The following is a 72089-nucleotide window of genomic DNA, read 5'->3' as shown; positions in this document are numbered from 1 at the left end:
AAAATAGCGGGATCATTCTTCGTCAGCAATTTTTGCACATCCACCCTCATGTTGACCACTAATTTTATAGATTTGCACAACGTAAATCTATTAATATATAATCGTTAACTAGCCAAACAGTAAAATCACACACTATTTAACACTGTTAGATGGTTTTTGAGAGAGTGAAAGGTGACTCCCAAACCTTTTCTTTCTTTTGTGTTTCGCTCCTCAGCAAAAAGCCAAAACCTTTTTACCTGGTGGAAGGTTATCAGAGAAGATTTTTGTCCAATTGGTTGAAAAGAGTTAATCCGGCAGCAATCCCAAAACCACCATTTAGGGGAAGAAAACAGAAATGCTAGCTTCTGATTGGATGATTAGTAAACAATGGATTTAGAACTCATTGTTCCTCAAGTAATGAAGCAGAACTCTCTTCTGCAGCAATTTAAGCATGATCTTTTCCTTTCAAATCAGGATTTGAACACCAAATTTTGAGCGCAATTTTTCATTTGAAATCAGAGTTCAAAATGACATCCTCAAGCACCTCTACCACACCGAAGATGCTCCTCAAGGTCTTTTCACTCACAATTTTTGTTTCAGTTTAGCTTTTGAGGGATTTATTATTAGCATTATTAATATTCTTTTTGTGGGTTCAGATATGATGGAGATGAGGGCAGAAATCGTGGCGATGCTGAAGTCACTGTCGCTGCACCCCTGGCGGCATTCCTTCATACCCCGTTGGATGTGCAGGAGTTGAAGGCTAACAAGGAAGAATTGTGAGTAGAAAAGTTCAAGGACAAAGAGGAAGTAGAGGACTTAACTCAGGAAATGGCTGAGCTACGGTATCAAACTCTCATCCCTAGACCTCAAGCTTCATCTCTCCAACTCAAGTAATCGGTACACTCCTATTTTATCGATACCCCCATCCTTCATTTCTCTCTATTTTTTTTATAAATTTGGTTCCAATTCTGCTTTTTATGATGTTGGGTACCCTCCAAGTTGGCAACTTTTTTACCTTTTTGCATTTTGCTCATTAATTGTCTGTGACGAGCAATCCCTTGTGAGTGTGTGATCATGCATCCTTCACTAACTTCATTAACGAAGATGAACTTCATGTTGCTGCTGAAACCTGAAAGGTTATTTTGTCGGAGAAGTATTTTTATTGTGGTAGTGTTGTGTATTCATTGTATCACCTTTGCTTATCATTTAGCTGCAATTTAATGATACTTGCTTGCTTATGATTAGTTGGTAGGAATGAACCTTTGGTGGATGGATGGAAGTGGTCAAGGCCTAATGGAGGGCATGCAGGAATAACATCAGCATTGAAGACATAAAAGATTTAAACAAAATAAGGTATACTAAAAACAAAACTACATTTTATTTTTTAAAAAATATGTTTTCTCAAAACACCTTCCCTTTTGGGTGTTAATCATAGGCTAAAATGGATTGAGTTAAATTTGTCATTTTTCTGTGAATGATATGGATTGAGTTCTACTAATGTTTGGAGCAAAATTTATGTAAAATTGATGATTATGTCTAAGAACTAATAGGATTGCTACCTTTTAAATTGATGATTATGCTATCATAATTTTTTTCTCAGCTAATAATTAAAATTAAGAAGTGTTTTCTCTTTGCCCCCAAATTTTAAAATAGGGAGAGAAGAAGTATGATATAGACTATAGAGGGTGTGAATTTGGATGGAAAATATAAAGATTGGCAAAACAACTTGCATTCTGATTTTTACATTCTTAGGTTGGTCTGTTGGGATAACCTTCTTTGATATTTTTTCTTGCACTTTTTTGCTTTGCCTCTTTACTCTTTGGTGAATAGTTTGAAAGTTTGTGTATTTGAATGAGTTATAAGAGAAGCTAGTATTTTTTGTTTAATCCTATCATTTGTTTTGAAAGAAAGGGATTTCGATGCTGAGCAATCTGCAAGGGTGATTGATGCATACTGTATGCTTAGCAAGCCTTTGACTACTAATTATATTGTTGTTATCTTCTTTTGTGGAATTATTTGCTGAAGATTGGTAATGAATTGTTTGATTACACTTAATGATGACCAGTTAATTTTTTTTGTTTTATTGAGTAATAATTTTTTCTTTCTTTTTTTTAACTGTAATAAATGTTTGATATCTATATTTTAAAGCAAATGTCACTGTCCCTTATATTTTACCCAGTTAAGTGTGTTTGTTTGAGTAACATTTACTTACTACACATGATTCTTTGAGGCCAAGTTTAACCATTTCCCTCCATCATATATATAAAATTTTAAATCATTTTATTGTGTTGAAATGACTTTAATTATTTTTATCATTTAGGATATATATGTGTATGCATTCCTAAAATTTTTATTCCTTAAAGAGATAAGATACTCTAAGGAGTACTTGGATACTTTAAGGAGTACTTGGCTATTCTAAAGAGGTTAGATATTCAACGTTCATGAGAAATATTTCATTCATTTTTTTGTTTTGACAACTTCTTTTAAACATTCTTTATTTTCGTTGTAACACTTTTTCTTTGTGAGAGAATATTAATTGCATCCAAAATTTTTATTAGTTCTTCTCACAATAGCTTAATATTTTTTCTTTCTTTCTTTTTGCTTAGTGTTTTATTTTTATTTTTCTTTAGTATATAAAGTGGATGAACATGATAAGATATGTTATTATATGATGTTTGTTTTATGCATAAAAGAAATTTTATATCCAAGTCTGTGCTACATAAGATAAGTGAGGAGTGAGGTAAATCAGTTTAAAAGAGCAGAATCTGTTATTCGCAAAAGGTTTAACATCCTTATATTGATAAGAGTGACCTTCTTTATCCTAATTAACTCACAATTTGAATGTAAATGTTAAAAGAGTTTGCAAATGGATGATTCCTTTCATTTAAACCCTGACGGAAATAGTTTTCATAAGTATCATAGAATTCCTAATTCTAATAATTCACTTGATAATTTTTATTTTCATTTCTTCAATTACAAGAGCAGAAGAAAGATTTAGTCTTTTCCATTTGAGAATAACTATTACATGACTATAATTCAAGTAATAGATTGCTGACTAACATTAGGTAGGGGATGCCTGTATCTTGACCATAGCAGTTAGTTGTTCACTAGAGCTCCTTTTTTCTTCTTCTTCATATTGGTTTATAGCTTTATTAGATCAGTAATTGAAGTTGGGCAAACTTATAACGTATATTACTATATGCTTTTTTTATATAATTGAATTCACCAATTTAGTCAGCGTTTGATTCTGAGTTTAGTTGCTGCTTCAATTGCAGGTCTTCTTGCGGAGGGAGAAAACATTCAGTCAAGACAGAAGAAGAAGCGACATTATTTAGAAATTGGCCGGTGACTCAAAGGTTAGTCCATATTTTTATTTTCATTTCTTTAATTACAAAAGGATTAAAAAATATTTAGCCTTTTCTACTTCAAAATAACTATTGCATGACTATAATTCAAGTGATAAATTACTGACTAATATAAGAGCAAGCCAACAGTGGATACCTTTATCTTGACTGTAGCAGTTAGTTGAACATGGAGTCCTTTTTTTCTTCTTTTTTATATTGGATTATAGCTTTATTGGATCAGTAATTGAAATTGGCCAAAACTTATAATTAATGTATATTTCCATCTTTTTTTTTAATATAATCAGAATTCACTAATTTGGATTAGCGTTTGGTTTTGAGTTCAGCTGCTTCTTCAATTGCAGGTCTTCTTGCGGAAGGAAAACGGATCGGCCAAGGCGGAAGAAGAAGGGGAGGCAGTTGGAAGTTGGCTGGTGACTCTTCAAAGGCTAGTAAAAATTAGAATCTCCAATATATGATTATTTTGCGCACCCCTGATTTCAAAGTCCAAAACTTTCCCACACCCAACCGTTGAGGATTCTATTCTTCTCTCTTTCCTTTTTCAATCAAATTATCTATTTCATGTCTAAATCTTTGTGATTGTTTTAGTGACTAAAAAAGAATAAGAAGTAAAAGAAGAAGAAATAGTCTTGCAGGAAGGAAAAATTATTATTACACTTATTATTTAATGATATTTTTTAAGTTTGGGAGTGCCATATTTGTGATTTTTAATTCAGTTGACAAGTTACATTGCATTTATTATGTCATTGTGGTTGCTCACCCTGAAACACTTATGAAGTATGTTATTTTATCCATAGACCCTTTTTTATAAAATCAATCTTCCTTTTTTTTGTGTTTTTTTAAAAGATCAGCTCATAAATAATTTTCATTAATTATTTATCTTTTGTGTCAAATAGATACATTCCAATCAAAGAGATTCTAATTTAATATGATGGTCTCAAGAGGGAAGATGACACCGTTCTCTTTTGAAGATGATGCTGTTTCAGAATCCACACTCCCTCTGCATCAACTCCAACTTTTGAGATTTCTACATTGGAGGTACCTACTACTACTATTACACCTACTAAATTGAGACATTGGGAAATTAATCTATTACATGAAATTTTTTAATTAGTTTCCAGTGGTTTTGAAGGTGTGTTTTATGCAAAAAGAATTTAAAATGACTTATAAGAACTCCTTCATTTGTTGTGCATTTATTTGACTTTTGAGTTCTTTTAATAGTCTAAATTATCAATGAAAATTGTTCTATAATAGCATTTTTCTTATAGTGACTACTAATTTTATTATTGTTGTCATTTTCTTTTGTCGGATTGTTTCCTTCAAAGTCAAAGCTCCATGCCTCCTTGCATTCTTTCTTTTTTCAGGGGATGACGATAAGATTAAGCCTACATATAAAGACATAAATGTAGTTGTGTTTATAGAGTTTGTTTAAGGATTCGGTGGACAAATTTGAAAATATTAAAACTCAAAGCTCATTTAAAAGGGATGTTTTCTTGCTATGTTTTCGAATCAAATATATCATTGATTTTTTCTTACTATCGAATCTATTTTTGCTTTTCAGAAATTTAGTTGTACACATATATTTTTTTAACAAATTTACGTAAATTGACTGCTACAATGCAAACCACAAATCCTTCTAATATGTATGAGTTTTATAAGTGATAAGAATGATTATAATTAGAAAATATGAAAATGAAGATTACATTCAATTTCATTGTTTGAAAAATTATTGAATTATTACATGGCATTGAGAATTTTAATTTTCTATCTTTCGATCTTTACTTAAATTATTAATTTCAAGTTTGAATATTTGTGATTGTTTCAGTGACTAAAACATAATCAAACACAAAAGAGAGAAGATGGGAGAGGTGAAGGTGTTGAACAAATACTACCCACCTCTGTCGCAGTGCTTGACCTGAAGCATACACTGGGTAAGACGAAATTTTGTTTTTGCTACATGTTTTGCCTTCAGAGCCATATTTTAGTGAATAACAATGCTTATTCCGGATTGTTAAGTCATTGCTAAAATTTTTCTTTTCCCTTTTTAGAGGGTAGCAATATATGTGTGCAATAATCTCATAACTGTATGTGATTAATTAATCCCCTTGCTCATAAGATGTTTGTGTATTTGTCTATGCAAACTTTGGGGAGATATTAATGCCAATGTTTCATTTTGAATAATAATTTTCTTTCTTTCTTAGATGCTGAAACAGTGGTGCATACTGCGGGTTGCCATCGCAAGAGTGTGAGGTAAAAAGTGGTTGCTCTTTCAGGTGTTGTTGCTTAGGATTGCAACTGCTCTGACTCTTTCATGAGAGCTAATACCCATTCTATTGTGTTTGCTACCCATTAAAAGAGGGGCTCAGCGGCGTTGGTGTTGCTGCTGTAGTGTTAAGGCAATAGCTCTGTAGCTAGATGGTGATGCCAAAAAGTTAATATTGGGTAAGTACTCTCACTACATTTTTGCAGACCAAGCATTTTTTTCCATGCAATTTCATATTTTTTGTTATTGTTTGCTGGCAGTTTTAGTTTGATTTTCAACATTTGTTGCAATTTGCTAAAGCCATTAGAAAAGATTATCTCAATGAAGATTGGTTACATTTTACTACACCCATTCATGATACATTAACTTAGATATTCTTTTCAAATATTCTTTTTGTATAAGCTTTGCTAAAAGAGCAATTAAAAGTCTTCATCATAAACATACATATTTTTATTTCTTCTAATTTGGTGAATCCCGCTTGCTTGGATATTTTGGGTTCCACTATACATGAAAACTAAGCTTCTCCTATTTACTAAGAGAAACATCTCATTTTAGATCTATAGGAATTGACAAATGATAGTTAATTTATTTCAGATCTTGGAAAGATTCTTCTCCTTCCTTAATTTGGTAAAGTTCCTCAATGGGCTGTTGTTGGTGAGCATTTCTTTTCGTAGTACTTCAAGAGGTTTTGATTTTTTTTTTGTTAGCACAAAATGCTAAAATATCATAGGAGGTGGTTTTTTGTGTTATTTTTCAGTTGGTCTTTTCTAAGACTATTTAATTGACATTGAGAAAGTAGTAATTGAAATTTTCCATAATAAACGGTAGTTTTTCCATTATTAGAAAGTTAAACAAGCTTAGGCATTTTTGAAGAATATTATTGAATGAGGTGGCTTATTTAAGGGTGAGGAAGGGAGATGGCAGAGGGAAAGGTGGTGAATAAGTACTACTAACTTGATCTGTTGAACTATATATTGGTAATATGAAATGAATTTAATTTCATTGGTATCGTCTTACACCCATTGAATTTTTCAAACGATGTAAAATAAAAATAAAGTCATTGAGTTTGGGGTTTAATTTGAAGTATTTTGGTTATTAATGTATTTCCTATGAGAAGTGTGAATCAAATATGTGAATATCTTTTAGATACTTAATTTGTTTTTGTCCTTAATTTTTAAATACTGAATGGTATCTAAAGACTTGATGTCTGGCACCTATATTATTTTTGTCACCACCTTTAACATTTAATATAGACGAAGAAATTGTGGGATCAAAATCGATCTTCTTGAATTGTTTTTGCAGGGCTGCTACACATCCGTATAACCATATAACCATATAGGCCCAAGCCTAAATTGTTTCAAGCGCATTAAATGCAGAATGTGAAACACGCGCTACACAAAAAACGCCTCGTTTTCCCATTCGCGCTTCATTATGAACGAACATTACATCTTTAACACGAAACCAATTCCCCAAAATACTCACTCTCTTCGAATCTCTCTGAACATCACTCAAACTCCAATCACATTCTTTGTAGAAACCACTGCTGCAAACGAATCGGAAGAAGATTTCGCAAGCAACAACCAGAAACAAACGAAAATAGCAACAAAGACTACAAAAGGTATGAGAAAATTACTATTCATTTAAAATCTTGCAATGTCACGTTTCGCCTAGTTTCATTTTAGTTTTACTGGTTTGATTTGCTTCGTTTAGTTGATTGAACTATTGTGAATGATTTCTACAGTATAACTAGGGTTTAAGATATAGTTGCTTGTTCTTATTGGTTTGGATAGTTTAATTAGAGCTCTGTTACTATCTTCAGTCCTTATTTTTCATTGAAGAACGCTATTCTTGTTGATTGAAATTGATAATGATTTATTAACCACATGAACATTTTTCGGTTTGTTGGCCTTTGTGATTTTGGTTCTGTGCATGAATGATTTTCGGTTCAGTGGGTTGTTGATGTATTGAATGAGTTTTGTTTAAAAAAATTCACATTCGAGACAACTCTTTCACTTTGATAATCCATACTACTGTAATAGTATTTTTGTTGATTGAAAGCTGATCATCATTTATTAACCACATGAACATTTTTCGGTTTAGTAACCTTTTTTATTTTGGTTCTGTGCATGAGGGATTTTCGGTTCGGTGGGTTGTGGCATTCTAATTCATTTGTTTAACATACACATGCTTGTGGTTGTTGATGTATTGAATGAGTTTTGTTTAGGACAAGTTACATTGAAACAACTCTTTCACTTTGATAAGCCATACTACTGTAATAGTATTTATGTTGATTGAAAGCTGATAATCATTTATTAACCACATGAACATTTTTCGATTCGGTAGCCTTTTTTATTTTGGTTCTGTGCATGAAGGATTTTCGGTTCGGTGGGTGTTTGACGTATTGAATGAGTTTTGTTTAAAAAAATTCACATTCGAGACAACTCTTTCACTTTGAAAATCCATACTACTGTAATAGTATTTTTGTTGATTGAAAGCTGATCATCATTTATTAACTACATGAATATTTTTCGGTTCGGTAACCTTTTTATTTTGGTTCTGTGCATGAGGGATTTTCGGTTCGGTGGGTTGTGGCATTCTAATTCAATTGTTTAACATACACATGCTTGTGGTTGTTGATGTATTGAATGAGTTTTGTTTAAAAAAATTCATATTAGAGACAACTCTTTCACTTTGATAATCCATACTACTGTAATAGTATTTTTGTTAATTGAAAGCTGGTCATCATTTATTAACCACATGAACATTTTTCGGTTCGGTAGCATTTTCTATTTCGGTTCTGTGCATGAGGGATTTTCGGTTCGGTGGTTGTGGCATTCTAATTGAGTTGTTTAACATACACATACTTGTGGTTGTTGATGTATTGAATGAGTTTTGTTTAGGAAAATTTACATTTGAGACAACTCTTTCACTTTGATAAGCTATACTACTGTAATATTATTTTTGTTGATTGAAAGTTGATCATCATTTATTAACCGCATGAATATTTTTCGATTCGGTAGCCTTTTTTATTTCGGTTCTGTGCTTGAGGGATTTTTGGTTCGGTGGGTTGTGGCATTCTAATTGACTTGTTTAACATACACATCCTTGTGGTTGTTGATGTATTGAATGAAATATTGACCAAAATTTTTTATTACAGCAAAACACAACAAGAAAATGGCAACAATGAAGGAGAAGGCACATTATAACGTAAGTAGATTAAATATATTTATCCACTTTCATTTGAATAATATCTATTTTGTATTATAAATATATCCTCACATTCTATTTCAAAACTTGCAAAAAACTCACTATTGCATATGCCAAACAAAAGCAATAGCAACAGTGTACAGGGAAATGGGTCAAGAAAAGAGAGATATTGTGGAAGGAATGGGATTTGGTGGTCTGGCACATGTGCCAGAAATGAACATCTCTAATACACTGCTGATAGAATTGATTGATCGGTTTGATATAGAGAGAGGATGCCTAAAAACTAAACAGGGGACAATAAACATAACTCCTCGGAAGGTAGCAGCTGCCCTCGGTATAACCAATAATGGAGGTAATACATTTTCCACTTGCTGCTTATTTTCAGTTCATTGGTGTCCGGATAATTAAACTGGCCGTTTTTGTCTTATTTTTGCTATTAAAATATTGTAGGGAATCTTTTTCCTGAAAAGGTGGATTACAACAAGCTAAATCCAGCCGACAAGGAAATATTTGACACCATCAAAAATATTTCCTTGGCAACTTTGGCAAAGAATGTGCTGGAAATGAGTGTAGAAGGGGAGGAGAACCAGAAAAAATTCAAGAGGACTTTTGTTGTCTTCATACAAAAGTGCTTCTTGCTCCCCACAACAGTAAGTGTGGCCTCCCCAATCCACAAGCCATCGATTTTTCATATGGACAACCTTAGGGAATGGGATTGGGCAAAGCATGTTCTCAACTTCCTAATGAAAGGAGTTGAAAACAAGAGAGAGGGGAAGAAACAGTCTGTTGATGGCTGTGTTTTTGTATTAATGTTGATATACTTCCATGAAACAAAGTTCCCCCGTCCCTTTGCACCTGATGCTCCCCCTGCACCATGGGTGTCCTATTGGACAAAGGAAAAGATCATTGAACGGATTTCATCGGAAACAACACAACCATTGGTAAGTACTATACTAAAATTCCCTGAAAAATTTGCTTTGAAATGCTTTTAGGTTATAATTAAATTATTTGTCTTACTTGCAATTGTTAGTTTTATTCATTTGAATGTTTCTGCATTAAGAAATATTTTTCTTGATGAATAAATAGTTGTCATGTACTATTTACCATATGAATATTTTTCGGTTCGGTAGGATTACTTTATTCGGTTCACCGAATTGTTAAATTATTATTTTGATGATTAATTAATTGAGACCTTGTTTCTGTTTTAGGGACTTCTGTACAAAAAGAAAAAAAAAAGAAATAAAAAAACAAGTAACTTTGAGAAAAAAGAAAAATGTTGAGAGGGATTCTTCTTCAAAAGAGGAAAGACTTTCCGAATCTGAATCTGAAACCCAGTAAGTTTAATTTTCATATCAATTTCATTTAATTTGTATTTGCTTAAATTTGTTCTTATGCGCTTGTTCTTATGTATTGCAGAGAAGAAGAAATAAAAAAAAAACTAAAACAAAAAAAAAAAGAAAACAACCATTGAAGGTTGTTAAAAAACAAACCAAAAAAACAAAGCCTGTGCCTATAGATTCAGAAAGCACAAGTGAATCTGAAAACGAGTAAGTATTTTTGTTGATTGCATATATATCTATTTTCGGTTCGGTGGGCTTCTAGGTTTCGGTTCGGTGGGCTTCTAGGTTTCGGTCAGCAGTTTACCTTTTTTCGGTTCGGTATTATCTTTGGGTTTCGTTGACTTCATTGTTAGTGTCTTGTCTCCGGTATAAATTTAATGTGTTTATCTGTTTTACAGAGAAAATGAAAATGAGAAAATACCCATAATAAAAAGAAGAAAACAACCAGAAAGAGTGGCAAAAACACCAACCCAACCTGAGAAGGAGTAAGTTTCTCGAATCATATTTTCTTTTACTGATACTTACAGTTTAGGTTTCTTGATACTTATTTTATGAACTTTCAGAACTGAATAAGAAAAAGACAATGTCGAAAAAAGAAAACGAGCATTGGAGATAATAAGGGAGAAAAGATCAAAGAAAAGAAATGATGGAGCTCAGTCAACAAACATTGCTCCGGATCAGTTTGACTCTCCACAGGGACAAAATGATTTCTCTCAGACGTAAGATTGAGTTTATTATTCCCGAATTCTTTTTCTTACTTGTCTTACTTTTACTACAACCTTTTCTAATTCCTCTAGATTCAATTACTAGTATTTATTTATATTGCTTAGGACGCCGACTGTAAATATTGATAGTGAGCAAGTCTCTCAGACACAAGGAAGCTCTACACCTTCTGTAGATGCTGCAAGTAATACCAGGTAAATTGGTTCACTGCATATTGTATTTTTGGTTTGGTGGTTGCCCAAAAATGAATTTAATGTCTTTCTAGACCTCTGCTTTTAATCTTGGTTTCTAATTTTAATTTGTTATTTTTTTAGGAAAAATACCCCGGAAACCCCGGTCAAATATTTTAGAAAAAAGAAAATCCTCCAAAGAAAGACGTCTAAAACTGCACAAGTGTAAGTTAAAAATATTTATGTTACTCTTTTAAATTTAGTTAATAATTTTTGTTTAATTAATCAAAAGGAAATTGTGTTTAAATGTCACTAGAGCTACACCTGAATCTGAATTACAAATCGTTGAGTTTCAATAACAAACTCGTTCTGAACCTTTGGAAGTGTGAGTGTTTCAATGTGCAAATTCCTATTTTTCAAAATAAATTCTAATTATTCTAATTATTCAACATTAACTTTATTTTTGTTTACATTCTTTAGATCACCTCTTGCATTGTCTCTTCCAAGTTCAGTTCAGGAAGCGTTGATGAAGGATATTCACCAAGAGGAAACACAACAAACATCTAATAATGAGTAAGTTAATAAATATTTATTCACCAAATAAATGTTGTTCAATGTTTACTGCTTATAAATGGTTTAATTATGGTTCAGTTGAAACCAAAAATGAATTCAATCTGTTCTTGTCTTTGGATTCTCTTCTCCTTATTACAGCTGCCCTTAAGAAGCTGAAAAGCACGGTGTTATAGTATCTCTTACGAGTTCTGTAATTCAAGACTTAATGAAAGATGACTATGTGTATGAAGTTTCTAATGAATAGTAAGTTTCACATAAAAATTATTTTTATTAATTTTAATGGTTGTTATTGAACTATTTTCTATTTAATGCAACAGTCCTGCAAAAGAACAAGAACAACAAGCCCAAGAAGCAACGGTGCAACAAGAATCAGAACAAGAAGCACCTGTTAATGTGTAAGCACTAAATTATTTAATATCACTTTTGTTTAATATAATTTCGATTCACTATAAGTTTGGATTTTGGTTCAGTATAAGTTTAGTTTTTGGTTTACTATAATGATTAGTGTAATTTCTGTTAAATATGATTGTAAAATATGATAATAGTTTGGGATAATTATAGAAATCTTTATTGTTTAATGAAGCAGACCTCTGGAACAGCCCTACGAAGAACCAACAGAGCAACAATCCAAACAAGAAGCACCTGTTGATGTATAAGTTTTACTGCTTATATAAATATCGATAATGTTTAGTGCTTATACATGGTTTAATTATGTTGTTGTCTTTGGACTCTCTTCTATTTCTTATAGCTGCCCTCCAGAACCCAACAAGCAGGGGGTTATGAGGTCTATTACAAGCTCTGTAATTGAACAGTTTTTCAAGGATGCCGATGTCTATCAAGTTTCTAATGAAGAACAATCCAAAGAACCTCCAGTGACACGGCAATCAGAAAAAGAAACTCTAATTTTGTCATCATTTGACAGGTATGTTACTTACTTTTCTTTAATATCATTTTTGTTTAATATCATTTCGGTTCACTGTTACTTTGGATTTGGGTTCACTATTTGTTTGAATTTTGGTTCACTATAGTTATTAAATATCATTTTTGTTTAATATCATTGTTAAATATCTATCATCCTGCAGTGCTGCTCAACCTAGGGAAAAGGAAGGTGACAAGCCTTCCTTTAGCCTTGGGATAAGTCCACCAGCATCTCAACCAAATCAGCCATCTCAAGAGAGTGATTCACAGCTTGACATCCTGGCAGAGGCGGTGATAGAGGCTGGAGTGGAAGCAGCATTAAAATTTGGTGAAGAAACATCTTCAGAACCAACCTTACCAACGGCTCAAATTTACAAAACCCCGCAAAAAAAAAAAAAACGAAAATCACGAACGAGCTGATTGAGAAGTGTTATCATTGGATGACACATGTAAAACAGACAAAAGATGGTACCAATGAATTTGAACCATTATTTGTCTTGAAACATGAGGGACACTACGAGGGATTAAGAGAATATTTCATGTCTCTAAAGCCCAAAAAACAAGTGCATGCCGTGGTAAAATCCTTTGCCAATTGCGTTAACATTAATGATTTTTTAAACACTCTTAAATACTATGTCTCATAAATTTTCATCCTGTAGGTGGTTAGTATACACAGCTTGATTCTCAACGAAATAAAAACTAAACGGTATCAAGAACAAATATACATTGTGCCGATGGATATTGTGGTAAGTAAATTTATTATTCACTGCTTATTACTTTTCGGTTCAGTCAGAATGTTAATATTGGTTCACCTGATTCTTATGTCTTCTTTTGAGTACTTTTGGATTAAGAAAACTTTTCTCTTGAAGATTGAATATTTTTCACGTTTTATTCAATATATGATTTTTGTTCAGTTCGGTGAAATATGATTTAACTGATGTTGATTTTGCAGAATTTTATCGTGGGAACATATGGCGACAAGTACTATGATAAGGACACAAAAAAAGTCCACAGTTTTAATATTCAGCAGTATGAACACTACTAGCATTCTGGCAGTTTATTGACAAGAGGAAACTTGCATCCCATCTATTTGTAAGTTGTAATGTTTAAAATTCTTTGATAATTCTCTTGTTTGCTATTGTTCTCACTGAAATATTCTATAATTTTTCGAAACTTCAGCTATTTGTATCAATTTGTAATGGAGGGCATTGGTGGTTGTGGATTGCTGATGTAAAAAATAAGAAATTCTATGTCCTTGACCCTATCAACAAGAAGCCAGACGAAATACCTGATTCGAGAAAGGAAATAAACAAATTTGTTGTAAGTTATTTTCTTGTAAATTATTAAAATTATTCCGTACATGAGAGGAGTTTGGTTCACTATTGTTGGTTTTGTTTATTTACTTTTTTTGTCTCTTTCAAAGTTTAATAATTTCCCAGATGAGGGTGTACGCTGGGGAGGAACCCTTAATAGAGGCGGAACCTTTAATAGAGGATGCACTGGGAGAGGAAGCAGAGTATATCCCATTAAATAGTCAACGTACAAGGTAAGAATCTTTCTCTTCTATAGTGCTATTTTTAATGTGTTTTATTTTATATACTAATGATCATATTATACTCAATTCTTGCTTAGCTATGATTGTGGAATATTCGTAATGAAATGGCTGGAAACAATAGATCCACAAAAAATAAAGAGCGGCAAGAGATATAAATATAAAGTTTGGATACAAGTAAGTACTTTCTAAATTAATAAACTTCTTTCTTTTCTTATTTCATTCAGTTAAGTTGATATTGTAACTAGAGCTTTGAAGTTGGTTGTTACTCTGTTCAATAGTTGTTTTCCATGCAAAAAATACTATTTTTGTTGATTGAAAATTGATCACCATTTATTCACCACATATAAGCTTTTCGGTTCGGTAGCTCATATAATTTTGATTCACCAAGTGAATGTTTTTTGGTTCGGTGGCCTCCTTTTAATTTGTTTAGGTTTAGGGTTACTGTGAATCCATTTTTACAGTATAACTAGGGCTTTGAATTAAATTTGTTGTTATTTAATGTGGTTTTGATTTACTTAATATTTAATGTTTTCAGGATGAAGGGTTATTGTCATTGCATTTTTACAGTATGATTAGGGTTTTGAATGATATTGTTCTTATTTCATTTGGGTTCATTTCTTATATAACTAAATCAATTTAATTGAAATGCAGAAAGAAATTGATGACTCCAGATACCAATATGGTCCACTGTTTCATGAAATGAACAAAATGAGAGACCAAGTAATTTCGGAATCTGAAGCAATAAGACTCCCCAAGCCATCTGCTTTCCTCTCCAGCCCTTATTGTAAATACACATATGGAGATTTAGATAGCAAATAGCATATACTAGTTGTAATTAACAATATTTTTTTTTTAACTTGTTTAAAGAGAAAAAAATGCATACTTCAAATGTATCTATGTCAATGTATGTATCAAACAATGCAAACAATGCTTCTTTCAAATGTATATATGTCAATGTTAATGTATATATCTATTCTTAATATCAATGTATGTATCAAAATGTTATATTTATATATCTGTTGGAACTGTGTGGCCGCTGTTTTATTCCAGGTTCTCAGTGATTGCAATCACTGTATTTACGAATACATTTATAATCCAAAAGAACACAATGAACTGAAATTAATACATTGGGGGAACCGAAAAGGTAGAGACACACTGAACTCCTAAACCCTGAACCCTAAACCCTAAACCCCTAAACACTAAATCCTAAAACCTAAACCCTAAACCCTAAACCCTAAAACGCTGAACAATGAACCCTGAACCCAAAACCTTAAATCCCTAAAACCCTAAAACCTAAACCCTGAACCCTAAACACTGAACCCAAACCCTGAACTCTGAACTTGAACCCTGAACACTGAACTCTGAACCCTTAAAACCCTGAACCCTAAATCCTAAACCCTTAATCCTGAACCCTAAACCCTCAGCCATGAAAGAGGTGAACCAAAATTACTACAAGGGGTGAACCGTAATTTTGAAACACGGTTAACCCCTAAACCCTAAACCCTGAACCCTAAACACTAAATCCCTAAACCCTATAACCTAAAACCTAAACCCTAAACCCTAAAATACTGAACAATGAACCTTGAACCCAAAACCCTAAATCCTTAAAACCCTAAAACCTAAACCCTAAACCCTAAACACTGAACCCAAACCCTGAACTCTGAACTTGAACCCTGAACATTGAACTCTGAACCCTAAATGCTAAACCCTAAACCCTTAGAACCCTAAACCCTGAGCCCTAGACCCCTAAACCCATAAACCCTGAACCCTTAAATCCTGAACCCCAAACCCTCAACCATGCAAGTGGTGAACCGAAACTATTACACTGGACGAACCAAAAATTTGAAACACACTGAACCCCTAAACAATGAACGCTGAACCCATAAAACCTAAATCCCAAATTGACCCACTCCCAGATGAATTTACCCGCCTCCAATGTCAATAAAATAAACGTGACTTCCACGCGCTTCATTATAAAAAAACAAAATTCCTCTTCAAAACACACAAAACCTATCCTTCTCTTCAAACCTCTCTCAAAATTACTCAAATTCCAGTCACGTTCTCTATGAAAAACACTATTGCAGAAGAATAGAGGGAAGATTTGGCAATAAACAACCACAAACGAACAAAAACAGTAACAGAGACTACTAAAGGTATGAGAAAATTACTGTTCACTTGAAATCTTACAATGTCGCATTTCTCCTAGTTACATGTTAGGTTTACTGGGTTGATTTGCTTCGTTTATAAGATCGAACTATTGTGAATGCATTTTTACAGTATAACTAGGGCTTGGAATGAAGTTTGTTGTTATTTTTAATCAGTTCAGTGAATAGTGTAACTAGGGTTTTGAAATTGGTTGTTACTCTATTCAGTACTTCTTCTGGATGGAGAAATACTATCATTTAGCAAAAGTGTTCAAGAATATGAGTCAAGAGAAGAAAGATATAGTTGAAGAAATAGGATTCGGTGCCCTCGCACATGTCCCAGAAATGAAGGTATCTCACACCCTCTTAAGTGAATTGATTAAGTGCTATGATGAGTATCATGGTTGCCTGAAAACTCTCCATGAAAAAATATACATAACACCTGCCAAGGTAGCAACTGCGCTGGGGATAAGCCACGTCGATAATACACTTTCCACTTCTTACTTATTTTCAGTTCATTGCTCCCTTAAATTTCGGTTCACTGCTTCCTTTAATCTCAGTTCATTGCTACCTTTAATTTTGGTTCGTTGGTATATAAAAAATTAAACTGAACCTTTTTTGCTCATTTGTTGCTTTTAAAATATTGTAGGGGATCGTTTTCCTGAAAAGGTTGACTATCGCAAACTGAATGAGGAAGACAAGGCAATATTTGACAACTTCAAATGTGTTACGTTGGCGACTTTGACAAAGTCTATCCTAAATATGAGTGTTGAAAGGGAGGAGAACAGGCAAAAATTCCGCAGGACTTTTGTCGTCTTCATATAAAAGTGCTTCTTGTATTTCCTCATTTCAAATACTCTGCTAAATAAATAATTTTGTGTTTTAGGGACTTATGTATATAAAGCAAATAAAGGGAAAAGAGAATAGAAAAACACCGAAAGAAGAAAAGAAAGTTGTTGTTGTGGATTCTTCTTTGGAAAAAGAATCTTTTTCGGAATCCAAATCAGAATGGGAATTTGACAATATAACGCTGGTAGAAAGAACAAGACAAAAGAGGCTCATGAAAAAAGAAAAAATTGTTCCAACGGATTCAGAAACATTAAGTGAATCTCAAAACTAGTGCAGTTTGAATGGTTCTAATTAACAATATTTTGTTCAACTTGTTTAAAAAAGCAGACGGTGCTTCTTTTGAATGTATATATGTTAACATTAATGTAAATAATATTAATGTATGGATCAAATGTTAATGTATATACTGATTCAAGATGGATTACCCCTTGACTTGTTATATACCTGTTGGAACTGCCTGGCTGCTGTTTTGTTGCAGGTTCACAGTGAAAGAAATCCGCGTGATTACCAATACATTATGAACTCCAAAAGAACACAGTGAACCGAAATTACTACACTGGGCGAACCAAAAGGTAGAAACACACTGAATCCCTAAACACTAATCCCTAAACCTAAACACTAAAACTAGAACCCTGAACACTGAACCCTGAACCCATAAACCCTAAATCCCTAAACCCTAAAACCTAAATCCTAAACCCTAAATCCTGAACCCGAACCCTGAACTATGAACCTGAACCCTGAAAACTGAACTCTGAACCCTGAATGCTAAACCCTAAACCCTAAACCCTAAACCCCTGCTGTAAACCCTAAAGCCCTAAAACCCTGAACCCTGAACCGCAAACCCAAGACACATAAACTATAAACCCTCAACAATGAACACGGTGAACCAAAATTAATACAAGGGGTGAACCGAAAGTTTGAAAGACACTGAACCCTGAACCCAAAAACCCTAAACCCTGAAACCCTAAACGCTAAACCTTAAACCTAAACCCTAATCCCTAAACCTTGAACTCTGAACTCTAAACCATGAACTAAAAAACAAATTCTAATTATTGAACTTAGAAATGAATAAACTAGATGTATCAAAAAACTGCATATACCAATATAGAATTAAAAAAAAAAGTGACTATTCATTAAAGACTATCAACATTCAGAAATTAAACCTGCTATAACCATGGTGAACCAAAATTTGCTCATGGGTGAACAAAAAATTACATTAATAAAAACTAAAACTTGTACAATCCTCTCTTGGATAATTCATATCTGGTGTATTGTAAAGAGTGGAGCTTGACTAAATCGATGATCCGGAGTCTAAAAGGTTCAACTACAAAAGACATAATTGTGTATTAGCAAAAATGAACGTTTCAATTTTTAACTAATCAAAAGCAAATCAATTTTACCTCGCTTGGAGCTGTCTTTTTCTTTTTCTTCATAGCATTTGAGATCTTTTTTTTTTAGGTTTGATCCAAGTTTGTTCTTGGGATGACCTCTTGTTTTGACACGTGGTGGGCTTTGAAGGTCATTCACATTGCTTAATGTCGCTTCTTCGTGGGTTAACAAACTTTTTCCTTTCCTTCTCCCTTGATATTCTTCCATCTCTGCCATGACCTTGTCAAATGCTCGATGCAAAATTCCGGTGAACTCTTCAAACTCAGATGAAAATTCACATATATTGTGTGACCGAAATACCAATTCATCAAATCTCTTAATTCTTGGCTCCAATAGAGGTTCATCTTGGCTACTCCTGATGTGTGTATGCCTCCTCTTTATGTTCTTCCTCCAGCGTTCCAATATGTATTTCGACGCCACGTTATCCACTCTCTCAAAGCTTAGAACACTTAGGGAATAGCTGCACAATATGTCCCTAGACTCAAACAGCAAGCAACGGCACTTTACATCTTGTGATACTGCGTCGTAGGTGACGACAAACTTGTTGAATGTGGAGTTGAAAACCTGCTCTATGACTTCATATGTTGTGAAACCTAGGGTGGAATGCATTGATCTTGTGATACAATTCACTTTACCTCTAAATTGAGCTTGAACTTTCCTGAACTTCTGATGGTTATATACACGCTGAAACTGTGCCTCTATTACTGATTTTGTTGCACACGGTATCACAGTGTGAAAATCTGCAGCATCGAATTCTCTCTCTGCTTGCTAGGCAATTGTCGTATTGCTTCACAAATTGTCTCAAGGAGCTGTTCCGAGTGATGAACTTGTTGAAAAATGAATGCATACTCTCGCTCCTTTGCGTGCTTCTCATCCCGGCCTAAAAGTGGTGATCCAAGTAAACCGGAATCCATATATGCCGATCCTCGTACAGCTCTGCATACCAAACTGAAACTATAAGGTCTGGTGAACTGAAAATAGTGCATGCTTTTGGGAAAAAAAGATATGACCATAAAAATAATTCGAATTGAAATCTCAATTACCTGAAAGCCACTTGTTGCCTCCGAGACCATACTTTGTGAGGAAATCATTCCAGTTTCTGTCAAATGTATCTTTTGTGTACGAGTTCCAAACAACATGGCTCATCTCTTGTTCAATATCAATGTGTCCCTTGTAGCCGTTTAGTTTGCTTGGGATCTTCTTCATGATGTGCCAGATACACCAGCGGTGAATTGTTCTTGGCATGCATAGCTCAATTGCCCTTTGAATTGATGCGCATTGATCGGTAAGAATACCTTTTGGTGCCTTCCCTCCCATGCAACATAGCCAACACTCAAATAGCCATTTGAATGATTGAATGTCCTCATTTTTCATCAGCGCTCATCCAAGAAGTGTCGACTGGCCATGGTGATTCACGCCAACAAAAGAACCTAAAACCAAATTGTACCTGCATAAATAACAACCACAAGTTAGTGAACTGAAATATATACACTAACTGAACATCAAAAAATTGTTTGAATGAACCGAGTACCTGTTTGTGTTATACATGGTGTCAAATGAAACCACGTCTCCAAAATAATCAAATGCAGCCCTGCTTCTTGCATCAGCCCAGAATGCATGTTTAATGCAGTGATCACTTTCAAGGTTGAGCTCAAAGAAGAAATTTTGGTTCTTCTCTTTCATTCTAACTAAGTACTTCCCAAATTCTTTGGCATCGTCTTCTTCGGAAATATTTCGTACTTCCCTTATGATGTAATTTCTGACATCTTTTTCTATAAAACCTAGTTTACTGTGGCTGCCAGCTGCTGCCACAAATGATTGGTAAGTTTTGCTTGGTCTGATTTCGGCTTCCTCATGGGTTTCAATGGTGCAACGCACGAACATGCTAAGCTCCCTGTGTTGTTTAAGCATCTCAGCCTGGTCTGGATAACAAGGATGTGAGTGATTCAAAACAACTTTGGAAATTGTCCAAAGAGCAACATCCTTCATTATGTGTACATAAATTCTGGCTGGACAATTTAACCCAGCTGAAGGATTTGTCTTCAAAGTTGGAGATATCTTTGATTTTCACCTCCCCTCTCTAGAGCATACAATTAGTTGATTCTTAATCTTATCTCCGTCCTGAGTCGTGTTCCTGATTTTGGTAGAAAAACCAGCAAGTTTGGAATAATGTTTGTAGAACTTTGCAGCTTCTTCTAGTGTCTTGAAAATCATTCCCACCTTTGGGACAAATTTTTCATCCACAACATAGCTAGTTTGCACGGTGAATCGAAATCTTATTTATGGTGAACTGAAATCTTAATTACGGTGAAACAATTATATAGTGCTAAGGGATGAAAACAAAACATATTGGTCTAATTTTTGGTAGACTCCTTTCTGCATACCGAACCGAAAACATGAGCGTGATGAACCACCTCTTTAGTACTTACCGAACCGAAACATTACTCAAATTTACTCATTTACTGAGACTCACAATTACTCACAGTTACATATTATCAATTGAATTGAATTCAATTCAGATGTAGATCACCTCAGTCCATTCATTTCACTTCAAATAAAATTAGCAATTTCATTCCATTAAATTCAATACAAAATTTAATAATCCAAACCTCATCAAATTAATGTGTTTCAGAAGAATCATCCAAATTGCAGTCATTCAAGTGATTTGAAGTTGATTCATTCATTGTTTTAATTCAAAAGTGCAGATCGAAGAAGAAAATGAAGAAGAAGATGAACGACAAAGCTAATTGCGTTGAATCAATCTAGATCCCTAATGCAGAGAAGAAAAACGTGAAAAAGGAGAACAACGAATTTAATTAGGTTAAAGAATAATAATGAGAACAGGAAGAACGCAAAAGAGGTTTACGTTGTATGAGAAGGTTTACGTTGAGAAACGTTGATAAAGCAAAATAAGGATTTGTTATATAGGTTATAAGTGGCGTGTGTAAAACAAACAGGGGTGTGGGGGGTGTGGAGTGAAAGTTTAATGGATAGCATCCATGTAACTTTTACATGGATGTAAAGCTTTTATGTTGTTTTTGTATCAAAATCTAAATAAATATGATAAATTACATGAGCTATAAATGAATTGTAAGTGAACCAAAAAGTTATTTAACATTTTTTGCATTTTGGTTAACTTAAATAAGTATGTTAAACCATAGAATTTGAAAGTTCTTGAGTTTTATGTTTGATCTTAGCAAAGCTTAAACTCTTAAGATATTATGACTGCAGTGCTCCACTACAATGTTGCTATTTTATTATGATGGTTATTATTTTGATAATCTAAAAGTTCTCCAATTTTCATGGGAACTAATAAAAGTGTATCTTATAATATTCTTTCTTACAAGAAATAAGACCTCTTTTTTTATCTATTACTAATGTGAAAATTCTTATTATTTTACATGATTAATAGTTGTATTAAACAATATTTACACGATTAATTTCATTAGGAGGGTTTTGATTGAGAAAGAAATCTGCAAGCTATTTGTGGTGGTGACTGTTATGATAATTTGTTCTCAACTTTTGGTGCTAATGAGTAGCCCGTGGTTTTGGATTTGGTGATGCAATTATAGTGGAAGTAAGTCTATTACTTTTAAGTAGTACGAGAAATGGGAAAATCATGATGTTTTTCTTTTTTTGAATTACTTGCTGCCTCTGGATTTGTCATTTTATTTTAAGTTTAGGACTAGGTGTAGCAAATCATGAGAAATTATGCAGTTTATTATATATAGTTCTTTAGAAGACTATATCATTTGATATCATGTAATAACTTTAAAAGCTTTGACTCCAATAATATTATGTTCCTGATTCCAAATTGTTCAAATTGCAGTTAAGTGAGTTTGTAATGAAATTTTTTGGCAATTTTAGAGCAAGGAGGATTACACAAAAAAAAATATAGAGCAAAGAGGATAATGTATTTAAAGAAGGTTACTCATGTACAATTTTATATCTAAATTCCATGCTTTTACAGTTTTTATCGTATAGAATTTGTCAGATTCTTACTTTTCTTCTTATTTTGACTAGAAATTGTTTTTTTAAATTTTGAATCATTTTCTTTTTTATTACTAGCTTAGGTGATTGAATATTTACCTAATTTGCTTTTAATTAATCTAAATTATGAATAAATATTTTGTGCAAAGAGATCTGTTATTATGAATAAATTGTTTATAAGCTGCCTACAAGGGACTCTTATAATGTAGCAATGAGATTAAGTAACAATTTAGATCTTCAGAATAGTTTTACATTCATGTGGGTTTCTTTTTCTGTTATTATTTTCACTGTTTTGTACTGGACAACAATTTTCCTTCAAATACTATTTAATATACTGTTTTAGATTTATGATTCAGAATACAGTATATTTGCTGTTTTTAAACCTATAAAAGTAATAGATGGTTGAGGACAATTAGGCACTAGCATAAAGTGGTGACTTTGACTTTTTGTAACTATGATGAATGTAACCCATGTATGTACAAACTAAAAGCACTATATTCTTTTTATAAATTCATCTTCAATTAATTTCAGGTAAGCAACAAGCCATATAACTTTTGTTGAGATGCTGATAAATTACGTTAAATGTGAAGGCTATTGTTTCTTTTAGTTGTGAATTTCACATATGATGATGCAAACACCATCGAATATTTATTATTCGAGTAAAATATTATTTTTGTCTCCAACATTTGGAGTAAAGTCTTATTTGTGTTTTTAACATTTAAATTGTCTTATTTGTATCACTAACGTTTATAAAAGTGATTTAATATTATCCTGTCTTCAATTATACATCATGAATTATAGTTGGAGTTTTGAAAATCTCTTCTTGAAATTAGAAATTTAGAATACAAATGTTTTGGATAGAATTAATAATTCACTCTGAATAATAGCTCATCAAAAGTATCCCTAACTTTTAAAAGTTGCAAGTATAAGCACATGAGCTTTTAATTTTTATCAAACGCAAAATGAGGTGCTTATGCTTTTGAAAAGCAGAAGCATCTCTTCAAAAAGTTTTACTAAACTAAGCATAAGTCTGTTCAAAATTATACCTTCAAAAATTTCACAAATACAAAACCAAATTATTAAAATAAGTATTACGTTATATTATCATATGTTCAAATGCTTCCTATGATGACAAATGAATCTAGACAAGATATTATTATTGCATCAATTAATTCTTTTTATCTATGGCATGAATAGAAGTTATTAACTTTAACTTAGAATATGAGATTAAGGTCTTCAATAAAAAAGGAAAGCGTCAGAGAACAAAGAGAATCTGTATAATAGATCCTTGATTTGAGAGATAAAAAACTTGCACATTCAAAAAATAATACAATATAGTGCCTATACCACCTGAACTCTTAAAGTCTTAATTACAAATTTTAATTACTCAATTCATGCAATCATTGAATTAAGCATGTTTAATTAATACATGATTTAGAATTATAATTTAAAATTATTAGTTATATTATTCTCATTATATTTCTAAGCTCAATAAATATATATAACAAATATATCATTATTCAATGTTGTGATAAGATCACATTAGATGCCCATTAATATGGGCGGTTGAATTCCATTTCCAATAAGAATTAAGTTGAAAAAGCAAACCTCGTTGGCTTATAAATAGAGAAGCCATCTGAGGGATATAAGACACAAGCAAGTAATAACAAAATCAATTCTCTCTTTATGTTGCAATCAAATACTCTTCTCTTTATATTTCTACTACAATTCTTTCTCTTCTTTTATTTTATTAGTATTCTAAATTCTCTTTTCTATTACTCTTTACATATAATATTAATAGCAATATTAATCATCTTTATTATATTGAGATAGTAACAATAAACATATGCAATTCTCTCTCTCTTTATTTTTAATACTTCTTTCTATCTTTGTATATATATATACATTACAACATATAATATTATTATATATATATATATATATAAATTATTATTGAGCTAATTATTTTAATACTAGAGTCTTCTATAGCTTTATATATATATATATATATATCTTTTATTTCACAACACGTTATCAGCACGAGACTCTGATCAAATTTTTAGGAAGACTCAGGTAACAAATTTTCATTATGTCGAAGCTCTCTCATCTTGAATTCAATGCTCTTGATATATCTGGAAACAATTATTTATCATGGATACTAGATGCTGAAATCCATCTTGATTAATGGATCTTGGAGATACCATTAAGGCTGAAAATAATGCATCCCAGAAGGATAAAGCTAAAGCCATGATTTTTCTTCGTCGTCATCTTGACGAAGGATTGAAAAATGAATATCTTACATTAAAAGATCCTGCAGATCTTTGGAAAGACCTTGAAGAAAGGTATAATCATCAGAAAATGGTGATACTTCCTCAAGCCCGATATGAATGGACGCATTTGCGTTTACAAGATTTTAAATCTATAAATGAATATAATTCTGCAATGTTTCGAATCACCTCACGAATGAAATTGTGTGGGGAAAAAATAATTGATCATGATATGTTGGAGAAAACTTTCTCAACTTTCCATGCCTCGAATGTGCTCCTGCAGCAGCAGTATCGAGAGAAAGGGTTTAAAAAATATTCTGAGTTAATTTCTTGCCTTCTTGTTGCCGAACGCAACAATGAGTTGTTATTGAAAAATCATGAAGTGCGTCCAGCTGGCGCTGCCCCATTTCCTGAAGTAAATGCGGCAAATCATTACCCCAGAAGAGGTAAATGGCAAGCTTTTAATAACAAGAAAAATTATGGAAGGAAAAAGAATTATGTTCAAAAGAGAGGATCTCACCAGAAGTGGGACAAAGAAAGGAATATCGGGCAGAATAAATCAACCGAGGAGAAGTGTTTCCGCTGTGGTGGAAAGGGCCATTGGTCACGTACCTGTCGTACCCCAAGGCACCTAGTCGATCTTTACCAGCCATCTTTGAAAAAGAACGACAAAGGAAAGGAAACAAATTTTGTTTCAAATGATGCTGAGAACTCCACCACTCATTATGATGTATCTGATTTCTTTGAGGACCCTGAAGGAAATATTGGTCATTTGATCAATGATGGAATAGTTTAATATGTGGGAATGTGAAGTATATATGTAAATAAATAATGTAAAGAACTTATTGTTAAGTTTTATTTTCTATGTATTTAAGTTTCAAATGTGATGTACATAAATAATGAAATATTAATATGAATTTTGAATTATTAAATATGTCAAATTTTAAAATAAGATTTTAGTATATGACATTATTTTATGTACAGTGTTTCTTAGAAAAATAATTCTGATCAAATATTCAATTTAATTGTGCATACTACTCATTTTATTATTATTTGTTTTTGAAGAATGGCAAGGATATGTAATGAAGATGTATGCCTTGCGGATAGTGCAAGTTCGCACACTATTCTCAAAAGTGATATATATTTTACCCATCTTGTGCCAAAAGAGGAATATGTTAATACTATTATTGGCTCAGGCAATGTGATAGAAGGCTCCGGAAGAGCTATAATTTTGTTTCCTAGAGGAACAAAATTTATAATAAATAATGCACTATTATCTACCAAGTCTCTGAGGAACTTGTTGAGTTTCAAAGATATTCGCCGAAATAGATATCATGTTGAGACGATGAATGAGGGAAATCATGAGTATTTATATATCACAACTCATGATTCAAATAAGAAAGTTATATTAGAAAAATTACCCTCACTTTCATCTAGGTTGTATTATACCAAGATTAGTGCAATTGAATCACATGCCACTGTAAACCAGAAGTTTATTAGCCCAAATGAATTCATAACTTGGCACGACCGATTGGGTCATCCGGGAACAACCATGATGAGAAGAATTATTGAAAACTCTCATGGACATTCACTAAAGAACCAGAAGATTCTTAAAACTAGTGATTTGTTGTGTTGCATGTTCTCAAGGAAAGTTAATTTTAAGGCCATCACCAGTAAAGATTGGATTTGAGTCTCCTGAATTCCTGGAAAGGATTCAAGGTGATATATTCATCCACCATGTGGATCTTTTAGATATTTTATGGTCCTAATAGACACATCTTCGAGATGGTCACATGTGTGTTTATTATCTTCTCGCAACCTGGCGTTTGCGAGATTATTGGCTCAAATTATTCGATTAAAAGCACAATTTCCAGAAAATCCAATCAAAGCAATTCGTCTTGATAATGCTGGTGAATTTACTTCCCAAGCTTTTGATGCTTATTGTATGGCTAATGGAATAAATGTTGAACATCCAGTAGCTTATGTTCACACGCAAAATGGGTTAGCAGAATCACTTATTAAGCGCCTCCAATTAATTGCTAGACCCTTGCTTATGAGAACAAATCTCCCAACCTCGGTTTGGGGGCATGCTGTTTTACATGCCGCAGCACTTATTCGTTTGAGGCCAACGAGTTATCATCAATTCTCTCCTATGCAATTAGCTTTTGGCCAGCAGCCAAATGTTTCCCATTTAAGAATATTTGGGTGTGCGATATATGTTCCCATTGCACCACCTAATCGCACCAAAATGGGACCCCAAAGAAAATTGGGAATATATGTTGGATATGATTCTCCCTCTATAGTGAGGTATCTTGAGATACAAACTGGATATGTATTTAAAGCCCGGTTTGCGGATTGTCATTTTGATGAATCAAAATTTCCAACATTAGGGGGAGAGAATAAGCTTCCTGAAAAGGAGCTTAATTGGAATGCATCATCATTGATGCATTTAGATCCTCGATCAGGGCAATGTGAACTGGAAGTTCAAAAGATTATACATTTGCAAAGAATAGCGAATGATTTGCCTGATGCATTTTTCGATACAAAGAGAATAACTAAATCTTATATACCAGCGGAAAATGCCCCAATTCGAATTGATGTCCCAGTAGGACAAGTAGCCACTGAAGCAAATTCACGCCAGAAGCGTGGCAGGCCTGTCGGTTCCAAAGACAAAAATCCTCGAAAGAGAAAAGAGGTAAATAATATTCCTGTTGAAAAAGACATAGAAGAGACACCTACAGTTGTCCAAAATTCTGATATAACGCCAGAAGACGTTCGGGTACCTGAAAATTGTGAAAATGACGAGATCTCGATAAATTTTGTCTTTACAGGAGAGAAATGGGACCGAAATAAGACAATTGTCAATGAAATATTTGCATATAATGTGGCATTAGATATCATGCATGAAAGTAAGGATCTTGAGCCAAGATCAGTTGAAGAATGTCGACAAAGAAATGATTGGCCAAAATGGGAAGCAGCCATGAAGGCTGAATTAGACTCACTTGCAAAACGTGAAGTCTTTGGACCTGTAGTCCGTACACCTGCAGATGTAAAACCTGTTGGATACAAATGGGTATTTGTGAGAAAACGAAATGAGAAAAATGAAGTTGTGCGCTACAAAGCTCGACTTGTGGCACAAGATTTTTCACAAAGGCCCGGTATAGATTATGAAGAAACGTCTTCCCCTGTAGTGGATGTGATAACATTGCGTTATTTTGTAAGTTTATCTGCATATCATAAACTGCATATGCATTTAATGGATGTGGTAACAGCCTACTTATACGGCTCATTAGATCGAGATATCTATATGAAAGTCCCTGAAGGACTAAAGATATCTAAACCATCCAATGAATATTCGCAAGGGTTATACTCAGTCAAATTGCAAAGATCTTTATATGGTCTAAAGCAATCTGGACGAATGTGGTATAATCATCTTACTAAGTATCTGGCCAAAAACGGATTCAAGAATGATGATATCTGCCCGTGTGTTTTCATAAAGAAATCTGCATCTGGATTCATTATAATTGCTGTGTACGTTGATGATTTAAATATCATTGAGACTCCTGAAGAGATTCCAACAATTATAAAAACTCTAAAAGAAGAGTTTGAGATGAAAGATCTTAGAAAGACTAAATTTTGTCTCGACCTGCAGATCGAGCATATAAAAAGTGGGATCTTTATTCATCAAACAACATACACAGAAAAGATCTTGAAAAGATTTTATATGGATAAGTCACATCCATTAAGTACCCCAATGATCGTAAGATCTTTGGATGTGAAAAAGGATCAATTCCGTCCTAAAGAAGAAAATGAAGATATCCTTGGTCCTGAAGTACCATATCTTAGTGCCATTGGAGCACTAATGTATCTTGCTAATAATACGCGACCTGACATATCATTCGCGGTGAATTTACTAGCAAGGTATAGTTCCTCTCCAACCAGAAGACATTGGAGTGGAATCAAACAAATTTTTCGATATCTTCATGGAACGGTTGATATGGGATTGTTTTATCCCTATGGATCCAAGTCACAACTAGTTGGCTATGCAGATGCCGGATACCTGTCTGATCCACATAAAGGGAGATCTCAAACAGGATACCTGTTCACATATGGTGGTACAGCTATATCATGGAGATCCACGAAACAGACGATAGCAGCAACGTCCTCTAATCATGCTGAAATACTAGCGATTCATGAAGCTAGTTGCGAGTGTTTTTGGCTGAGGAGTCTGATTCAATATATTCTGTCATCATGTGGACTGATTGATCATAAGATAGCTCCAACTGTCCTGTTTGAAGATAATACAGCATGCATTGCTCAACTTAAGGGTGGATACATCAAAGGTGATAGAACAAAGCATATTTCTCCAAAATTCTTCTTCACTCATGACCTTCGAAATCAAGGGACAATTGATGTCCAACAGATCCGTTCAAGTGATAATCTGGCAGATTTATTCACAAAGTCACTCCCAAAATCCTCCTTTGAAAGACTGGTACATGAGATTGGGATGCGCCGACTTCGAGACATTAAATAATGTCAGCAAGAGGGGGAGACTGTACTCTTTTTTCCTTGGTCAAGTTTTTTTCCCATTGGGTTTTTCTTGACAAGGTTTTTAATGAGGCAGTCCCCATCACAAAGGATATTGTACTCTTTTTCCTTCACTAAGGTTTTTCCCACAGGGTTTTCCTTTAGTAAGGTTTTAACGAGGCAATAATCTTAAATGGGCATCTAAGAGGGAGTGTTGTGATAAGATCACATTAGATGCCCATTAATATGGGCGGTTGAATTCCATTTCCAATAAGAATTAAGTTGAAAAAGCAAACCTCGTTGGCTTATAAATAGAGAAGCCATCTAAGGGATATAAGACACAAGCAAGTAATAACAAAATCAATTCTCTCTTTATGTTGCAATCAAATACTCTTCTCTTTATATTTCTACTACAATTCTTTCTCTTCTTTTATTTTATTAGTATTCTAAATTCTCTTTTCTATTACTCTTTATATATAATATTAATAATAATATTAATCATCTTTATTATATTGAGATAGTAACAATAAACATGTGCAATTCTCTCTCTCTTTATTTTTAATACTTCTTTCTATCTTTGTATATATATATATATATAAATTATTATTAAGCTAATTATTTTAATATTAGAGTCTTCTGTAACTTTATATATATATATATATATATATATATATATATATATATATATATCTTTTATTTCACAACAATTTCTATATATATATTTTTATATTTTTGTTATTAATTTCAAAAACTCAATCACCTATCCGCACGTCTCTTGCTAGTTAGCCTAACCGAGAGCGTACAGGATCAGGATTACAAGTTCTTATTTGACCGAGAAAAAGTACAAAATTACAAAATTAACTTCTGTTAGCATTATCTCAATATAATAATAAAATTCTCATGAGAAGGTATTTGAACTGAATTCACCTAAGAGTTCACTACTTGGGCCTGAAGTGGAGAATAGTCCATAAATGTTAACTGAAAAATGAAGGAATCCGTCCAAATTCTGCCACTAGCTCCAAGCCTCGGCTGCGTCCAAAAACACCTTAAAAGTGAAGCAACGGAACTATTATTGGGCCATAGATCAAGCCCATATAATAAGAATCCACTAGATAGCACCTTCGTCTCTAATCCCCGTTTTTTAATTCCGAGTCATCAACTCACTAAACTCGTTCTTGACTCGACTCACCGCGACGCCAGAAGCTCGGAGGAACAGAAACGGAAACAATGTCGTCGAGAGACACCAACGGAGGCGCTCTGCCGACGAAGAAGCTGGAAATCTTAGAGAGAGGCGAAGAAGACGATTCTCCACCAACGTCGAAGAGAGATTCCCGGAAAGCGCGGGAAGATTCGGAATCAGACTCGGAAACGGAGAGAAAGCACAAGAGCAGTTTGAGGAGGAAATCGCGACGAGATAGTTCGGATTCAGAGGATGAGAAATCGCGTAGGAGGAAGAGGAAGTCGCGGAGGAGGTACAGCAGCGACGAGAGCTCCGATTCCGGTTCGGATTCAGCTTCGGATTCGGAGGAGGGAGAGTCGGAGAGTTCAGGTTCGGAGTATTCGGATTCGGAGTCGGAGAGCGAAGGAGAGAGGAGGGAGAGGAAGAGGAGAGAGAAGAGAAGGAGGAGAGAGAAGGAGGAAGAGCGAGAGAGGAGGAAGAGGAAGAGGGAGAAAGAGAAGAAGAGAAGGAAGAAGGAGAAGGAGGAGGAGAGAAGGAAGAAGGAGAAGCGGAAGATGAAGAAGAAAGAGAAGAAGGAGAGAGGGAAGAAAGGTGCAGTCACAAATTTGTGGGGAAAATATGGTGTCATAAGAGAAACTGATATGTGGTAAGTGGTTTATTAAATTTTTTGGCATTTTTTTTTCTTTTCTATCTCATATTTCCTTGTTGATTAATTTGATTCAAAGATATGTATGGATTACTTAGGATGTATAGGATTGAATATGTAGTTACTGGGGTTGAAATTATATAAGGTTGTAGAAGATTGAAAAATGATGAATTCGAGCATTGATCATTGTTGGAGTTGGACTATTAGAATTTCTATATGAAGTTGTCAACAATGTGAGATTGGAGAATCGGTATAACAAATAGTAGCATTCATAGTTGTTCTATTGACTAGAAAATATTCTGAGATTATGGAGTGAACTGAAAGTAAACAATTCCACCAAAGAATTTCAGTAAACTATACTATATGTTTGTCATATGTGATCATGGTGAGCAAGCTGCCTATGTAATCGTAAGAAAGATTAAAATGTGGCAGTAGTTTACTTCCTTTGTTTCAATAAATGTTGCTTTGGATATACCAATTTGTTTAAAGAGACATACATTTACTTTGAAACAGAGAGCATTGTTTAGGAGCACTATTAAGCCTGATAGCATGTTGAGTTAATGTTAGTTTCATCCTTGAGAAAACTCGTTGAAGGTCTCTGGTTTGTGGAGTGATTACTAAAGTTAAGTAGATTTTGTTAAAGTAACATGCTTGCATTTTCAGTTGAATCTGCATTTAATAACTACACCTGATTTAGCTTGTATATGTTGTGAATTAAAGGGTCTCGTCTTCTCTTCTGTGAGTGATGTTATGAATATTACAGGACCAAACGACCAGAGTTCACTGCATGGTTGGCAGAAGTAAAGCAGGTAAATATTTCAGTCTACTTTCCATTTTATGCAACCTAATTCTTAAAAACATATATGATATCTTGTTGTCATGTTGTGTTTTTCTCATGTTGTAAAAAATTATTCGGTTTCTTGGGAAATGTTTTCCAAATTCTTCTTCATGAGATATTGATCTTGTTTCCATTATAGCAGTGACATTGATAAAATTTTCATAACTATTTAGACTACGCATCTTTCTTGCCTGCCTATTAGACTTGGCTGCTGTCTTAATTTACACATAGGCATGGTCATATGGACCATACTATCACTATATTGTAATCCTTGCTGTTTCTTGACAGGTGAATCTTGAGAATCTGGCGAATTGGGAAGAAAAGCAGATGTTCAAACAGTAAGCACGTATACTTGCTACTCTGGAAGGGGGGTGGGGGTAGGTCGAGAGAGAGAGAAGGGGAGGGGCCGGGGGGGAGTAAAAGTGGAAAGAGCACATAAACTTGCTTTGTGTTATATAACTGTTTGGTTCAAGTGTTTACATTCGGTTCTTTGTTAATTTAATGTAAGACAATTTTTCTAATTCTGGTGTGCAGATTCATGGAGGATCACAACACAGCTACCTTCCCTTCCAAAAAGTAAGCTCATGCAGAGTTATACTTTAACTCATTTAAATTTGAACAAGCCTCTGCATGCTTTTGTAGATAAGAAGTAATCTTTGCTCTTGAGTCTGCTAATTGTAAATTTGGGGATGTTTTTGTCCTTCAGTTACATTGTCATCTTCTTAAACTTCTCGTTGTGCAATGTTGACATGGATTTGAATGAATTTTTCTGTATACTTGTTGGGATTGACAACTGGTTCAATATTTATTGGCAGGTACTACAACCTCGATGCTTATTACAGACGTCAAATGGAAAAGGATATGAAGAAAGGTATTAAGAAGGTCCGGGCATCAGAACGTACTGTTTTTAACGATGAAGAACAGCGCAGGTATGTGTCATCCTACATGTGGATTTTGTTATTGGCATTTTAAATTGATTCCATTTGTCTAAGCTTTTCCTCTAAACTTACACTGCACCTGGTTTTATTTGATTTATGAAGCGGAAAATTTTACTCTCATTGTTTTAAATTTGTTATGCATAGGATTTTCTCAATCTGTTTGTTTGACTTTGTTAACTGTTTTTCATTTGCACAAAATCAGAAAATCTACACCATCCAGGCATATAGTAGTTTATATGATTTAACATTAAATTCCCTTATTTTCATTATAGCATGATCATTTTTTCATTGCCACTGCAGGCAAGAATTGTTGCAAGCACGTGAAAAGCATAAGGAAGAGCAAGTGATTGCTTTGAAGCACTCTATGCAAAGTGGAATGGTTAGTTTTTACCAGATTGCTTTTTTATGTTGATGTGGCTCCTATTCTTAGATGACTTTGTTGATGTCAAGGTCCTTTTTTTCTCACACTTTCTGGGCTGTCATTTACAGGCACAGGCAATGAAAGAGCAAGCTCAACTGAGGGAGGAAATGGCATACCAATACAAGCTTGGTAACTTTGAGGTGAGAATCCCAAATTACACTTCTTTGGTTGGTTTTAATGGTTCTGCTTGTTTATTTGTAATTTTGTCACTATAGGCTGCTGCTGCTATCCAGAGAAGGTTGGATCCTGATGCTGCTTTGTAGTTGGATATAGCTTCCATGAATAAATATCGAGAAAAGAGCTTTCTGATCAAAGAATTTGGTGACAGTTTCATGGTGATCATGCCTTCATGACAAACATCAATGTAGATTATGAATTGTTATGGTTATCAGGTATGAGATATGCCTGAGAGGTGGGGATGGATTTTATTTGTTCCAAAAGTTTAGTTAAAGGCTCACTGTTTGTGACTCATTTTTGCTTACTGCTATTTCGAATTTTAGATACTAGAGTTTTGTAGAGGTTCTGCTTTTTAGCATGAAGTTAAGGTGGAAAAATCATGTTGTCTTGAACCATAGATCTAAATATAATTTGGTTGAGCGTATGAGAAATGAGATATTTTTCTATATCCTAAACCCTAAAGTTGAACGACCATATATCAAACTGAACTTTTGGCATTTTTTTTTTAAGGGAAATGGAGATATATGTATATTTTCATTATTTTGAGGAAGATGGAGAATATTACTCTTTTACCGTAGATTGTTGTTGTCTTGTTGAAAGAGTGATGGTCCCCATGTGCATCCAACGATCTTAAATGGACCATATTGGTCATACATTCCACACAGCTGACTATGATAAGACCATATTTATGTTTCCAACAGAAGTTCTTGCTTGCCAGCACCGATAGCGGGACCACATTTATTTTATTAATAACAATTAAGGTTTGATTAAATTACTATGTTCTGGTCATCATAGCGGCGCCACCAATCATATTATAATAAAGAATTTAATTAACTTGTGTCTTAAAAGATATATTTTAAAAATATAATAATAAAAATAAATATTTTTTTATGGTATGTTTACTCTATGTTTTTAGGATATAAATTAGTAAAAAAATTTTATAAAAAAATATAATTAAATTTTTAATATATTTATTAAAAAAATAAAAGATTTTTTACTAATAATAATTTTAATATGTATTTTCAGTACTTAATTAACTTTTTTTAAAGTAATGCTTATATAGGCATAGGATTAGGGGTGGCAATGAGTATGGTAGGATATGGTTTGGATTTAACCCTAATTCTATCTGCGGGTTGAGATTTTTATATAAACTCAATCCTACCCTACCCGCGGATTGAGAATATTTCAACCTTAATCCTACCCGCTCTTAACTCGTGGGTACTCGACTCTACCCGCGGGTTACAAAAAATATAACATTATTATATAACTTTATAATAGTTTAAAATAGAACTGATTTTTATGTAAAATAAATATATTAAATTATCAATTAATGATTTTCTTTTAATGGTTAAGGATCTTTTGCATTTAGTGAGAGGTCTTTGATTCAACATCTACTTAAAACATATTTTTATATAGGGCAAAAAACCATATTGAGCCAGAGCAAGAAACTTGTAACCAAAATGCGCCAAATCCAATTTCGTTTCAGCAATGAGCCAAAGTGTATTTTAATACAATTCGAACCAAGCTGGTTCGAATTGCACTCCTTCATAATTCGAACCAAGATGGTTCGATTTAGTGTTCCACGTTTTTGAATAATTCGAACCAAGATGGTTCGAACTTCTCCCACACATAATTCGAACCAATAAGGTTCGAACTTCTCTCATGCATAATTCGAACCAGGGTGGTTCGAATTATGCTTTGTATTCGAGTCCATGTAATTCGAACCAGGTCGGTTCGAATTACTCCTAATGCACTCCTTCATAATTCGAACCAGGCTGGTTCGAATTATGTGTGATTCGACTATATAAGGAGTTCGAATCACCCTCATTCGAACCATTATCCCTCCCCCCTACCCCACAAAATCTCAGAGAAAACGACCCAGATTCTCTCCGAGAAAGACCTGAACGGACTACTCTGCTGATGGGGGACGATCCGGCACGGTTATATCGGTTGGACGGAGTCGCTCATATAGCCGGGGTCATCAACGACGAGGTTAGTACGGAAATTTTTTTTGATTCAAGCGTTAGTTGTGCCTTAGTGGTTTTGTATCTTGGTTAGACGGTAATTTATGTTAGTGGTTTATGTAGGTGGTTTAGGTGAGGGGATTATGTAGGTGGTTTATGATAGTGGTTTAAGCTAGCGGTATAAGTTAGTGGTTTATGTAAGTGGTTTAGGGTGGTGGTTTAGGGTAGTGGTTTTTGTTAGTGGTTTAAGTCAGTGGTTTTTGGTAGTGGTTTATGTTGGTGGTTTATGTTAGCGGTTTTTGTTAGCGGTTTTCGCAAGCGGTTTTTTTATGTGGTTTATGGTAGTTGTTTAATGCTAGGTGGTTTAAGTAAGCCGGTTTATTGAATTTGTTTCTTGTTAATGGGTCTCGTTAATTGTGGTATATGCTAGCGGTTTAGTTGTGTGGTTTAGGGTTTGTTTTCCAGTTAGTTATCTTTCATGTAATGTTATGCTGTTTAATTTAGAAAAATGGTTAATGTAAACCTGTTTATGGAAACCGTTTTATGTAAACCCGTTTACGTAGACCGGTTTACTGTGAACCGGTATATGTGAACCGGTTTACTGTAAAACCTGTGTAGTTATATATCTCAGTATGGGGTTCTTTTCATGCGCAGCCCGAGCGATGCATTAGGAGCATGAGGCGGCAGCAGGGCATGCGTCTTGATGACAGATACGTTCCATACTTGCAGATGGCAGGGCTATACCATCTTGCACGGCTGAACGACCGGTGGTTCCGGCTAGACGAGGCGCTCGTCAGTGCATTCGTTGAGAGATGGCGTCCCGAGACGCACACTTTTCATATGCCGTTCGGAGAGTGCACGATCACACTCCAGGACGTGGCATACCAGCTGGGTTTGCCAGTCGATGGCCGTTACGTGAGCGGGTGCCTGTCAGAGTTCCATATATACATCGATGGAGGCCGTCCACCCTGGGTCTGGTTCCAGGAGTTGCTAGGAGTTATACCTCCTCCCAGTCAGGTTCAGAAGTACGCAGTGAACTGCAGCTGGTTTCAGGAGACCTTTGGTGAGTGCCCTGAGGATGCAGATGATGACACTGTTCGCCGATATGTCCGTGCGTACATCATGATGTTGCTAGGCACGCAGTTGTTTGCGGACAAGTCTGGCAACCGGATTCACATTAGATGGCTTCCATATGTAGCGAGGCTGGAGGAGCTGGGTACGTACAGCTGGGGTTCGGCAGCACTGGCCTGGTTGTACCGGTGCATGTGCAGAGTGGCAAACAGACATGTTGTGAAGTTAGCGGGCCCGCTCCAGCTACTGCAGTCTTGGATCTTTTGGTCTCCGCTACGGTGAACTCGGAGTTATCACGGTCATACAACGTCACCGTGAAGCACCTGGCCGTCTTCAAGTTGGCCTCAATACACTTCACCAAATGCTGACTGAACTGCTGTCCGGTGCCCATCTGGGCCTCAGCCTCTCGCCCCTTGCGAACAAAGAGTTCGGCCAGCCTACCATATGTTGCCTTCACCAGGGATGCTACAGGAAGATTTCTTACACCCTTGAGGATTGAGTTTACACACTCGGAGATATTCGTCGTCATGTGACCGAATCTCCTCCCCTCATCGCGATGCTGCGTCCACAAGGAGTAATCAATACGGTTCGCCCACTCACACATCGCCGGGTCTTCAGACCTCAGTATATCAAACCAGTAATCAAACTCAACCTCAGTCTTCGCGTACGCTGCATTCACGAGAAGCCTCCTAGCGTCTTTGCCCTTGAAGGTAAGGGCGAAATTGGCCGCTACGTGTCGTATGCAGAATGCACGGTACGCAGAAGGTGGTAACCAACCTCCGTCCGGGGCCTCAAGCGCAGACTTGATGCCGTTGTGCCTATCCGATATAACCAGCAGACCGGGAAGCGGGGTCACGTGCTGCCGAAGGTGCGAGAGAAAGAATGTCCACGACTCCGCATTCTCACCCTCTACTAGTGCGAATGCGACAGGTAGAATGTTGGAGTTCCCGTCCTGTGCAATCGCAATTAGCAACGTTCCCCCATACTTACCATATAGATGTGTGCCGTCAATGCTGACTAGCGGCTTGCAATGCCGGAATGCCTCGATGCATGGAGGGAAAGTCTAGAAAAGTCTGTGGAAATAAGCTTGAGACTCGTCCACCTGTCCTCCAACTAGAACCGGGCTCGTTCTGAGGACCGCAACAGAACCATGCATCGTCAGCTGGACACCCAACACCCACCTAGGTATCTCGCTGTATGACTCATCCCAGTCACCGTAGATGAGGCCAACGGCCTTCTGCTTCGCCATCCAAACCCTCCTGTAAGTCGGCCTAAAACCAAAATGCGCTGCCGTGGCGTTCAGGAGCACCTTTATGCTAACCGATGCGTCAGCCCTAACCATTGGCATAATGAACGCCGAAATCACAGAATGATCCAAACTTCTGTGATCACTTGATATGGATGTGGCCAGGCAAGTGTGAGGGCCATTGTACCGTTTGACCTCCCAAATGCCCTTGCGCTTCCGGAGACTGAGCCGAATCAACCATGTGCACCCATTCCCGAACTCGGAACACTTGCCCACATACCGGCGGTGATCGGACTCCACCACCTTGTACTGTACCCCTCGCCGGATGCTGTAAGTCTTCACACTTAACAGGGCCTCATCTTTATCCTGGAATTGCTGACCAACCTGGAACTTTGTGAGACCGGCATTTCCTTCCGCATCTCTAGCTCCGAATCCAACAGGGTGACCTAGCGCACCCTCATGCGTCATGGCGTCCAGGTCCAGAGAAGAAAAATATGGTGGATACTGCTGTGTGCCAGAGCTAGAACCACCGCCAGCCAATGCAGGCCCAGCCGCTTGAACCTCGTCCCCGCTATCATCCTCAATCGTTTCGGGCTCAACGTCGTCCTCATCAGGATCACCCAATTCTCCGTCTCCGACGCCAACCGGTGGAACGCCCTGTAAAGCGTTTGCCAGAACATCAAAGGATCCTACCTCGTCGCGGACGCCGTCATTCAAATCAACAGCAAATGACGGAGAGGCGACAAGTTGGGCCGCTGGCTCGTAAACTGGGACGGAGGAAGAAGCCACAGCAGCCATCGAACTGGAGCCAGCTGCCGTGGCTACATTGGCGGTATTCCGGTTCGAACCCCCTGAGCTGGATACCACATCAACCAGCTTTGCCAGCAACTCTGGTGTGCGGACCTCCGGAAACTGCCTCCGACAAAGAAACATGACTTGGAGGTCCTCATCACTACCAATCGTCAGACAATCATACTTCACCGTATCGTGCAGGATCGTGACTGGAATGCGATAGAAAAACTTCTTAATCCGCTTCGCACCTTCCAGGCCAAGTTTCATCAGCACAGCTCTAACCAGGTCATCATAGCTTGTCGTTCGATTCACCACAATATAGAGAGGATTCTTATCTGTGAACTTCACTCCGGACCGAGTTTTCCTCTTGATGGATCCTTTGTGGTGTACCAAAACAGCAAAACTCTCCTCCTCACTAGCCATCTTACGTCCTCTAATGAGAGCAATTCACGTTTACAGCGTTTATATAGAGCTCTGATTCCTACTAATTCGAACTAACCTGGTTCGAACCATGATACATGTAATTCGAACCAAGCTGGTTCGAATTACTACAATCAACCTCTCTTTGGTTCGAACCAACCTGGTTCGAACCAAGAAAGCATGTAATTCGAACCAGCCTGGTTCGAATTACTACAACCAAGCTCTCTCCCCATAATTCGAACCAACCAGGTTCGAATTACATGCTTTCTTGGTTCGAACCAATCTGGTTCGAATTATTCAAACTTTTCCAGTAGTAGTTCGAACCAAGTTGGTTCGAATTACTAGTTAATACAGTTCGAACCTTGGTGGTTCGATTTATATAAAAATGCCTCTTGGCTTATTGCTGAAACAAATTTCTGTTTGGCGTATTTTGGTTAAACTTTTCTGCATGTGGCTTAATATGGTTTTTTGCCCTTTTATATAAGTATATAACATAAACATATATAGAATGCGGGTTGGTTGAATAGGGTTGAGACTCAATCCGCACCCTACCCGATATCCGTACGAGAACCCTACCCACTGCTGATCGGATTGGCAACCCTACCCGATCGGGTGGAGTCGGATTAGGTACCCGCAAATAGAGTATATATTGCCACCCCTGTATAGGATGTCATAGTGCACGGTTATTGCCCCAATGCCCATTCTCCATTTCATCCCTTTAAAAATAATTTTTTTTTTCAATTCGATATTTTTTAAGAGAAATGTTAAAAAATTATTTGAATTTATTATTTTTGATAATTATTTTTAAATTTAAATTTTTAAAATTTTATTTTTTATTTGAAAAAATAGAGTGTAATTTATTATTTTTGAATATTTTTTATATATTTTTTTATTTCACTTATAAAATATATGATGAGTGATCATATTTTATTTTTTTAAATAAAAAATAATATTTAAAAGATTCAAATTTATTATTTTTAGTCATCAGTTTAATTTTTTTAATATAATAATTTAACAACATATTTTTAGTACATATTTTAAATATTAATAATTAACTAGTAACAAAAAATAATAATTCTGATATTTTTAAATATTTTTGGTTTTTTTGAAAGAGTTATTAAATACAACTCTCACGACATACTCGTATCGTATGTAGTTTTTATTTTATTTTTTATTTTTTGATTTCCATTTATTTTTCTGGTTTCAGGGTAGTATGTTGTAAACTATTAAAAAAAACATTTTTTTAAAATATTTTTTACAAAATAGTGAATAACAATTAACACCGCATTGTATTATGTTGTAAACTATTAAAGAATAAGCACAAAGATATAAATATAAGAAATACTAAAATATCAATATTTTTATTTATTTTACATTTAAATAAATAATAATCAATTGTTCGTTTCTTTCATCACTAAAAATATTAATTTGTTAGCATTTTTTTTAATGAAATATTTCAACCCATCAGATGATTAGGACTTGGAAAAGTGGGATGGTTGAAGGGAAAACACTTATTATTCCATCGCCCCTACCTTCACAAATCACAAGACAACGAGTCTAAAGCGGGCACCCCTTAGAAGTGTTTTTTGATGGCTGAACCCCTTAGTTTTGTTTGTTAAGCCAGTAAGCCACTAAACAAGACAAGACCCTTAAAAATAGTAAAAAATATTCTCCGTCCTTGTCGCTAAGAAAGTGTCATTTAAACTTTTAGAAGTGTGTCAATTAGAGATGTAATCTAATCTAAAATAAGCCTAAGCATAAAGTAAAAGTTTAAATATTGATATACATATTACATTAAAATTTAAAAAATTATAAAACGAATACTAACGTGAAGTGTAATGAAGTAAAACACAGAAGATCTTTGCCTAAGTGAAAATTTTATAAACTATTTGCATTAATTGATATAATATTCCAAATCTAAAACCAACTAGTAAATAATAAAAAAATCTAAAACCCTTTTCTTCACCAAAGAAGCTTTCACACTCTCTAAGCTTCTACTCCACTTTTGTACCTTTTTTGTTCTCTCTCTTTCTCTCTCTCTGGAATGTTGAGCTGAAGAAAGAAGCTTGCTACTTGGAAGAAAGGTTAAGAACAAAATGAGGGGTCCTTTGGGTGCAGTCATAGGAAGATACTCATCAAGTGATGGAACCACCCCAGTTGGTGGGATCATAAGGCACAACAGAAAATGCAGCGACATTGCTGTTCTTGTTATCTTCATAGCATTCTGGATTTCCATGATTGTAAACTCTAGCTTTGGTTTCAACCAAGGCAACCCTTTGAGGTAAAGTTTCCAACTTCGTATTATTCTGCATTTTTTTAAATTCTTTTAAATTCTTTTATGGAGCTTCTGTGGTTGGAAAATTGCATTTTCTTTGAAGTGTGAGGTTTTGTAAATGGGATTCTTTTTTGGCGCTTTTTTTTATTCCTCACTTATTTAAGCCTTTGTAATGGATGACTAATTGTTGATAATTTATGCATTTTGTTGAGTAGTTGTTTTCTTCCATGAGGTCATAGATTTTATCAATTTATGCTTATTTTAGTTTTAGTTTTCTCTAGAATTAAATTGGTATATAATTGTTAAAAAATATGTTGCATGTGTTCCTTTCTCTAAAAAATGAATGTTGGTATGCTTCAAATAAACGAACTTTTCATTTAAGCAAATAAAAGTGTTAGTTACATCATCGATTTCTTTTTTCATAATAGAAATGCTCTTTGGATCTGTCATTATACATTCTCTTTTTCGTTGTTACTGTTGTGTAATTTGTGATCACACACCTACCAAGGCCAGTTGTGCTTGTTATTGTTGTCATTGTCATTGTTTTGTAGTCTCTAGTCTGTAATAACTGCTACTGTGACTTAATAGGCTTACTTATGGGCTGGATTACAAAGGAAATGTGTGTGGGGACAAGCATGCAGGGCTTCATGAAGTTGAGCTATTGTACTGGCTAAATCCTAATCAGGTATATCAAAGTGGATTGAAGGATAGCAAGCTAAAACTGGTCGACGCTCGCAGCATATGCTTGTTGGACTGCCCTGTACCTTCTGAAGATTCACTTAATTGGGTGTGTGATTATCCCGAAGGAGACATTCGTCTTAGTATGGATGATTGGATTGATAGCAACTATAATTATTATGAGTACCTTACACCGGAAATGAGAAACTCCTCTCTTCAACTTCAGGGCCCCTGTTATCCTGTCATATTTCCTAGTGTAAATGGTAAGGAAGACATTGTCAATAACATATATATTACGAGTTTTTGAAGTACCTGATTCTTAGATCAACAACTTTTGTCTAGTTTACTGGACTTGCCAATTCATTGCTCGTGCATCAAATGTGTCATTAAACCATTGGCAGCAGATGGGTGGAGTTAGCATCAATGAAGACATTGTTATTGATAAGTCTATTCACAAGTATATCAACTCTCGGTCAGCCGTCTTAAAGGTTAACTTTTTTCAACCATCTATATTCCTTAAAATGCATTTATACTTGCATTTCTTGCAAGCACCCTTGAAGATAAAAACATGCGACTACCAAGATATACCGGTAGGATGGCAAAGAAATAGTGTTGAAATGTTCAGTTGACAGTTGGTTGATATGCAAAAAAGTGTCCTTGGCAGCATGAAATGCAGGAATAGAATGCAATTGAGTATAAATTAGAAGTGGCTGTTGATATGCGTTCTGTTTAGAATCTTGAAACTCTACCTGTTTTTACGTTATCAAAAATCTTATGTATGAAACTATGAGTTATACCCTTTCATATGTCCTGTCCTTTAGCATCATGCCATGGTGGAATTTGTGTTTAATAATTGCTTTTGTTTCCAGAGATACATGGCTGACATAGGAAAGTCATGGCCTGTGCTGATTGTTTGTGGGGGGATTATACCTCTTTTTCTATCCGTGATTTGGCTGCTGATGATTCGGTATTTTGTCACTGCAATGCCTTGGGTGACAGTGGTTTTCTTTAATCTCCTAATGGTATCAGTCACAATGTTCTACTACCTGAAAGGTTAGGATCTCTGTTGTCTGTTGAGCTATTTTATTAACCAAAATTAACATATTTCTCGAGTTGATGGTTTTTTTTACCCCATTATTTGTAGTTGGATGGATAGGAAATAATGCTATTTCCCCCATCATTGGCGAGCATGATCCTTACATTCATGTATCTGGGAGGGTAAGTATTGTTGTGGCTCACTAGTCATTCCCCGGTTATTTTATGATCTTTGTGTTGGTGGTTCTATCGTGTAAATCTTATAAACAGATTTTATTTTCAGGAGCTGACTCATCTACGCATTGGCACTATAATGATGACATTTATAACAATTGTTGCAATTCTGACATCAATTGCTATTGTCCGACGCATCCTTATGGGAACTTCTGTCCTTAAGGCAAGCATAAATTCATTCAACACTTCTAAGTTACAGTGTGGTGATTACAGCAATGTTAAAGTCATTAGTAACTGTGAAATGAATAATGAATTAATGATGATGTGGCATTGTTTATGCCATGTTAGAAAACCAATCTAATTGATTTTAATGTAAATTGTTCTCACAGGTTGCTGCAAAAGTGATAGGAGAAGTTCGAGCGCTCATCACTTTTCCAGTCATACCGTATTGTATTCTTGCAGTGTTCTACATGTTCTGGATTTCTGCTGCTCTCCATTTGTTCAGCTCTGGTCAGGTTGTTCAAAACAACTGTAATTCTAATTGCTGCGCATATGATCTCCTTGAGAAAAAGGTGAACTGTGATCGTTGTTGCGGATATAGCATTCGTTACACACCACATATTGGAATCGCCATCCTTTTTCATCTATTTGGGTGTTACTGGGCCACACAATTCTTCATAGCATGCTCATCAACAGTGATTGCTGGATCTGTTGCCTCTTATTATTGGGCACGTGGTGAAAATTCTGTAAGTCACACTGTCACAGTACCTTGCAAGAATTTGTTCGAACGAATCTACTTAAACTTAAATGAGATTCATCAATATGTAATTCCTGTCTTAGCATGGATTTAGTATTTGGCTCATGCTTGTTGATCAGAACAAGCTGTGTTGGTATAGGATTATAAATTGTTTTTATCTTATTGACTATCACAATACTGCTGTGAAAGTGGGACTAACCACAATGTTAACCTGCTTGAGTCAAGTAAAGACAATTTTGCAGCCTCATAAAGTTAAAGAACAAATTTGGATCATACTTACCAATTGCTGAACTTGTTTATTGGACTGATTTGAATTGGATTAATAATTGGTTAAACACTTAAACTTTTATTTTCTTACCACTTACAAAATCCTATCTTGTATGTTATTTAAAATAGTTCATCTTTCTCGGTGCAGCAAGAAATCCCTCTTCTTTCAGTCATTTCCTCCATGAAGAGGCTTATGCGTTACAATCTGGGTTCTGTGGCTCTTGGCTCTCTGACTGTATCATTTGTAGAGTCGATCCGCCTTTTGCTTGAATCCATGCGTCGCAAACTAAAAGTCTCCAGTTATGAGCCTGACAACTGGATTGGCAAGGCTGCATACCGATCTTCTCAATTTTTTCTAAGGTGTATTGGATGGATCATCAAATCAGTGAATCGAAATGCATACATAATCGTAAGTCTTGTCATTCTTCCATAAAGCAAATCTTTATGCATGCATTGGTACTCTCTTTTTTATCTTCAAGTTTGGAGAGGCTCGGTCACATCTTGATCTTTGTTGCACTCCTTGATACATAGTATATTATTACCTTTTTTTATTTTTAGGTCTTTCTCTTCCTGTCCCTGCATTTAACTAGAGTATTTGCTTGACAAATGCAGATTGCTATAACAGGTGAAAGTTTCTTCAGATCTTCTGCTATTGCAACAGAATTGATTATGAATAACATCCTGCGGATCGGACGTGTCAATGTGATTGGAGATGTTATTTTGTTCCTTGGAAAACTATGTGTTAGTCTCTCAAGTGCTGTTTTTGCATTCCTCATGTTGGATACACACAAGTATAGAGCTGCACATAACAAGATCACATCCCCACTCTTGCCTGTTCTGGTATGTTTCCTATGATATATAATAAAATGAGTATGGCACGGAGATGAATTATTATTTAAAACTAAGTATAAGATACGATGATTCAACTTTCAGTTATGAACACCATAGTTTTCGAGTCCAAGGAAACGGATCATTAGTATTTCAAGTTTTCAACAGTGTTTATTGGAACCTCATTTGGATTCTGTGTATGCAGGTTTGCTGGGTTCTTGGGTACATTGTTGCAACGCTTTTCTTTGGAGTTGTCGAGATGTCAATTGATACCATCATTCTCTCATACTGCCAGGATTCAGAAGAGAATGGAACAGCACAGTATGCTCCACCCCTTCTCATGGAAACTCTCAACAATGACCAAAATGAGACGCAAAGGCTTACACAAGGATCCCAATGAAATATGCCCCATGGTTTATTTTTATCAGTGATGACTCTCAACAGGGCTTTAATATTTAGGATCATGCCTAAGGTGCTTATTTTTACCACCTTAGTTTTGTTCTCCCCGTGTATGTGTATATGTATATGTTAGTTGTGCACAAGTTACAAGTAGTTGTTTAAGCAAGCTGTAATTTTTGACAAATGAGATTGTGCTAGAGTATCATGTTTTGGGAACAAAAAGAACATATTCAATGCAAAAGTTAGCATTGCTTAAAATATTCCTAAAAAATGCACCATGTAAAGAAATTATGGAGATTATGAAAAGCAAGTCGAATAGAGATGTAATGTAATGCCAATGCAACACCAAACTTGTCCCTCCGGTAGAGATGTCAATAATAATATTCCCCACTGCGGGTTTTCTGTGGCAAATGCCCTGAATGGGGCTCTAAAACAGGAAATAATACCCGCGGGGATAAGGATTGCAAAGTTCTCCGGAGACGTGTTCGGGAATCGAAGCAGAGATTCTTGTCCTGTTCTCCAAAATATGTTAAATATTTAAAATTTAAATTATCCTTAACTATAATTCATAATTTAAGTTTGTATATATAAATTTAATTTTAGTGCAGTTTAATTTTATGTGCATTCAATTATATAGGATCATATTAATAAAAATAACTATCTTTTACTTATCTACATAAATAGAGATTTCCGTGAAAACTATAGGAGGCAGAAAATGAGAATGTGACGAGTAAATACCCATAGTAGTCCCTGAGATTCACGCAATTACTCATAGTAATCCTTAAGATCCCGATTTCCCTATTGTAGTCCTCCAGATAGAGCTCCGAGCACTCAAACTAGTCCCTGGCCATATTTCAGGTGATGAGTCATCACCGGAGCGCTGACTTGGCCTAGGATTGCCACGCTGGACTGCTGCCAACGGCTAGCTGAGCTGGCTAAGTTCCAATTTTTACCCAGATTGGTCCCTCGTAGTATAATTAACCCTAAATCCCCAAATTCTCATACACCTCCCCTCTTCGTCTTGTTCACCTCTTCTTCTTCCTCTTCCATACACTTGTTCCTGTTCAGGCACTCTCATCCGGGGCTGCTACTCATGTCGATGATGGGTGGAGGTAGCACTGGAGGTGGAAGCTCTGTTCGTTCCCCATCTAGCTGGAACCGGAGTAGAACGCAAACGAAGAGCAGAAGATCGGCGCCGCCAGAATGGTGCGGCTGTGGCTGTAGGCCAGTTCTCAGATGGTCTGGCACAGATTCAAATCCGAATAAACCGTTCTATGGCTGCCCCAATTATAATGTAGGTTAGAGTAATCACTTGTGTTGCTGTTATTCTCCTCCCCTGACTGTTCTTGTGTTGTTATGCCTTCCCTGACTGTTCTTGTGCTGTTCCTCTCTAAACTTTGATCCTTTATTGGTTGCAGACAAGTGGGAAGAGATGGTGCGGGCTTTTTGTGTGGGCAGATTCTGTGAATGAGGAACAGGTTGAAAAATCAGAATCGTGTGGTGATGAAGTGAAGATCAACGTTGATTGGAGGCTTCGAAGGTTGGAGGAGGATGTCCAGATGCAAAAAGTGATGACCCAGTTGTTAGTGTTAGGTGTGTGTGTATTGACAGTGTTGTTGGTGATCCTGTATTGTAAATGATGAATGAATTGGTGGTTTTAGGTTCCTTGTTATCAACATTTGTAAAAATCTGCTTCTTGATGGAATGAAAAGTGTTATTAACTATGAAATTGTTGTTAATTTAAATTCCATTGTGTATGAAAAAAAAATAAAGAAACTGCTTCTTGAATGGTAAACCACATAGCATAGCATATTAACATAAATTCCATTGTCTATCAAGAAACAACAAAAGTTGACTGTAAAAGGCAGCCTAGAAACCATGTTGCTGCTATCAGTAGTTTCATCAAAAGCAAGGCCAAGGCATACCAAAAAGGCCTTTGCATCACAGTTCACCATCTAGTCATTATACGATGGAAAAGACTAATAACAAAACACAAAACAGAAACTCCTAAGTACATATATCTAGTATTCAATTCTTCTTTCTTGGGGGCCTAAATCCTGGCGTTGGGATGAACTGCATCAAGTTGGCAAACTTTGAAGATGTTGCTGAAGATGCACCCTGCAAGGGATTCACTGTTGGTGTGGTTGGCTGATTAGAGGATCGTCTTCGTGGTGACAGCTTGGAAGGTCTTTTCGGTGCAGGATCCTATAGGAGAAATAAGTGGCATTAACTACTATTTATGCATGGAAATAACAACATACTCAAATGTAAAATTTTAGTTACCTTTTCAGAATCCTCTTGCTCAGAAGCAGAAGGCTGAGTTCATTCGATCTCTTGGGGATTGCTTCCCAAATCTTCTTGGCCAGACACGTCTTGGGGCTGATGAACCGGCTTCTTAGGCACAGTATGAACTTCATCATTTTTCTTCTTCTCAGCTGCCTCGGCAGCAGCGGCAGCGGCTACTGCTGCAGCAGCAGCAGTAGCAGCATCAGCATCTTTTTTCTTTTTGCAGCCTCTCTTTGTATGCCCCTTATCACCACAGTAACTACATGTAAAGGCACCCAGCTGTCTCTTTAGGTGTACACCATCTGCAGTGTTGCCTGAGAGTTTTGGGTCAACTTTAGGCTTCTTAGTTCCAGAAGCACTCTTCTCGTCCGCATCCATCCTCCTCTTCATCTTTAGTTTTCCAGGTTTTGTCTTGATTTTAGGGGCATGTGGCCTGTTACAGTCCTCTGCTTTTTCCCACAGTGGTTGACCAGGAATTGGATTAATGTGGTGGTTATAAATTTCCTTGTATGAGTCCATGGTCAGCCATCTGTGACAGAAGTCTTCTGGCTGTTTATTCACACGAGACAGGGCAGCACAAGCGTGCACACGCGGGATACCTGCAGGTGCCAAACAGTGAGATGAACCATGATAATAGTTATGGCTGAAGAAAGTAAAATGCATAAACACAATTAACTTACCCGTTAGCATCCAAAATTGGCATGTGCACAATCTCTTTCCTATGTCCACAACATGGTTGGTTGGATGTCCGTGTACCTCAAATTTTTCGTATCCGTTATCCCCAGTTCAAATAGGCTTCCAATGCTTGGATTCTTTCCTCACCTTCTCCAGCCTGCTCTTTATAACAGGTGTGAGCTTCCCAGTGTGATTCTGCAGCTTCACCTTGTTTTCGCTATGGTTCGCATAACAAACATCCTTACCTCCTCCAGCAATGTTATGATGGGTTTGGCTCGTGCATCCTTGATCTTAGCATTGAACACTTCGCAGGCGTTGTTATAGATGCTATCCAATTTCGGCTTATGGATGAATAAGCTTCTGGTCCAAGCATCCATAGGCCACTTCGCTAAGTATGCCCAGGCATCCTCATTTAACCTTTTGATCTTCTCCATTCCATCCCTGAATTCTTGGTATGTTGTTGCCCTTGCACATTCCCACAGAAGTCCCCTTAGCTGTAAGTCCTTCCAATTCTTGTTGAAATTTTTCCATAAATGCCAGACGCAGAAACGGCGATGCACATCAGGCATCACCGCTTTCACTGCTAATATCAGTCCCTGCCAGATTTAGTAAATGTTAGACACATAATCGTCCCTGACATTATAATCGTTACACATAATAGTCCCTAACATTTGATTAACATCCCCATAATAGTCCCTACAATTGAGGGTCGTGACCCATAAAAGTCCCTAACGTTTAATAGGACAGCTAGATTAATGACAAAACTAGTATTTACAAATTCTCTATAAAATTCACTATTCACTACAAGCATAATGAAAGCACAATTCTTCAAGCAAGCATAACAGCACACCTAATAAGTAACCATGAAGATCCAATCATCTCACAGTCTATGCAGATAAGCAAAACAGCAAAATTCTTAACAAAATAACTAACCATCATACTCGAATGGAAGCTACAATTCTTCAAGTAAGCATAACAACAGAATTCTTTCCCTTATGACTAACCACCAAAATCCAATAATCGAATGATCAAAGGTGTTACCCTAAAAGCTAACCAGCCAAATCTAATGAAAGCACAATCATTCACAGTAAGCATAACAACACAATTCTTAATATAAGATCACATAAAATCAAATAGAGACATTCAAATTAAGTCACACCTTTTGCATATCCGATATGAAGCACCAGTCATGCTCTTTATAATGACCCAAGTCCTGATGAAGTAGCTCGAGAAACCATTTCCATGTCTCTGTATTCTCCACTCTGACAATAGCCCAGGCTATGACATAGATATTATGATTAGCATCTAACCCTACGGCTGACAAAATCTGTCCACCAAACCGGGTCTTCAGGAAAGCACCATCCAAACCTATCAAAGGACGGCAACCAGCCTTGAACCCGTTTTTGCAGCCACTTAAGCATATATACATTCTATCAAAGGTAACTTCACCATCTGGTTGGGGGGTGGTGCATATTTGTACAGTGGAACCGGGATTAGTCTTCAACAGCGTCATACCATAATCCCTAACCATCCTATATTGTTCTTTCTCATCCCCATACACTACACTTCTTGCATCCATTAATGCCCTGGATATTGAGTTTTTATTCAGAGTCAAGTCAAACCGTGTCTTGAAGTAAGTTGTAGCCTCGCAGTGTCTAAAATTTGGATACTTTCTCACCTTCTTCACAAGCTTGCTGCATACCCAATTCCTGTTGGCAGCCCTATTCTTGTCCTCTCTTGGGCAAGTGTGGTCATCATTGAATGTCTTAATTTGCCAACATGTGTCTTCATGGTCTCTTGATGCATAAGCCACCCATGGGCACTCTTTCACCTTACACACCGCCCTGCACCTAATGTTATCATTTTTCACTATCTTTATGCTCCTTCCCTCTTGGATTGTATATTCTCTCACAGCTTCTCTAAATTCCCATTTAGTTCCGAACTTCATGCCTACCTCAAGGTGCAGCTCTCCAAACCTTGCACCCTCCCTAAACAGCGAACTTGCCTCTTCAGATTCATTTCCTTCCTCCAGCTCATCTTCTGAGTTTGGAGGCGTCTTCATCTCCTCCGAGTGCCAAGAATTGGTGCCATCTGAGTCAACACCTGGGTCTAGTCCATCCTCTACCCCTTCATGAACACAACCCACAAACGCAAGGTCAACCTCAGCGTCGCTCACCTCCTCCACCAAACCATCGTCTTCATGTAATATCTTCTCCTTCCCTTTACCTAGTGGATTAATATTTCTCTTACCCACCGTAGCATGTATCATGTTTCTCCTAATCCTACTCCCAGTTTTAGGATCATTCCCTGTAGCCTCAGAATCAGAGGAACTACTCTCATCCGGACCTGGCTTGAACATGCTATCCTCTTCACTATCAGAGGAGTTAGAAGATACATCAAAGGGAACTTCATTGTTAAACACTTTGCTAGTAAATCCTCTAGCAGCAGACCGTGTACAGGGTCTCCTGGAAATACTTGGTCTCTTGGACAGTTTCTGCTTCTTGCTCCTATCTGATTTGGTGTTCTGACTGGATTTCGTGGGCTGGCTGATTTTGGTGGGCTTGGTGAGCTTGGTGGGCTTCGTGAGCTTGGTGGGCTTGGTGACTTTTGGGGAGTTGTTCTTCTTCACAGGTTTGGTTGTCTTGGAAGGATTGGCAGTTTTGGAGTGTGATGGTTGTGATTGCCGTGGAGATGTTCTGTTTTTTTTGGGACTGGATTTGCAAGAAGTGTTGGGTACAACCTTAGGGATAGGAGGAGCAACTATGATTGCATGAGTCTCTGTAACTGGGGGACTCACATCAGTATCTGTACCTGCATTACATCCCTCTCCACCATGATCATCCAAGTACAAAACTGTGTTATCTCCCTCTAACACCTCTGGCACTGACACTGTATGCTCGAAATATATATCAATTAATCCCTCATTTGTCCTAGCACAATTCACCATCTCTCTTATCTCTTTGTCGCTGTTTACATTTCTCAACCCCTTCTCCAAACATTTTCCAGGAACATGCCACCAGCACTGTTTAATGTCATTGTACCCAAGCTCCCTATGGTAGTTCCGTATGTAGAACACATCCAGAGTATCAGTGTCTAGATCACCTAAATAGGCCTTATTGTCCGGAGAATATATCATAATTCCTTCTGTATTTTTTTTGAAGTCACCCCCATGATGAAACATGATGTCCAACTTCTCCTCCATCTGCAAGAAATTTAAAATTTTTACAATACATAGGGAGAATTTGAAAGCCTACTCATGCATTAAAAAGGAAAAATATTCACCAGAAGAAAATATTTTTTTCCAAACCTCCATACTAATCCCTGTTTCTTCCCTGTTTTATTCGGGTATTACAGCAACCCCACAAACCCCAACCAACATTCAAACCCTAGACACTACAATGACACCAAAACTCCAGAACCTCAACAACACTGACCAATGCTATCATCAACCAACACTGTATTCAAAATGCAAACTTAAAAAAAAAAAGGTTACCTTGAGTCCGATCACAACGTCAGAACCTCGTCTTTGTGGTGAAGGAAGGGAAGGGAAGAGCAACAACAACTTCTGATAAGATGATTTCTTCTCTCAAATTTTTGTTAACCCAGCACATACAACCCTATGGCTACGCCATTGTTGGGGAGATGAAGAAGAACTCAGAGGGTGGAAGAAGAAGAGACAAAGTGTTTGTGTTGGTGGAGAAAACTGTTTTTCATATTAAGTAACAACTATACGGCGTCGTTTTTGGCTTTCAAGGGCGCCAAACCCAAAACGACGTCGTTTTGGACATGTCCCACGTGGCAATCTTAGGCCACGTCAGCGTTCTGGTGATGAGTCATTACCTGAAATATGGCCAGGGACTAGTTTGAGTGCTCGGAGCTCTATCTGGAGGACTACAATAGAAAAATCGAAATCTTGGAGATTACTATGAGTAATTGTGTAAATCTCAGGGACTACTATGGGTATTTACTCGAATGTGACACGATATTCTCCCATAGAGATTGGTGATCGAACATGGGAGTTTGGGATTCAAGGACGGCGAGCAAAAAGGCACCTGGGCCCCGCCCCCATTGACATCTCTACCCTGCGGGGTGATAGAATCTCAATGGCACATATTGACTTGTTTTGTACAGCTAAAGAATTTAAACCCTATTGGATCGTAGTCTTTGTTTAGTTGAATAGACTTGTTAACTGATTTTTTCTTTTCCACTAAAGATAGGAGACTCGAACCCGCAACCTCTTAATTGAGTATAAGGAGATTATGCCATTTGAGCTATAACTCATTGGCAAATTTGAAAAGATAGGAGACTCGAACCCGCGACCTTTTAATTGAGACTTGTTGACTGATTAAATGTGTACAAAATTACGGATATATCTAAAACAAACACAATAATTTTTTGCATATTAAATGTATCATATTTATATAAATTATTAGATTTTATTAAATATAAATTAAAAACTAATATAAAAAAATGTTAATAGATTCTAATAAATATAAAATATCATAATACATAAATAAATATTTTTTAATATATAATATTTTAAATAATAATATAATTTTTTCTTTTTAAATAAATAAATATAAAACATATTAATTAAAAATATAAGTATTTTTATTCACCAAGTTAATTATTAAAATTTTTATAATATTAAAATAATATTTTAAACTCCAATATAAAAACATAAAATAATTAAATTTTATTTTATATTACTTGACAAATAATTAAATTATTATCTTCAAAATTTGTTAACTAACTATTTTTGTTAAAAATATTATTATATAATATACTTTTTTTTTCAAAATATTTGTGAAATTTAATTTTCTGACTTTATTTGATATGTATAACGTAGGTTTCACATAGTAAGTTCATTTTTATAAATTTGTCTTATTTGTTAACTTTTCTATATATTAGTTACCGTCAGAAAAAATAACCTTTATACATGAATAATACTATGGTGTGGCAACTAATACAATTATAGAAACTAATATCTGTATTGAAAAAGGTTTCAGGATCTAACACTGTTTCAATTAATAAATTAACTAATAATAATTAAATACAAAAAAAATATTTAAAATTAAAAATAATAAAAATATAAAAAATTCAAGTAAAAAATTTTAAAATAAAATAAAATAAAATCAATTTAAGTTATAGAATTTAAGATTTAAGATTTAAAATTTAGAATTTAGGATTACCAAAACAATAGATGGTCGATGTAGACAGCCAATATTAATTGGTGATTGGTTGAAATTATAGTGTTGGAAGAAAAAAAAAGATGTGCAAAAAGATAATGAGTGATTTAAAAAAAATTGTGAATATTTTAAATTTCATAAATATTTTGATAAAGATAGATTATATAATAATATTTTTAACAAAATAATTAGTTAATAAGTTTTGAATATAATAATCTAATTATTTGTCAAGTAATATAAAATAAAATTTAATTATTTTATATTTTTATGTTACAGTTTAAAATATTATTTTAATATAATCTTTTAATATTATAAAAAATTTATTGCATAATAATTAATCTTAACGAATAAAAAATATTCATATTTTTTGTATTTATGTGTTTTATATTTATTTATTTAAACATAAAAGATTATGTTGTCATTTAAAATATATTTATTTATGTACTAGGATATTTTATATTTATTAGGGTCTATCAATACTTTTCTTTTATTATATTAGTCTTTGATTTTCATTAATGAAATATGATAGTTTATATAAATATTGCACATCTAATGTGCACAAAATTATTGTATTTGTTTTAGACATACTCCAAAATTACTACGTATTTTTTTTATATTTTTACGTTGTTTTCTTCTTGTTTCTTAACGGTGAAGATAGGTAACATCATAATATCTCTTAATTAAAAGTTATGAAAAAGTCTAAAAAGCCAACTATAACATAAGTCAATTCATATTTTTAATTTTAAAATTCAAAAAATTAAGGTAATACGAGAGTTATTTCTTTTTTTTTTAGGGTAAAGTATATTTTTTGTCCCTGAAGTTTGACAAAAGTTTCAAAAATACCCCTAAATTTTATTTTATTTCAATTTTGTCCCAAAAGTTTTCGATTTGCATCAAATATACCCTGACGGCTAATTTTTCAAAGAATTAAAGACCAATTCAACAATAATTTCATAAGAACAACCACCAACACAAGAAAATCAAGCATAATTTTCATACATTATTGTTAGATTGATCTTAATTGTTTTGAAAATTTAGCCGTCGAAGGTATATTTAATACAAATAAAAAATTTTTGGGACAAAATTGAAACAAAATAAAATTTAGAGGTATTTTTAAAATTTTTACTAAATTTCAAGGACAAAAAGTATACTTTACTCTTTTTTTATAACAAACCTATTTTTTAACTAACTGACTCTAGTTGTCTACAATCTTAAGTGGTTCTCAAGTAAAACCGTAAAATTATTGGTTCCTTTTTCAAAAAGTTGGTAACATGCATAGAAAATTAATTTTTAATTATTTAATATTAATTAATTTTTTTATTTTAAATTTTTTTAACCCTCATTTTTTTTAAGATTTAGTATTTAGAATTGAGTTTAAGATTTATAACTTCTATTATGTGTGAATTTCACAACTTTGATTTAAGAGTAATTAGACTTTCACTTTCTTAATTTACTAATTTTTTTTTACTTTAAAAGATATTATTTTTAAGATTTAAGGTAAAATTTATAATTAAAAAAATAATTTTAAAAAAGTTAGTTGATATTAGTTGAAAAATAATTAGTTATCAAGTTGAACTCTTTTATTTTTTGCATAGAATCTGGGTTCTCACATGTTCAAAAAAAGTACATTATCCTGTCATGTTCATTGATTTGATTGTGCAAACACTTACTGAATGTTTTAACAATAATCTGATATCATCGGTTACGAAAGACTACAATTTGATATCAATATACTTTTCAAGTTTTAAAGGACTAAGCTAAATTCACAAATATTAATTCTTTTGGGCAAAATTCAAGGTCTTACGATCAATCTCGTCCAGTTTGAGGCGTAGGATCCTACCGTTGTCTTCCTCGGTCCATTGAATGGAATTCTTGCTCAGCTGCTTAATAATCTACAACATAAATTACGAATATCTTTAATTTTTAATCGATTGAGCAAAATGCTCCACAAAGCATTTTCGTCAAAAATGAAACAATTTTCAATATCTACCTCGTAAAAGAATTATTTAACTTGGTTTAGGAGATTTAAAAATTCCTAAGATATACACGTATCATACATGTATATGAGTTTATCATATGCATTTTAAGTTCCCTTATGGCATGATAGCACTATTATCGAACAGTTTAAAACTTATCAATATTAAAATGATGCTGCTTTATAAATTTATCAATGCCAATCAAATAATAGGCAAAAATCGATATATTAGTCCTCACATCACTTTAGAGACACTAAATTATAAATTATACTTAACTTTTTCAAAATTTTATGAAATTCACCTCAAGCAAATTATTTTTTTCCAAATTTCTTTTTAGGAGAGTTTAATACTTAATTGTCAAACATTTTGTCTTACGCCTTTCAAAATATAAGAATATCAAATATAATGTTACTTGAACCTCAGGATGACAATGTATATTTTATAAGTTGAGTGATTTGAGATTAATTTGACCAAAATGTGTAGGAAGATAAGAGTGATAAGTTCTTTCATTAGCAAAAATATTTTTTGAACTCCAAAAGTTCATGTCTACTTGGACACTTTTCAAATTGAGAAAATTTATCAAGTTCTTACCAGTTTTTTCCTTGTTCCTTTCTTATCTTCATCTCCTGTCCCAACTATGACTTTAAGGTACTTGATTGCTGAAATGCCAAACAAGTACCAGGTCTGAAACCCCTTTGAAAATCAAATAACTTGGAAGGAAAGAGTTAGTTGCCTAAGCTTACAATGAATGCCAGAGAGAGTAGTCAAATGAAACTTGACAAGACGAAGGGCTTCCTTTGGTTCATGTTCGCTCAAGTCAAGAGGTATAGCATCATCATTGGATTCACTGCCATCAAAATTCAACAAATGCTTTTTCTTTTTCAATGAGACACCAAAGTACACATGATTTAAGACATCGTTTTTTTATTTACTTATTTTGACTACTTACCTAGACTGAAGAAGCTTTTGTGCAGATTTTTCATCTGCTTCTCGAGCCATTCTGTTATAAAAGTGTCCCTGTACGTTAAAGAAGTTTGTAAACAATCGAAAATCGACAACAAATGCATGGATGATGAGTAAATATCATCTATGATACTGACATATAGCTCCAATGGCATATGAAAATAAAACCCAATTGCCTTGAGATAGCCACTAATAAAGCACCCAGCCATAGAACACAAACTAGACACCTTGAAAAAGAACAAGACAGTTTGAACATACATTCTGTATATCATTGCATCCTATAAACCTCTAAAGCGTGCACTCAAACACACACAGTGACACAAGAAAGAATTGAATTATTAACAGGAGATATCCGAAAATACCAGATTCAAAATAAAATGCAAGGACAAAATAAAAACGAACAAATCACAAGATTCATCTATACCTGTTCCATAAGTCTGTCTGCCCGTGCATAATCACCCTTAGCAAATGCATCAACAGCCTACAAAACAGCCGAGATAATTAACACGGCTTACCAACCACATTTAGCATTTTCTGCAGAAAAGAAGGCCATGACATCTTCCTGTATGAAAACAGTGGCAACTGCTATCGCAACTATTGATCCTGGCAAGTCCACAAGTTCCATTACATAGAAACATTTTTTACTTTTGTGTGTCTAGAAATATCAAGGAAAAGCAAAGGAAAGAATCTTACAGCACTGTAGTATTCTTTCATGGTAGCCCAATTTTCCCTCACTGCTCTACGCAGCACATTATAGCTATTCTCATCTTCGTCGCTCTCTGCATTTGAAGTAATGTGGCAAAGAGAATTAACAACAGAATAAATACATTTAAACAGAGTTCAGAAACAAGATTCAATGAATCAATACAGAAGAAAAGGATTTTGCATAGAAAGAGTCGTTCCTGTATTGCAGCAATGTTACAAAACCACAATGCTAACATGAGAAAGAGTAAGTTGACCTAAGATCTTGGCACAAAGCTTAACGTATATGTTGTGAGTGATATGGTGTGGCATGTGACTTGAAGGATATGTTATTATTTTACGAAACTAATTTTCCATCTGCGAAAGCATCTCAGTTAATCATATGAAACTCTTATAGAGATATTTATCTTGTCTGGGTCCTAGTCTTGGAAACACCAAAGAATAATCATCGAACTAATACCAGATTTTTATTATATTCTCATCATTTCTTAATTTTGGTAAAGCATATATCGTCAACACACCTTCCTTTACAACTTGTGGCACTACAGTAGTACTTTGCTGAACTTTTGGGGTATCATCTGGAATTCTTACAACTCGTCTACCATAACGATATGGGGTTGATCTCACTGGAAGCCTATGCTTTGGCAGTTCTTCAGACCTTTGTGGAAAAGAAAATAATGATCCTAAGATTTCTTTCTGAAGCCTTACTTTATCAATTGAATTGCATTCTTTCTCGCTGCAAAGAATGTCCACATGAAGTAAAGCACGTTGGAACATGAAAAATATAAAAACAGAAAGCAATTACTTAAGATGAAACACTAAGCAAGCATTGACAATGATGCACCTGGATGCAGAGCTTACATCTGGATGCTGATCTTTTAACTGTCAGAAGACACAAATAAATAAAAAAGAAAACCAAATAAGAAAACTAGAATGAATGTTTATATTAAAACCTAAGGCACATCAAATTTCAATTGGATTGTCAATAAGCATAATGTGTTTTAACTTCTTACAGGATGGATTTTGCTCCAAATAAGAGGGTAGATTGATTTTAAAGATTAGAAGCATTACAACAGAATATACACGAGAATAGCTGAAATTAGCCCATGCCAGTGCAGGGTCATCAATAATCCCAATCACAATTGACAATCAAATAATGCAAACCATACAAGTATAACTTATACTTTAGGTTTTCAGCCGAATCCTTACATTTTCACCAGCCAGACCGTGATCATCATCACCTTTCTCCAATCTAGAAGCTGACATGTCAAGCAGCTCCTCCATTGTCTGCATAACGACTCCAAATCAATTCTTGTATCATAGAGAAATTTTTTCACTTAACTAAAATAATGGAGAGGATTTTGGAAGAAAATGACCTAAATGATCATAAGAAAATGATATTTGATCGTAGAATTTGGACTTATTCTACAACTCAGTTATTGACCAAAACAATACATATCATAGACATATGTTGCCACTCATTCTCTCAAAATCACTTCCTTTGCACGTCCTATTTTAATCAGTGTCATCACAAGGTTCACTGCTTAATAGAAAATATTTCAGCAAATTTGAACTTTAAAGAGATACATTATCAAAAATGGAGGAAAATGAAAGCTAAAACCTATTCTATGTTGTTCTGTACTTATTTAGTTGCCAACAGAACAAACTACGTACGGTACCATTTTCTAAGCTTGTTAAAAACAACTTTTTCTGTCAAAGATTATGCTCTATGCAATATGATACTTAGTGGCAACTAACAGTTGATGTGGCAACTTCAATGAGAATATAGTATGTGTTCATGTAACTAAGCCCAAAGGAGATTACCAAAGTGTCCAAAATGCAAATAGGTAAAATCACGTGTACCTTCTTCACATCATATCCACAGAGGCCTGCAAATACCACAGATCAATTTGTCATCTATCAACCACATAGTCAAACAAAATATTAACAAAGAGCATTTATTAATATAGTGAAATTGTAAAAATGTGACTGTCGCAAAAGAAATAAATTTGTGAAATATAGCATGGTCAAGTCTAGACTAAAATCAGAGAGCTATCGTACCAAAAGCAGGGCATAGGTAGAATGAACATGAAAGGTCATAGTAAAAAAGCTACAGGACACTGAAAATATGACAAAAGCTCTGTTGATATGTTACCCCAAATTGATGCATCGAGTAAAAGACAATCATGACAACTTGTAACCCACTGTTCTAATAGAGAAATGGTGGTTGTACTCATTTTGCATGGAACTCCATACCGCTCATCCATCATCAATTACCTAAGTTCACTCATAGCCATCCATTGATGGAATCAATATGGTTTGCCATGCAAAATGAGTATACATAGTTAAAATACAATCATTACTACTTGTCTTCATGCAATAAGCATCAAACTCATTCTCCATTTATGATGAGTGAAGATTTACCAAGAACATCATGTATCTTATCCTTGTCAAGCTCAAAGCCATCTCCAAGCATCTGAAAGAGGAAGTTTACAACATCATCCCTCATGCTGCCCTTTGCTGCTTCAATTTTCAGTGAATCCCTTTCACTCCATGTCTCTGATTCTGGCAGCTCCTTTGCATCTATCTTCGAAGGTTTGCTCTTCACGCCTTGAGTCGGCATTTTCTTCGGGTGAATGTACTCCTTTCCAACAACACCAGAGACAGTGCCAAGTGATACACGATGAGGCTTTGATTTCACTGCACCTGAGTTCCTTTTCCCATGAAGGGAATTTGGAAATTCACTTGCAGAAGACACTTTAGTAGGTTCAGAAATTGTACCCTTGAGCTCATCACTATTAGAGGAGGCACAGAGGATCTCAGCAGCCATATTAACATTGCGTTTCGCCTCACAATATGCACTTGCTATGTCCTCCAGAGAAAATAAAGAACCAAAAGATTCAAGCAGAACACTGAGGTCCCTTTCTTCAACATCAGAGTAGGGAGGCATTTTCAAAATGTTCTTCTCTCCAGCCACTGTAATAGAAAATCTCAGCAAGCAAAAAGAAATGGAAAATCATGCACTTAGCATGTCTGTCAAGAACAGCTTGAACAGAAGCAACAATGATCACAGTGGAGCTACTTTTCCTAAGAAAACTTAATTTCTTAAAAAAAAATGAAGAAGAGATTACAATGACTATTCTCCAAGTAACTCATGAAAATGCAGTAGACTAGAGTGTTTGTTAGCAGCTAAGGTCTCTCGATTTTCATCATATGTCTCTTACTTCACTTTTCCTTTATTTTCTCTGCTACCAAACAACCGAAGAATGTAAGTTCATACAAATTACAAAATAATAATAAGTAAAAAAAAAAAAACTCAGCTTACAATTTGACTTTATCAATTACGTAAGGCTTCAAACCTTCGTCAAATGTTCATTACAATTTACTTTTAATTTCCGAGCAATCTAAGAAGCAAAACCGAAGAATGAAAGCACATGGAAAATGATAATAATCACCTTAAATGAAAAGATTCCAGAGATTACGCTGCAAACTATGATACAGGAGCCTTATTCTTCACGTAACTCAAATTTGGAAATGCTGGCGTCAGTGATAGAAAATATTAGTATCATTAAAGTCCTTGATTTTTCATCAAACATTTCTTACTTAAATTTTCCTTAATTTTCTCGGCAGCCAAACAAACAGAACAAGTGAAACGCAAAAATGCGAGTTGATATATAAATTTTCAAGTTTCAATTAAAAAAGAAATAGAAAGAGGGAAGAAAACGTAAGAGAATGAAACGGCAGCGTTTAAGGGAGAACCTATAACCTATTGACTATTTTAGGTAGCGGAAGGCGGAAGCTTGTGATGATTCCGCTGGAGGAATACGAAGTGACCAAAACACTCAAATCGTTAAGTGGAAAGTGGTTGATATGCAGGTATGTAAGTATATGAGTATGTAAGGCATACATGTACCAGCAAACGTACAAGTATACTGAGAAAAAAGAGTATATACTTCAATAGATCTCCAAAAATTAAGTTTCACACAAATTTATGTTTGATAGATGAAATATAGACAGAAGTATTGTATGTTCAAAAACACTGAATTATTATATTTTATATTTATCATAACAAAAAAAAAATACATATTCACTAACAAGAGAACTTATTTTTTATTTTTTTTATTATTCTTGTTATTTTTTATAATTATATTTTTTATTATTATATTTTCTTTCCAAATTTTTTAAATGACAAAAAAAAGAATAAATTAAACTTTCATAATTTATTTTAATTTATTACCAAACAAAATATAAGAACACTAATTTTTGCTTGTCTTGTTTTCAAAACCAAACGTCCTACATTTGTCAAATCCGTCATTTTCACTTGGACAAATAAATTTTTGAAAGTGTAATGAAATGACCATATTAAGCACCATATTTTGCCACTCAACCAAACACTAACAAAGATTGCTTACTCCCAAGTTACAAACACTAATCTCAAGATTGCTTCCTCCCATTTTGTAGTTCTATTAAAGCTTAATATACATTCTTTCAAAACATAATAAAAAGGGTTAAATATACAAATATACTTGGTCCATATACTCCACAAAGTCGCAACATGGCATCATCAACAGCACAAATCTTTCCCATTCTACATTTGTCCCACACAAAATTAGTAAATGGTAAAAGGTTTTGGAAAGAATTGCTCTAAGGGCAGAGACTAAAAAATAAAGGGTAAGTTTTCTTAAAATTTCTAAGGCAATTAACACATTTGAAACTTCTAGGAAATTTATTTTTCCTTCAAAAGTATTATACTCTAGATTCTTTAGCCAATGCCCTTAGCACAAGGATTAGCAAAACCGTTTGTAACCAAAAGAGACCTGATACCTAACCCTCTAAATTGCATTTTTTTGTTGTAACCAAAAGTAATCACCTTATAATTTAGCTTCTGAATTATACAACAAAGCCATTTTTATTAATGTACCCGTTTACTATTCTTTGCTGCTGCTATTTTTTCCTTTCATTCATTGCTCATTACCTTCCACTTGGCATTGGCATAGAAGAACATCTTGGAATAGATTCTGCTCTCAAACTGAATGGTCCCGACGAAGATATTGAAGCCGATGGTCGAAGGAGTGGTGTGGCAGCCCTACTTGAAGCTTCATTTGCAGCTGGCGGCGAAGGAGTAGCCGTAGCAGCTGCTACGGGTTGTAATTCTACTTCAGTTCCAGTGACATGGTCAGTACCAGTTTCAGGGATATCAACCATTCTATCGTCTTCTTCGAGAGATAGTACAGTGCTCGTGTCCGTGTGAATGGTGGAATCATCGGCGAACATACCATGCCTTCTCTTTCTCCTAGCTGCCTTGCCCCATCCATGGATTGTCTCCCTTATCCTCTGTGGAATCAATGCAGCCTTATAGTTTGTTCCCATCTGAAAAAAAACATAGAAAGATCTTATTGCATGAGAAATAAAAGTGGCAAGAATCCAGTGATTCAGATTTAACTTTATGCAGTTTAAAATGTTTTACACATATTTAAGGGGATTTCTATGGTGAATAATGAAATTTGGCGAAGAGTGAATATTGTAACAAAATTTTTTAAAGGAGTGTGCATTGCATATGATGTCTTTATTTTTTAAATATTTTTTTTTTCCTATTGTAAAAAGAACAATCTTCACTCTTCATTGAAAAACACCATTCACCAGAGTGTAAAAGTAATTCCTTTTACACTCAGTTACGACTAACGCGAATTGTGATCCAAAAGAAAAAGTTTATTAGATAATAGTGTAAAATTCTTTAACTTAGTACATCGAAATTGAACTTGAATGATTCACTCAAACCAACTCCATGCCTTAAAAGCATCACATACACATGGTTCCTAATGAAGCCTTGGAATTAGGTGTGCCATCATTGACTTTTTGAGACACACAACTGAAAACATGTCATATAGTCGGATATATCATAATGATTTTGTTTGGTTTGATCAGGAACTAATTTCTCACTCACTGTTTACATGCCCACTAACAAAATTGGATAAAAATGCCAACTTAGTATAATGTGGAACTTTCTATGATGTCGATGCACAAAAATTAATTTGAATGAAAACAATCTGATATTTTGCCAATGAATATTGAAGAATGAACGTAGAAAATATCTTCTTGAATTAAACAGATCTATAGGGTCAGCATGACTTATGTTTTCTTGTTTTTTGAATTTTGTGAAGTAAATAATGGAGGTTAAAAAATTTGGAAAACAAATTTTCTTGTTTTCCACTATTTTCCACCAACAAAATCCTGAAAGCAGAAAACATACAACAGAAACCGACCGATTTAGGTCGTGGATTACCTGTGTAACGAGCGCATATAGTGGCAAGGTACTGTAACTGCAGAGAAACTGTCCTGCAAACCTACAAAGTTTATATAGAAAAGGTATAAAATGGCACATGGCTTTTTTAACATCTTAAATAAATGGAATTAAGGATCTCATGGTTTCAGCATACCCTAAGATTAGCCTTAAGTACACAAGCATGTGATTCCTGATAAAGCAGGAATTATAACCAAACTGCCACTGCAATAACAAAAAAGACATTTTAGTACATACAGAACTTCATGCCATTCTTCAGTATCTTATTCTATGGATGATTCATCATATCTAAAGTACTTCTGATAACACTGAAAAAAGGTGGCAATAACTTGCCAAAAAGAAGCTTTTAAGCAATACTAAAATCAACGTGTCAATCATAAAAAATTTGAATAAGGCTATAACATTTGCTTATCGAAAATATAAAGCTAGTTATTGTCTTATTTGTTGAAGGAAATAATTATGACTTAAGATGGATAAGGAAGTAGAGAAGTACCCAGAACCAAAAGAACGAAGCCAATTCAAACGCATTCTGCGAAAACAAAACCAGGAAATGAACATGCATCTAGAGTTGGGAGGGGAAAAAACAAACAAATTTCATTTAGAAATAACACAAAAGTAGCAGATAAACTATTGTTGCTTACTTGGAAGAGAATGAAGTGGATCAAGGATAGCAATAGTTCAGGCTTATTGAACCAGAAAAGTTCGTCGCGAGGCCTCAACTTTGATCCCGAGAAGTAACCAGTGATTCCGGCATTCTCCAATGCCAACGTTGCAATAACATGCTGGAGCTTTGTTCCCACCAAAAGAACAAGCTGTTCATAAACACAAGAAATAAAAAGACACGGTAATCAGAAAGTGTTCAACAAAGTAAAATAACTTAAAGAAAGAAAGGAAATAACAAAGATAACTTGCCGAGACAGGAATGATAGCTATCCAGAAATAGAGATTTGATCCTGCGGTAAACCGAGAAAAAGGATAAATTAATTAGCAATTGTAAGATTCTAAGACAACACAAAGACATAATGAAACCACAATATAATAGCAGCAAGTTATTCTTCTTAGTTGGGTTGACTACTTCAATAACTGACCACAATTATGTTTCAGGTAATCTCACAGAGAAATGGAAGTAAAGTGAAAGCTTTGGCCAAAAGAAAGATACAAATCGGTTTTAGTAATGGAGGGAATGTGTATTTTGAAAGTTAAGATTATGAAAAAAAAAAAAAAAAAAAAAAAAAAGACAGACTAACCTTTAATGTTGAAAAGCATGAAAGCAACAACAAATCCCCAGAGTAAGCCACTGCAAGAGATTTTACAAACAGACACTGTTAGCTCTCAACTTCATGAAAATACATTTGTGGAAAACAAAAACTATAACCATGACTTAATGCAACACATGCTTAATACAAATAATGTACATTCTTTTCTCTTTACATTGATTATTTGCAATGAATCAGAATAGAAAAGTTGAAACTACTGCTTAAAAATGCAAAACTGAAGACTCTTTTCCAGAAATTTCTTAACAAACTGTAACATTGAAATAAAATCATACACAGTATGTAAAGGTCACACCAGATCATGTACTATTGACTTCCTCAATAATGAGGACAAAAAATGCTCAACCATTACTAACCTCACACCAACTATCCTTTGGAATTCCTCTTCCATAGATCGAACCATATAGCTGTGAAAATCATATTTTAATGTGAGGTTGTGATTCTGCCATAAAGGAAAAGAGACTGAGTAAAGGAGTACCAAAAAAAAAAAAAAAAAATTAGCGATGCATGAATACTAGAAAATTCAGAGATCCAAGCACTGCATAACAGAGATAAAGTAAGAATTTAATTTACACAGTAAAATAAAACTCAGGTTGCTTTTAAATCAAAACCATTTAGACCAAGATAAGCTATTGCATACGTACCAAGATAAATCCTTTACGAAGTGTAAGGTAGTCAGCACGAACCACCGAATGGCCGAATTGTCGGAAAAAACATGTCTACAATTTGATTAAACTTAGAATTAGTTAGTATTACCAAATAAGTTGTCAAAATGAAACCTCAGTTTATCAAGTTAATATACAACTATATGCAATTGACATAAGTAGATTGACGAAATAACATATGAATGTAGCAGTTGGGAATATCAGGTAAAATATCAAAGATTCACACAGAGAGAGTTTGATGTTACAATTTGCATAAAGTGATGAGAAATGATGCAATTAGGTAACGTGAATTATCAATATTTTACTACTTCATTTGCCATAGCAACTGCAAAATATATTAAGCAAAGCAAATTGATCAAATTCTGGCCCAGCTAACCATCTGATTATCAAAATCTTTCTGTTTCAGAATATTTTGATTTAAAGTATTTTCAGACATGCCATTTTTCATCGCACGAATTCAAGAACTTAAAGGTAGACATTCAACAAAATACATTAAATGAAATCAAATGTTAATGGGGAAACAAAATAGAGTTACGTAATTACCACCCAAACGAGGAAACTATTTCTGGCCATTGGATTTGATGTATGAACCTTGACAAAGGACGATTGTCTTCGCATTGTCAACTCTCTCGTGATTACTACATCAATACATGAAATAGTCAATATACTCTCAACAGCACACAAAGAAAATCACTTACAAACAACAAATGCATATTAAGAAGTATTGTGCTTACCTGCCAAAGATCCATGCTGATCCATATGAGCCTCATCCTCCCACACTCTCCAACTATGAATCTGCTTTAAACTATTGGTGTTATTAATTTGTCATGCCAATCAGAAATCTAAATTATAACACTTAGATTTTTTGCTGCATACATTAATACATAGTTACCAAAATAAATAAGTAAACATCTAAGTGATAGTGTTCTGTAACATCAAATTTCAGTTCAATGCCATTTAAATTCAAATTAATGTTGAAACATTTCTCACCTTCACAATTGCTAACAACATCGTCAGGCAACTGTAAGATATATGTGTTATTGCCATGACAAAAATAAACCGGTGCAATTGCTCTAGACCTTCATATGACACAAATGGTTCATAACCCTGAGAAACATAACAAATGAAAATTTGACACACGTTGATTTGGAGCAATAATTAATGAATAATCATAATAGCCAAAGTTTAAACATTGGGGTCTGTTGTTCATGCCTCTTTGCAGGAGCTTCTATTCATGCCATTCAGCATCCTCCGAGTTAAGCTTGGATAAGCAAAAGCCATCAATAATTTACGTCCTTCGGAGCCATTATCTTCCATTTCTTCATCGATCTCAGATCTTGTGCATGGAGCAAAAGCACTGTTGTAGAACTTTGATGGAAGGCAAATATTGGCTATAATTCTTGAGGTAGCTGTTAGTAGGAGTGATATGAATCCAAGCAACATCAACTCTGAAGATAGCAAAATACAAAACACAAAAAGGAAAGAAAAAAGCGAGTTGATTAGTGAAAAAGAGACATGCAACAAAAATATTAACACAATGAAGAAAAATTCAGTGCATTGTACCTTCTTTCATCTTCTCCAAAGCAGCAAGCAATGGTTTTCGATTAGTTTTCCGCAACCACTGCAGCCCCAGAGGCCCAGAGGAACAAAAAAACAGACATCAGAATTCATGTCAAAACTGAACACAAAATTTAGCTTATTCATTCCAATTCATAAAACGAGTCCTACAATAGGTCCTCCATTGCTACTCCACAGCTTGTGTTTGCTTAATGCCTTGAACAGGCTTCCAATTTCGCTATGCAAATCTTTGTTAAACTAAAGATCAAGGTTATCAAACTCTCAAGTTAACTCGTAAACTTGTAAGTTTAGGTCCCTGATCAAGTTTACTTGTTGATTACACAATTCAAGTTAACCTAACTCTCAAGTTTGATAGCCTTGTTACAGAGGTTAACATCAAAACCAATCCTAAACCGAATAAAACTTCTAAGAAGAAAACTTACATTGCTTAATCGGTGAATGGAGCGCTCCACAAGCAAAGAGACAGCAACAAAGATGGTCAACACAGTGGCAACAGACCATGTAGGAGTCAAGGCAAGCGACCGCGCTTCTTGCACACTATCCGACATATTGAAGTAACCAAATTTACAGACCAAACCTCAAATATGACTATGCCTTAAAAAACCTCAGGCCAACCTATTCAGACTTTACTGACTTAAATTTAAAGGTCTCATTGAAGATCAACTATGCAAATTGTACAAACATTCAGTGCTTAATCAAACTATAACTTAAGTGGGATAATACTGAATCCCACAAATAGAAATCCTAATTGGTTCTGTCTTTGATCAGCAGCTAGTTAGCTTGATCCCTAATTTAGATGTAACAAAGAAGGAAGATCCTGTTATTTCTAATGTCTCCAACACAGATTATATAAGATACCCTTAACTACCAGTCTACCACGTTTGACCAAGGGCAATGGCCAACAAAGAGAATCAAGGCAAAGCACCCCCAAAGGAACTTTAGTGGTTCTTCACTCCACATAAATTCAAGAGTCTAAAAAAGCAAATTTAGAACCCCACACACAAGGTGAAATAAGGAAACCCTTTTGGCCTGTTTTAGTTTTCCACCAATCCAATCACTTCAAAAGAAGAAAAACAACAAAAGGAGGATTATTTTCTTCTCCTTCTTTCTTCAAGGAAGCTCCTTTAAGACTATTACATTTCATCAAACACATGGAATACTATTTCTGTATCTCAGAAAAAAGATGCTACCCTTTTTGTCATGGTTCAGCAACAGTGGCAAGATGAGTCAGGGAACATCCTCAAATCATAGTGGAAAGGTCACAGCTTTATTCCAACATCAAACACCCCACCACCTTAAAACAGTGTCAGGAACCTAGGAAACTCACACAATGGAACCTGTCTCACCATTACAAGAGAAAATCAGCTAAAGAAAACAATGAAGACTTCACAGATCTCCCTCTCTTTCTCTCTCTCTCTTCTATGAGTGACAGTCACAATTCAAAGGCTGAAAGAGAGAGAGAGAGAGAGAGTAGAGCTATGAAAATGTAGCAAAACCAAACAACTTACCTAATAACAACTAAAGTACAATGAATGAGTTCAACGGAAAAAACAACATTTAAGATTCCAAAATGAAAGGGGGAAAGCAAAGCGCGTGTATTACAGCTGCAATGGCAATGCGGAATGCAATGTCAGTAACATGAATCTTCCTTTCTCTCTGCTTCTTCACTGGGCCACAGTTGTCTCTCTCCCTGCCAACTCAATTGCAAAACTATGTAATGTACCTAACATGCAATGCAAAATACAAACCACATCATTACATTTTCAAATATATGGATATACCAGCATTTCATTCATTTTTAATTGTTGATTTTAATTATATATATTATATAACGATTTAAAATTTCTAAAATACGGATGTATCGAAACACTTCAAGATTTTCCTATATTATATTTAAGTAAAACTGTTAACAAAAAACTGCCCTGGTTTGATGGGTTAATAGTTTTTTTTTTTTTTGCCAGTTTTTTTATTCTTCGAAGATTTGTTATCCACTAAATTTTTATTTGAATTGAACTTATCTGATAATTGATTTTCAATTAATGTGATTGAACCGATCAAATCGGTATGATTCTTAGAACCATAAATAAATAAAAAAAAATAAAAAAAATAAAAAAGATTTTTTATTTGGATCAAGTTATTTTTGTGTCACTTCAAAATCTTAGATTCAATTACTAAATCAATTATTACAAATTTTTTTTTTTGTTAAAATTGTTTACATTGGAAGAAGTTTTTCAAAAAATAAAAATTTACGCGTAGTTATTTTTATGTAAAATTAACATTTAAAAATTATTAAATAATTTGATAACTCTAACTATATTATTATTTAATAATTTTTAACTATTAATTTCGTATAAAAATAATTGCATGTGAGGCTTTACTTTTTTTTTTAAACTACATAAAAATTTAATTTGGATTAATAGTCAAATTAATTTTTAAAAAATTAGTTGATTTTTAATTAATTATTTTTGTCATTTTATCACTCGCTCCTTTCCATCAAGATGATATAGAATATTAACTAACGTATATATGGTACTTAGTATGTCCAATTAGACGTTAAACAAATCTGTTTAAAAAAATCTATCAATTTAGTCATTAGATTATATTGAAAATAGAATTTATGTAATTAAAAAAATAGACTAAAATGATAGAATTTTATAAATATATTTGGTTAGTGTTCAATTGAATATGTCAAAAATTATCTATGTTGTCAATTAACATTTTACATGACTAATCGTTGATAGAAATTGTTAACAGAGTGACGGAATGACAAAAATAGTTAATTTATCATCTTTAAAGACTAATTTGATTGATAAAATTTTTTAGAGATGAATTTAAAAAATAACTTTTTTTCAAAACAAATTTAACTATTAATCCAATTTAATTTTGATACACTTTTAATGTAAAACAGTTCTATACATACATCAAATCATGTAAACTCATATCATAAAAAATAATTATAATTTATTTAATAATCATAAAAAATCAAATATGATTAAAAAACTGAATAAAATATTTATTCTCATAGTACAACTGCAAAATATTTGTACATCTTTTTATTGAATATTATTCAAGTAATTAACTTTTTTTTGTAAAATAAAAAATACATATTTAATCACAATAAAATAATAAAACTTTCATGTTAATGATAATTAATCTCTTATTTAATTTTATTAGTCTTTTCACTTTAGAAAATTTTTAAAAACTAAGAAAATATCCAAAAATTATATATATTTCACAATATGAAATTTTCGTTTGTATGCTATTTTTTATGTTTTAATCAAGATGAATAACTTCATCTTCTGTATTTCATTATTTCTATATTTTTATCTTTATATAATACAGAAAATTTAGAGTTTACACAAACCAAAATATGACATGAAACATGCATATGATGTAGTCATAATTAAAGCTAGCACTATTTTGGTACTTCCATTGTAGTTTTTTTAATAGAATAACGTACGTATTAAATTATGTAATGAATAAAATATAAGACTACAACATTTTCATGTCTACAAGGATATAATATAATATAAGATATAACTGTATAATATAAGGTATTCTCAAAATATACATCAACTGAATCTTCATGGAGCATGCACGTGTTTTCTCATTATCTTTCTTTTCTTTTGTATAATCCAACTTGTCCTTGTTGCCCCCACTATCAACGAATCTATATAGACTATAGTACCCTTTTAATCTATATAATATAAATTTTACAAAAGTATAGTAAATAAATGCCTCATAACTTTGATATTTTTCATGAATCACACATACATGAAATAAACTACACAGATGATCCCAATTGGTCAAAGATATCAAATTCAAAATCATAAAAAAGGAAAGCAAAAGAAAATAATGTCAATTCGGTGATGATAAGGCTCTTACTATTACTAGTCGATTTTGATTCCAGCGTTTCCATCATATATACATTCAAATATGTCGGTGTCACATATATCGCTATCATGTATCACGTGAAATGATAAAGTTAGAATATGATTATTTTTTAGTTTAATTATTTTTATAACCTTTATAATTTTATCAATATTTTAATTAAATTTTTATATATTTTTTTAATTAACTTTTTAAATTATTTTTAATTGTATAATTAACTTTTTTTTTTAGAAAAACATATGTTCAATAATTTAATTAAATTTTTAATTATAAATATTTTTAATTTATAAAAAAATATTGAATTAATTTTATATTTTTATTCTAAAAATAATTTAATTATAAAATTAAAAATAATATAAAAATTTAATTAAAAAGTATAAAAATTTAATTACAAATTTAATAAAATTAGAACGAATGAAATAATTAAACTTTATTTTTTCTCACAGCACGTGTTGTTTATTTTATTATTTTTATACAAAAGATTAATTTTATACGAGTGGTGTTGTTTACAATAACATGAATTTTAATACCAATATCTAAACCTAGATTTCTAATTGAAATTCACATTGTGAGATTGGATTTAACAAAGTTCAATTTCTTTACTATTTTAATGGATAAAATATAGGTTTAATTATTTTGTTAATTTTATAATTTTATTTAATTTTTAATTAGGTATTTATATTTTTTTATTGAATCTTTATATTATAATAAATTTTGTAATTAAGTGTCTGCTGTGATAAAACGTTAGAATTAACAGAATATTTCATTAAACAAAACGAATACACCTAATATTTAATAGAATATTCTGTTAATTCTAATATTTTTATTATAATGAGCATTTAATTACAAAATCTGATATAGTATAAAAATTCAATTAAAAAAATAATATAAAAATCTAATTAAAATTTAGTAAAATTATAAAAACTCACCGAATAATAATTAAACTTAAAATATAAGACTACTTCATTCTCATGATTTGTTTATTTATATAATTCTGATGGTAACACCATTATTGAATGATTTGTTTATTTATATAATTCTGGTGTACACCATTATTTTATCACATAGAGCTAGAATCATATTATTTTATGTGTACGAAGTTGTGGTACTAGAATAAACAAGATTAATATTATCAAAAAAAAAAAAAAGATTAAAGTCAAGTTTAGCAAAATGGAGCTTTATTCCGAAAACTGATTGACAAAACTTAACGTTCGTGATTTTTTTTGT

The 72089-nt window shown here is 34.3% G+C and overlaps 5 protein-coding genes across 15 annotated transcripts; 2 read left to right on the top strand and 3 right to left on the bottom strand.

Moving 5' to 3' along the window:
• Nucleotides 1-30017: 30017 nt before the first annotated feature.
• On the top strand, nucleotides 30018-33902 carry LOC112771704 (uncharacterized). Its single transcript, XM_025816512.3, has 8 exons — nucleotides 30018-31082; nucleotides 31846-31891; nucleotides 32209-32258; nucleotides 32455-32496; nucleotides 32736-32849; nucleotides 33159-33237; nucleotides 33348-33419; nucleotides 33495-33902. Exons 1-8 carry the CDS (start codon nucleotides 30484-30486, stop codon nucleotides 33540-33542), a joined length of 1050 nt encoding a protein of 349 aa, XP_025672297.1. The 5' UTR covers nucleotides 30018-30483; the 3' UTR covers nucleotides 33543-33902.
• A 7009-nt stretch (nucleotides 33903-40911) lies between these two features.
• Nucleotides 40912-45694, top strand: LOC112771309 (choline transporter protein 1). The gene is made up of 10 exons (XM_025816007.3): nucleotides 40912-41230; nucleotides 41813-42165; nucleotides 42245-42390; nucleotides 42772-42955; nucleotides 43047-43120; nucleotides 43221-43334; nucleotides 43501-43857; nucleotides 44284-44544; nucleotides 44748-44975; nucleotides 45169-45694. Exons 1-10 carry the CDS (start codon nucleotides 41046-41048, stop codon nucleotides 45361-45363), a joined length of 2097 nt encoding a protein of 698 aa, XP_025671792.1. The 5' UTR covers nucleotides 40912-41045; the 3' UTR covers nucleotides 45364-45694.
• A 1451-nt stretch (nucleotides 45695-47145) lies between these two features.
• LOC140181167 (uncharacterized) lies at nucleotides 47146-48509 on the bottom strand. The gene is made up of 3 exons (XM_072224231.1): nucleotides 48329-48509; nucleotides 47646-48247; nucleotides 47146-47567 (listed from the first exon to the last, which is right to left on the bottom strand). Exons 1-2 carry the CDS (start codon nucleotides 48336-48338, stop codon nucleotides 47685-47687), a joined length of 573 nt encoding a protein of 190 aa, XP_072080332.1. The 5' UTR covers nucleotides 48339-48509; the 3' UTR covers nucleotides 47146-47567; nucleotides 47646-47684.
• Nucleotides 48510-51349: 2840 nt separating this feature from the next.
• LOC112773024 (putative nuclear RNA export factor SDE5) lies at nucleotides 51350-61117 on the bottom strand. 10 transcript variants are annotated; one of them, XM_029295298.2, is made up of 15 exons: nucleotides 60920-61056; nucleotides 60609-60690; nucleotides 60285-60398; nucleotides 59578-60129; nucleotides 58978-59042; nucleotides 58363-58440; nucleotides 57998-58035; nucleotides 57675-57889; nucleotides 57145-57230; nucleotides 56876-56932; nucleotides 56438-56505; nucleotides 56232-56335; nucleotides 56080-56147; nucleotides 55317-55404; nucleotides 51350-51525 (listed from the first exon to the last, which is right to left on the bottom strand). In XM_029295298.2, exons 3-15 carry the CDS (start codon nucleotides 60307-60309, stop codon nucleotides 51485-51487), a joined length of 1485 nt encoding a protein of 494 aa, XP_029151131.1. In that variant the 5' UTR covers nucleotides 60310-60398; nucleotides 60609-60690; nucleotides 60920-61056; the 3' UTR covers nucleotides 51350-51484. The 10 variants fall into 10 exon arrangements, with proteins under 10 accessions (XP_029151131.1, XP_029151139.1, XP_025673847.2 ...); XM_029295306.2 differs by having other exon boundaries at nucleotides 57675-57811; XM_025818062.3 differs by having other exon boundaries at nucleotides 59017-59042.
• A 455-nt stretch (nucleotides 61118-61572) lies between these two features.
• LOC112770933 (MLO-like protein 11) lies at nucleotides 61573-68713 on the bottom strand. Of its 2 annotated transcripts, none has more exons than XM_025815426.3 (16): nucleotides 68480-68713; nucleotides 67394-68308; nucleotides 66957-67014; nucleotides 66606-66841; nucleotides 66384-66500; nucleotides 66128-66188; nucleotides 65937-66031; nucleotides 65373-65447; nucleotides 65085-65170; nucleotides 64702-64751; nucleotides 64367-64407; nucleotides 64096-64266; nucleotides 63948-63983; nucleotides 63591-63658; nucleotides 63437-63497; nucleotides 61573-62523 (listed from the first exon to the last, which is right to left on the bottom strand). In XM_025815426.3, exons 2-16 carry the CDS (start codon nucleotides 67517-67519, stop codon nucleotides 62125-62127), a joined length of 1680 nt encoding a protein of 559 aa, XP_025671211.1. In that variant the 5' UTR covers nucleotides 67520-68308; nucleotides 68480-68713; the 3' UTR covers nucleotides 61573-62124. The 2 variants fall into 2 exon arrangements, with proteins under 2 accessions (XP_025671211.1, XP_025671212.1); XM_025815427.3 differs by having other exon boundaries at nucleotides 68574-68711.
• Nucleotides 68714-72089: the final 3376 nt, after the last annotated feature.

Source organism: Arachis hypogaea, chromosome 18, assembly GCF_003086295.3.
Source record: "Arachis hypogaea cultivar Tifrunner chromosome 18, arahy.Tifrunner.gnm2.J5K5, whole genome shotgun sequence".
Taxonomy (NCBI): Eukaryota; Viridiplantae; Streptophyta; class Magnoliopsida; order Fabales; family Fabaceae; genus Arachis; species Arachis hypogaea.
This window is presented reverse-complemented; position numbering and strand designations above follow the sequence as displayed.

Coding starts and splice junctions, on each gene's coding strand:
- LOC112770933 (XM_025815426.3), bottom strand. CDS start 67,519: ATGTCGGATAGTGTGCAAGAAGCGCGGTCGCTTGCCTTGACTCCTACA. Junction 66,501..66,605: donor ATAGAAGCTCCTGCAAAGAG/GCATGAACAACA, acceptor TATGTTTCTCAG/GGTTATGAACCATTTGTGTC. Junction 62,524..63,436: donor TATATGCGCTCGTTACACAG/GTAATCCACGAC, acceptor GTTTTTTTTCAG/ATGGGAACAAACTATAAGGC.
- LOC112771704 (XM_025816512.3), top strand. CDS start 30,484: ATGTCGTCGAGAGACACCAACGGAGGCGCTCTGCCGACGAAGAAGCTG. Junction 32,850..33,158: donor AACGATGAAGAACAGCGCAG/GTATGTGTCATC, acceptor TTGCCACTGCAG/GCAAGAATTGTTGCAAGCAC. Junction 33,420..33,494: donor ACAAGCTTGGTAACTTTGAG/GTGAGAATCCCA, acceptor TTGTCACTATAG/GCTGCTGCTGCTATCCAGAG.
- LOC112773024 (XM_029295298.2), bottom strand. CDS start 60,309: ATGAGTTACTTGGAGAATAGTCATT. Junction 60,130..60,284: donor TTACTTGGAGAATAGTCATT/GTAATCTCTTCT, acceptor TTTCTATTACAG/TGGCTGGAGAGAAGAACATT. Junction 59,043..59,577: donor TAAGATACATGATGTTCTTG/GTAAATCTTCAC, acceptor TGGTATTTGCAG/GCCTCTGTGGATATGATGTG.
- LOC112771309 (XM_025816007.3), top strand. CDS start 41,046: ATGAGGGGTCCTTTGGGTGCAGTCATAGGAAGATACTCATCAAGTGAT. Junction 43,121..43,220: donor ACATTCATGTATCTGGGAGG/GTAAGTATTGTT, acceptor TTTTATTTTCAG/GAGCTGACTCATCTACGCAT. Junction 43,858..44,283: donor GGGCACGTGGTGAAAATTCT/GTAAGTCACACT, acceptor TTCTCGGTGCAG/CAAGAAATCCCTCTTCTTTC.